The sequence below is a fragment of the Alosa pseudoharengus genome, unplaced genomic scaffold, assembly GCF_046254945.1.
Source record: "Alosa pseudoharengus isolate Yale_2024_CS ecotype anadromous, Long Island Sound unplaced genomic scaffold, YU_APseudo_1.1 YU_APseudo_1.1_scf_5, whole genome shotgun sequence".
NCBI lineage: Eukaryota > Metazoa > Chordata > Actinopteri > Clupeiformes > Clupeidae > Alosa > Alosa pseudoharengus.
In genome coordinates, this window is record NW_027468837.1 from 14,275,286 (window position 1) to 14,344,968 (window position 69,683).

At 41.2% G+C, this 69,683-nt stretch overlaps 7 protein-coding genes across 17 annotated transcripts in view; 5 read left to right on the plus strand and 2 right to left on the minus strand.

The window, feature by feature from the left end:
- The first annotated feature begins 397 nt into the window (after positions 1–397).
- On the plus strand, positions 398–14,462 carry pfkfb4a (6-phosphofructo-2-kinase/fructose-2,6-biphosphatase 4a). Of its 7 annotated transcripts, none has more exons than XM_076268862.1 (15): positions 398–551; positions 1,448–1,544; positions 6,743–6,859; positions 6,996–7,092; positions 7,258–7,324; positions 7,412–7,486; positions 7,586–7,642; positions 7,733–7,854; positions 8,373–8,580; positions 8,842–8,988; positions 9,082–9,186; positions 9,944–10,073; positions 10,258–10,320; positions 10,432–10,496; positions 12,916–14,462. In XM_076268862.1, exons 2-15 carry the CDS (start codon positions 1,493–1,495, stop codon positions 12,973–12,975), a joined length of 1,365 nt encoding a protein of 454 aa, XP_076124977.1. In that variant the 5' UTR covers positions 398–551; positions 1,448–1,492; the 3' UTR covers positions 12,976–14,462. The 7 variants fall into 7 exon arrangements, with proteins under 7 accessions (XP_076124977.1, XP_076124975.1, XP_076124978.1 ...); XM_076268860.1 differs by lacking the exon at positions 12,916–14,462 and adding an exon at positions 11,272–12,246 and having other exon boundaries at positions 404–551; XM_076268863.1 differs by lacking the exons at positions 1,448–1,544; positions 12,916–14,462 and adding an exon at positions 11,272–12,246 and having other exon boundaries at positions 407–551.
- A 37-nt stretch (positions 14,463–14,499) lies between these two features.
- LOC143104680 (actin-related protein 2/3 complex subunit 4) lies at positions 14,500–16,722 on the minus strand. The gene is made up of 6 exons (XM_076268865.1): positions 16,647–16,722; positions 15,914–16,032; positions 15,625–15,736; positions 15,443–15,538; positions 15,184–15,354; positions 14,500–15,055 (listed from the first exon to the last, which is right to left on the minus strand). Exons 1-6 carry the CDS (start codon positions 16,647–16,649, stop codon positions 15,050–15,052), a joined length of 507 nt encoding a protein of 168 aa, XP_076124980.1. The 5' UTR covers positions 16,650–16,722; the 3' UTR covers positions 14,500–15,049.
- Positions 16,723–17,741: 1,019 nt separating this feature from the next.
- Positions 17,742–24,061, plus strand: tada3l (transcriptional adaptor 3 (NGG1 homolog, yeast)-like). 2 transcript variants are annotated; one of them, XM_076268379.1, is made up of 9 exons: positions 17,742–17,805; positions 18,407–18,637; positions 18,733–18,980; positions 19,089–19,194; positions 19,365–19,497; positions 20,067–20,170; positions 20,914–21,014; positions 21,885–22,076; positions 23,344–24,061. In XM_076268379.1, exons 2-9 carry the CDS (start codon positions 18,428–18,430, stop codon positions 23,534–23,536), a joined length of 1,287 nt encoding a protein of 428 aa, XP_076124494.1. In that variant the 5' UTR covers positions 17,742–17,805; positions 18,407–18,427; the 3' UTR covers positions 23,537–24,061. The 2 variants fall into 2 exon arrangements, with proteins under 2 accessions (XP_076124494.1, XP_076124493.1); XM_076268378.1 differs by lacking the exon at positions 17,742–17,805 and adding an exon at positions 18,042–18,271.
- A 115-nt stretch (positions 24,062–24,176) lies between these two features.
- hmces (5-hydroxymethylcytosine binding, ES cell specific) lies at positions 24,177–28,757 on the plus strand. Of its 3 annotated transcripts, none has more exons than XM_076268971.1 (7): positions 24,177–24,285; positions 24,773–24,985; positions 25,061–25,204; positions 25,776–25,973; positions 26,259–26,413; positions 26,521–26,713; positions 28,206–28,757. In XM_076268971.1, the coding sequence occupies exons 2-7, from the start codon at positions 24,797–24,799 to the stop codon at positions 28,392–28,394; spliced, it is 1,068 nt and encodes a 355-aa protein (XP_076125086.1). In that variant the 5' UTR covers positions 24,177–24,285; positions 24,773–24,796; the 3' UTR covers positions 28,395–28,757. The 3 variants fall into 3 exon arrangements, with proteins under 3 accessions (XP_076125086.1, XP_076125085.1, XP_076125084.1); XM_076268970.1 differs by having other exon boundaries at positions 24,779–24,985; XM_076268969.1 differs by having other exon boundaries at positions 24,793–24,985.
- Positions 28,758–30,202: 1,445 nt separating this feature from the next.
- Positions 30,203–39,613, minus strand: rab7a (RAB7a, member RAS oncogene family). The gene is made up of 6 exons (XM_076268972.1): positions 39,303–39,613; positions 34,106–34,168; positions 32,076–32,202; positions 31,615–31,833; positions 30,663–30,791; positions 30,203–30,425 (listed from the first exon to the last, which is right to left on the minus strand). The coding sequence occupies exons 2-6, from the start codon at positions 34,156–34,158 to the stop codon at positions 30,330–30,332; spliced, it is 624 nt and encodes a 207-aa protein (XP_076125087.1). The 5' UTR covers positions 34,159–34,168; positions 39,303–39,613; the 3' UTR covers positions 30,203–30,329.
- A 3,242-nt stretch (positions 39,614–42,855) lies between these two features.
- On the plus strand, positions 42,856–50,789 carry rpn1 (ribophorin I). Its single transcript, XM_076268004.1, has 10 exons — positions 42,856–43,249; positions 44,323–44,387; positions 44,587–44,893; positions 45,274–45,483; positions 45,685–45,877; positions 45,974–46,073; positions 46,218–46,356; positions 46,501–46,620; positions 46,949–47,194; positions 49,890–50,789. The coding sequence occupies exons 1-10, from the start codon at positions 43,004–43,006 to the stop codon at positions 50,070–50,072; spliced, it is 1,809 nt and encodes a 602-aa protein (XP_076124119.1). The 5' UTR covers positions 42,856–43,003; the 3' UTR covers positions 50,073–50,789.
- An 11,744-nt stretch (positions 50,790–62,533) lies between these two features.
- Positions 62,534–69,683, plus strand: part of gata2a (GATA binding protein 2a) — a 16,698-nt gene continuing 9,548 nt past the window's right edge. The window contains exons 1-2 of one of the 2 annotated variants that reach the window (XM_076268007.1): positions 62,534–62,945; positions 69,127–69,604. In XM_076268007.1, coding sequence (XP_076124122.1) covers positions 69,379–69,604 — 226 coding nt within the window. In that variant the 5' untranslated portion in view covers positions 62,534–62,945; positions 69,127–69,378. Of the gene's footprint in view, positions 62,946–68,625; positions 68,859–69,126; positions 69,605–69,683 lie in introns of those variants that run through there. The other variant, XM_076268006.1, reaches the window with a different exon arrangement.

Genomic DNA, 69,683 nt, shown 5'->3' on the forward strand with positions numbered 1-69,683 from the left:
TGAACATGGCCAGCTAGTGACATTAGCAACTGAAATCAGGAACTGTGCTCTCAGTTTATCAAAAAGCTCAGTAGGCCCACTATAAATAGTAGCAGTGGAACAGGGATTTGGAAGGCTGCCATCTGACTTTGATAGTTATGCTGAGAAAGGTCACCATCTTATGTTTAGAATGTAGCACAACAATATCACCTTTCCCCCAGTTAATATGGTGCCTTCATCTTTGATTTTATAGATGATATTGCATAAGTTATCTGAATTGCATTTAGGGTTAAGGTTATACATTTTCACAAATATTTTATGACCAAATATTTTTTTTATCCATTGTCTGTCTTTTGGGAGGATCTGGTCTTGCCACAAGGTGTTGCAAGTGGTTTTCTGTCACTTCCTCCTTAGTCATGTAATCACACTGTCTCATTTCCTCATAGTGTAAGCCAGTAAATCTCCACTCCAACTCTTCCTTGTCAGAGACCCAGGACTCCAAAACCCTGGACTTCCAGAGGAAAATAGTGGCATCTGATAAATCAAGGCTTTCCTTGTTCAACATATCACTGGTATGTTTTTATTTATTGTCGAAGCCCTTGTAAAATTGAGCAGGTCAGTTTAGTTTATTTGCAAAACTTGGCTATGCCGTCAAAGAGAGCAAGATACATGCAGACAGATGAGCAGAGTCAAAGTGTCAGAGGTGGTGCATGTTTTGGGTGGGTGGGTGTTGGGCTATGGCTCCCAGCTGTAATATCATGGTATGTATCCAAAAGCGTGGGTGGGAGGGAGGGCCTTCCGCCAGTGTGGCCTTTTGGAGGAATTTGGTAGAGGGATCAGAGATGAGGGGGTAAGCTTGTTCTCATGACAATGCAGTGAGATGTTTGGTGGATATTCATTTTCATTTCCTACTAATTATTAGCTTTTTAAAGCTTTCATAGTTTTTAGGGTCATACTCTTTTTTTATATAAAGAGTCTGTTCCCAACAAACTGGTGCCATTGACACCTGATAAAATGGTTACTGTGACACTGAAAAGTTGTCGGCCATTGTTCATAACTTGTTTAATCTAACAAGTGAATTTTGAGAAAAGTGGATTGCCATGTGCCACCAGATATGTTTAAGGGCTATGCATGGCATAACCTATATTCCCCATCAAAGCTCCAAAAGGCTGATTTATATACGTTGACAGCACACTGCTTGAAACATGAAATATTTCTGAAAATAATCCAGATTACTTCAGAGCACGACCAGGAATTAAATGGTGTGAAAAGCTAATGTCCGCAAAGAGATTTCCAGGTCAAATATTCTATCACGCAGGCTACAAAAAAAACTTGCAACCAATCTCGCATGACGAAGGGGTGTGCGCATTTCATTCCCCATTGACACAATGTCGCTTACGAGACCTTGAGATACCCGCAGCGGCATGCTTGCCTTACGTTAACCAGTCTTATATTCATCTGACACAAGCCAGAGTCCACCAACCACTAGGCTACACACCGTCGTGAAACACGGATGATGAGGGGTGCAGCTCGTTCCAAAAGCACGCAAAATCCCAGCAAGGCAGGTAGGTGGTTTTTCATGTCAATATTCATTATTAGACGCTGTATAAAAATCTTTGACAGTCTGTGGAAATGGTTCTGGCAACAGTTTATGTCCGATGAGTGCATACAGAGAAGTAAACAAGACTTGTCACGTAGGCGGCGGCGGTGGTATATGTGTTTAGGACCATAAGCTACTGTCCAAGAATCCTTTCCTCGCATGCAGAATTGCGTGAATAAAATTACGCTTTGGTAGGCTATAATAGAAATGGTTATCTGTATGCGTAGGCCTACGTGAAATTAGTTCTGTTTCGTTAATTACTCAACGCAGTTATTAGTTTCAAACATGTAGGCTAGGCTATACAGCCTATTTTATGTAGGCGATGAGCTTTTGTTTTGAACTACTAATGAATGAAAAGCGATCCACAGTGTTGTTGAAACTACGGTCCAATTCTTCACCATGTTTTCGACAGATAGCCTAACGATAGCGCTCCATAATATGGACTTCTTGAATCACATTCATTTTAGTCGATTCACGTTGTCGTAAGTTATCCAGTCGACTGGCTTTACGCTACTGCTGTTGTAACACGTCTCACAGTGCAACTGCTAATTTTTTTTTAATAATATTATAAATGAGGGGATGCATTTCATATTGCTTCGGGTCCTCGCTCAAGTTTAATAGAATGACCATCTTGTCTGTTTTCGCTGGTAGCGTAGACATCTTTGGCAGAAATCACACTTGTAAACACTCGATGCATGGCGAACTTCAACTTGGCAATGACCAGATGACAACCCATGCCAAGATTCTCCACAGAGAGTAATCTCATCATGTAGTTATGTTCACAGTCTGACACTGTTGTGTTATGACCCAGCCCGTTTCCTGCTCGTGAAATGCTATTTTGTTCTTGCTGTGCAGGTCGATGGTAGCAGGATGTCTAAAAAACAATGCTAGTAGGCTACAGTTGTCACGTTCATGCTATAGGCCTATTGCAAAAATAAAGAAATTTGGAACACTGAAGAAGTTACACTGCAGTTCATCCAAAATAAACAAACGTTAACTATATTCAGAGTTTAAAATACACATAATACTGAATATCTTACTATGAGACATGGTTTTAGGACACACTCATCTTTTCCAGAGCAGATGCAATCAGTAGGCTCTTCAATATTCTGTTGTGTTGGCCTTGCTGTTCATCCCCTAACATATCAAGACATTGAAATAGTCTCTTATGAGATAACTCTTGTGAACTTATTGACTGAAATACAGCATTCTTGTTTCATTTAAAGTCACATGAAAGTCTTACCACAACATGCTTTCTCTCAATGTCTTTGGAAAATCTTCAGTATAAAGATGGCCACCTGTGTCAGGCAAACTGACTGGAAAAGTGTAAAGCAATGTAGCCTAACCTAGTCTATACGAATGAAAATTCAAAAGAACTTGAGTTTTTTTTTTCAAAGTGTGCATGTCTTTAAGTCTCTTATCATTCCCAATTCAGACTTTATTAATCAATTCAGCATCTGTTTCTGAAAATTGCACTATTGGTTGTGGCCCATGTTTAGGTACAGTTCCGTGGTCTAGTTAGCTGTAGTGGGTACACTGTGATGTAGTCTAGTTAGCTGTAGTGGGTATACTCAGAGCCGGACAGTAATGGAGTACATTTACTTGAGTACAGTACTGGAGTACAATTTTGAGGGATCTGTACTTTACTCAAGTATCATTTTTGGGGAGTACTCATGACTTTACTCAAGTACATTTGAGAGGCAAATATTGTAGGCCTACTCTTTACCCCACTTCATTTCTATCCATAACCGTGAGTACCCGTTACTTCTTCTAAAAAAAAGGAAAAAAGAAAAATCTCGGAAATCCTCAATTTGTTGTTTCCCTCTCAAACGTGATTGGATTGTGCAGGCGCCACTGATTGGGACAGCCTATCAGCAATCACCTCAGCTTTCCGCCAAAGTCAACTCCATGCTCAGATTTAGATAAGAGACAAATCCATGGACGAAACAATGGATGAAGACGCAGCAGGTCCATCCCGGGAATGTGCCAACCTGTGGCCCCACCTCACCAGACTATTTAAATTTTCTGAACAAGTTAATGATAGTTTTCGCTTCAAGTGTTTCAATAACAAAATAGTATTTTGTATTTGAAATACATATTTTAAATACATGTATTAGAAATACTGCCCATCCCTGGCAACATGGTAAAAAGATGAAAATTACTTGATTTTACTTTCAATTCCTTTTACATTCTCCAAGGTATTAACATTCAATTTTTTTATAACTCCATGTAGGACATTTCTGTACATAAATGTAAGCACTGTGGCAGTAGTAATGCAATAATTGAAAAAATATATATATACTCTTGTACTCTTGATACTCAAGTACTTTTAAAAACAACTACTTCAGTACTTTTACTTAAGTAGACATCTGACTGTTGTACTTTTACTTGTACTCGAGTTAAATTTAGCAAAGGGTATCTGTACTTTTACTCAAGTAAGGAAGCTGTGTACTCTGTCCTCCTCTGGATATACTGTAATCAACCCCAAATGTTAATATCCTTGCCTGTGTATCACGTAAACCACACCACTGGTACAGTTACATGTCTGCTTAAGTTTCAGGTTAAAATAATGTATATTTTAATATTTTCATCTCTTTCATGAACACTTGAGTTTTGAATTTTAGTTTGAGGTCACCAGGGCCCATTGACTACATTTAATTTACAGAATCAGTAGGCACTCTCTTACTGTCAAACACTTGGACCTGGTTTGTCATCATGTGTTCTTCCATTTGTTTTAAATGAATAAATGGGTATAGCTGTGAGCACGTCTCCTTTCTCACAATTTAGTTGTAAATTGTTTGCCTTTTGCTGCCATCTATTGGTCATACTGAGTATGTACGTGTTTTACGGTAATTGGAACAATGTATCCATTTTGACAAGTCAGTCGCAACTTTGTTGCTGCCGAATGTTGCGGTCGTACTCGTGACAGCACTCTTTCTAGTTGGAGGCAAATAGATAATTTAGACCAAATATTTTATTTTTGATGGAAAAAATATAGCATTGGGTAATCTATACGAGTCCAGTGTTAAACAAATTAGCCAGTCCATTCAAATTGGTGTAATAAATAAGTGAGTCGGTATTACGCATTGCCTACTTTCACAGTCCCGTGTTTTCGCGACATTATGGTAAAAGCATTCTTCAGCGTCCTCCTCAACCCATATGACATGCCGCCCTCACAGTTGGGAGCATTGATGCTGCAGACTGTGGCGATACATTCAAATATAGAACAACTACCGGCGTCGTAAACGATGGATTCGGGTGAAGGTTGCTCAGATGAATTAACTCTATCAACGGCTCCTAGAGAGCTCACTCAAAACCCGCTGAAGAAAATTTGGATGCCTTGCAAAAACGGCCTTCCAGAGAAACACATTTTTCAAAGAAAGGGTACGTAGCTTCTGTGTACGCCATGGCAACTCGTCGGCTCCGTTTTGAATAGCCTAATAATGTATATCACTGTCTTGATATCCATCTGACTCAAATGAATGAAATCATCTGCCGCCGCCAGTTAATTTCTACAGGTGTTTATTTCCGAGCACTTGAACGCGAATCAGATTAATTAACCAACTACGTTCTTTCGACTCAAGTGAAATGTAATTGAAGCCATTACATCTGATCAAAGATTGAAGAAATTAGCATAGGCTACTCCATGGCAATAGAAACAGTGAAGCGCTACCCAAGACTGCCCATTGCTTAAAGGAAAGTTGCCCGCTCTAAAAGCAAAAAAAAAGACACATTCCTTTAAGACTGAACTGATCCATGTTCTAGCTGTTGCTGGGAAGCAACGCGTTTTGTCGAGTTTTATGTATTTTCCTACTATGTCGCTTAAACAGAAACCATGTGACTGTGCTGTTGTCTTCACCGGTCTAACAATTATATAGCCAACCTTATTTTGTGTGAAAGCGCCTCGTTTCTTTCGGACCTTCGCTTACCAGGACCGCGGAGAATTGACTAGTAAAGTGGCCATGCTTTGTCATTGTTCTGCGCGTACCCGGCAGTTGTTATCCATCAAAAGTTGTTGATGAACACGACCAGGGTTTATGATGGTCATGCAAATGAATTGGAGGCTAAAACTCCAGTCCCTGTACTTGCTGATTGGGCTCGCTCGCATTCCTTTTAGCTTGTAAACAGATCCAACTGTGCGTTTAGAGGTGCAGTTAATGCATTTACTACCAAGCAGGGCTGTAGTCAAGACCACCTTTGTCGAGTCTGAGACCGAGTCAAAAGAGGTTCAAGTCCAAGACAAGACCGAGTCCAAAGTCGTTCGGGTCCAAAATGAGAAAGACAGTCGAGACTGAGAGAGAATCTGTTATACTGGCTATAGCATTTTCACTTAATGGCCAATGTCAATGCCCAGCCAATTACATTTAAATATTAAACACTTGAATATGGTCACATAATCAATGATTTTGTTTTAGATTTATAATTTAGAGAAAGGGGGGTGTGAGATCACACACGTGTGTGTGTGTATGTATGCATTTTTTGTATTTTTGTTTTACACACACATTTAAGCCCACTGGACTCTGTCAAGACCAACTAGAATATTTGGCGAGACCAAGACAAGCCAGAGTCCAAATGCCAGCAAGTCCAAGACCAGTCAGAGACCATAAACCGCCTCGAGTCCAAGCCCAGACTCGAGTATTACAGCCCTGCGGCTAACACGTGTATGGAATTGTCCAAAGTACTTTGGGTGGACAGCTGAAGTTGGCACAACATACTATATTTGTTTTCATACATCGTGTTTTCTTGTGATTTATTTTTGTACTCTGGTACAGTCGCAAAGTAGCCTACATACTCACATGCTGAAAAATGCTGACACTCAGGAGAGACGGGACTTCACCGTGTGTGAAGGATCACCTTTGTCTTACTTTGTGCAGTGGAATGCTTACCAATCAATATCTTGAAATCATGGTTCACCCTGAGGCTACATTGGGCAAATGGTGGTTCTGAGACCATAATAGAATAAACTCTGGCTCTGAACAGTAGTATAATTATAGTTGAAAAGTGTTGTTGTAGTTTTAAAACAATTTAGCTATGATGGGTTGTTAATTAGTGATATGTTTATTGTAGTCCTTCACCTATATTTTGTAAATGCTATTTACCCAGGACTGCTTTGGATATGCACAATAGTCATGTTTGGGGTGTGTTCCGCTCTCTCTTCTTTAGTATGCATGACCAACTGTCCCACCCTCATTGTCACCGTCGGCCTCCCTGCCAGAGGGAAGACGTACATCTCCAAGAAACTGACCCGCTACCTCAACTGGATCGGCGTTCCCACCAAAGGTATCTGCTCAGATTCTCTTCCCTCTATCAAGAGCCAGTGAAAGGACAAAGATTGTTTGAGAGTAATTTGGCACGGCAGTGTTATCTTAAAGAGGGCAAATAAAAGTGGTGCGTTTTTCTTCCCTGCTCTCCTCAGAGTTCAATGTTGGCCAGTACAGACGAGACTGTCTGAAGATCTACAAGTCCTTCGAGTTCTTCAGTCCAGACAATGAAGAGGGTCTGAAGATCAGACAGTAAGAGCACTGGGGAGATCTTAGATTTGTAGTGTTACAATTCAATTCTATTTTGGTATGAACCAGGTTATTCAACACATTTTGATACTGGCTCACATTCAGTCCTAATGTGTAATGCCATACACAACAATGAAATGAATGGGTATTTGTGTTTGTGAACTGCAGACAGTGTGCGTCAGCAGCATTAAACGATGTACGGCAATACCTGACGGACGAGGGAGGCCAAGTTGCTGTAAGTAGCAAGGGGGCAAATTTATGTTTTAGATATTCCTCCCATGATATGTGAACAGTAATGATCACCATCCTTTGCTAACTACAGGTGTTTGATGCTACAAACACCACCAGAGAGAGGAGGGAGACCATAACAAGGTTTGCAGAGCAGAATGGCTTTAAGGTATGGCCATGTTTTCATTTTTGTAGAACTTGCAGTGAGAAGTACTATCACCCTGACCTTACTCTATGTTCTTGACCAACTATTTTCCTCCTATGCTAGGTATTTTTTGTGGAGTCTGTTTGTGAAGACCCTGCAGTCATTGCCGAAAATATTGTGGTAAGATGGCTTCACAAGTGACTGCATGTTTCTCATACCAACTGGAGATAGGAGACCATACCTCCTCACTGTTGTGTTCTTCATTCACAGCAAGTGAAGCTGGGCAGTCCAGACTACACTCACTGCAACACAGATGAAGCAGTGGAGGACTTCATGAAAAGGATTAAATGTTATGAGAACTCCTATGAAACCTTGGATGAGGTTTTGGACAAGTAAGAGTTTAGTCTACAATGTCTACAATTGCATAATGCACTGCTGTAAATTTTATAGTTTCATTCCACTGCCAAGTTTGATTCAAGTTGCAAAACTGTTATAAAAGTTACATGTTACAAAACGTTTAACTGTTATAAAAATCACTGTGAATATTGACCTGGACCTGAGCACTCCTTGTGCAATGCTTGTTCATTTGCAACATCATACGATCTCATTTTTTTCAGTGTCACTGGCTTTATCGTGTTTTATTGCCATAACTCATTATTAAGTACTATGGTGCTGACATTGACGATGAAGGTCAAAGTTCTCACACACGTTAACATTATTAGGGCGATACTGAGCGAACAGGTTAATGGCCAAACCTAGAATGAACTCTGAACAGTTCTGGTCATGTTAGGTTTTCTAGTTCTGTATGGGACACACACCGTTTTGGGCTGATAAATGTGCATGCTTTATGTTGTGTCTGCGACTGACCTTTTGAACTCTAAACCATTCTGAAATAATCTCAATCACTCAGGGAGCTCTCCTATATCAAGATCATTGATGTTGGTCGCCGTTACCTGGTCAACAGAGTTCAGGACCACATCCAGAGCCGTATTGTGTACTACCTCATGAACATCCACATCACGCCACGCTCCATCTACCTGTGTCGACACGGGGAGAGTGACCTCAACATCAAGGGTCGCATTGGGGGAGACTCAGGGTTGTCGCTCAGGGGAAAAGATGTAAGTCCATAACGTCCTTTCAGGGTGGAGAAGGCTTGGTATGAAGTAAAAGTTAATGGATAATTGATGCTTGGGTGGGAGTTCACATTCACTCTTCCACATGCAGTTATCATGTGCTTGACATATTGAAAAGACATATTTTATGTAACATCTATAATCAAACCATTGACATGTTATTGCCATCTAGTGTAGGATACACTTTAAATGTTTGTATATTTAAATAAATGTATAGTCATCTCTATGGGTCCTCTTCTGGCACAGTTTGCCAAGCAGTTGGGCGAGTTCATCCTGGAACAAGACATCAGTGACCTGAAAGTGTGGACCAGTCAGATGAAGAGGACAATTCAGACTGCAGAAGCTCTAAATGTCCCGTATGAACAGTGGAAGGCTCTGAATGAGATTGATGCAGTGAGTTGTTGTTGTTGTTATTATTGTCTATAGGCAAGAGAGCTAGACAAAGTGTGTGAGTGAGTAACTGGAGCTGAAAATGTGTAATTTCAGGGGGTTTGTGAGGAGATGATGTATGAGGAGATTCAGGACCATTATCCCCTGGAGTTTGCCTTGCGGGACCAAGATAAATACAGATATCGCTATCCCAAAGGAGAGGTCAGTCTTGCATGGTGTCTGTTTAATCACCCTTTCTGGTGTTTTGTTCAACATCTGTGTGTCTTTATGTGTTGGTTGGAGCTTGAAATCAACCAAAGCCAAAAATCTTGTTTACAAACAATAATCACAAGTTATATTCTGTGTGCTAAGCGTTGACGGCTAAAATTAAATTGTAGGGTAAGTAGGTGGAAGCAATGTTTGTGTCATGGTGACGTGTCCGGTGTCCCAGTGCCCATCTGTAAAATTAATCTGTCAACTTGGTTGAAACATGGCTCCATTTTACCCCCGAATTCTGGAATCTGGAGTCTGGAATCTGAGGCTGCAGAAGCGGTCGATGGTTTTTATCATGCCGTGATGGCCTGCTGATGTCTCCATGCCTGGGGCTACTGTGCCTTTCACCCCATTACCTTCTGCCCAATGCCATTTATCCTACTTACTCGACTCGTCCTTAGTCATGGCTGGGAGCCTCTGTTCTCAGCCCAAGCATTAGCCATCCTGAATGTGTTTTTCCAGTCTTTAAGTTATCATTAACCTTTAAATCACCAACGCCACCCACTGTTTTGGAGAAAATCAGGTGTCTGTGTGTGATATACAATTGAGAAGCTGTAAATGTGAACTTAACTGTGCTCTCTTTTTCTTTCGCTTCCCCTCTCTCTTCCCCATTTGTTCATACTTTTCATATCCCCCCCCCCCCCCCACGCACACACACACACACACACACACACGCGCACACACATACACATACCTGGTGCTGTAGTCCTATGAGGACCTGGTGCAGCGCCTGGAGCCAGTCATCATGGAGCTGGAGAGGCAGGAGAACGTGCTGGTCATCTGCCACCAAGCGGTCATGCGCTGCCTCTTGGCCTACTTCCTGGACAAGTCCGCAGGTCTGGGACCCGTCTGAGCACTTGTGCTTGTGAATAAGCTGTCTCTGTCAAGTCATTTTCAACCACTATTTGTCAAGTATACGTATTTACCTGTAAATTCATGTATATAATGTTCTTGTGTAAACATTAATGTTGATTTGGATATGTGATCTGAAGCTGACAATTGCTGTCTGTGGTCCAATAGAGGAGCTGCCTTATTTGAAGTGTCCCTTGCACACAGTGCTGAAGCTCACGCCTGTGGCCTACGGTAGGATTTCTACTCTACTTGCTCGTCCTCACTTTGACTATCACAGCTTAATAAAATCAGACATGAGTATTTGATCATAAGTGATTTTCTGGTGCTGTCTTTCCTCCCCAGGCTGTAAAGTGGAGTCCATTTTCTTAAATGTGGATGCAGTGAACACCCACAGAGACAAACCAGAGGTAATGTGGTCTTCCTGCTTGTTTTCTTTCTTTCTTTCTTTCTTTCTTTCTTTCTTTTCATTCCTTGATTAATCAATTTATTCATCCAGTCATTCATCACTCACTCCCACACACACTGCTAGAATTACCCCCTGCTAGAATTACTCCTGTAGTAGTGACACACTGAACACTCTGACCCTGTTTTCTTTTTTTGTCACCAATGTTAATTTTGCCACATCCACCCAAGATGAACTACTAATCATACTAATCAGGGAGAGGGAGTGACAGTGAGTGTGACCACTCCCAATTGAGCAGCTCTGTGCAGTTGTGTTATTACCGTGATTGTAGGTGGTGCCACAGTGGCTCACCACACACACACACACACACACACACTTATATTGCGCAGCAGTACCACTCAGAGCCTGGACCACAAGTGCTTCCCAGTGCCTCCCCCTCAGAGCTGTGATTCGTGACTCTGAGAGCAGCAATCCAGAGCTGATGAGAGGCGCACCATGAATACTAACAAGGGCCCTCTTCAGCCTTGCAGCGAATCTTAGATTAATCATTTCGCTTGTGCTGAGGGCCAGAGTTGCCTGCTCTAGTTACATTTGTCCACACAACAGGCCTTTATTGATGTTACTTGTATCCTCCTGAAAAGGACTGCCACCTGTGTCCATCATAAAGTTTAAAATGTCTGAAATCAATATGAATAACTTCTCTGTTCTTTATTTCTACTGACAAGCCACTCATACGGCATGTGTTTTGATTTTGTCACCCTTTTGTGTTATCTGAACAGAATGTAGAGGTCTCTCGGATGGCAGGGGAGGCTTTGCGCACAGTTCCGGCCCATCAGTGACCTTATGCGTCCCCTTCTCCCAGTCCCCTCAACCTCACTTCCTCCCTGACCCGCCACCCCACACCTCCTCACTGTTCCATCCATGCTCACTCCTCCACACTCACACAGGAACAGTCCTGCAAGTCTCCAGGCTGTTCTGAAATCAGATGCAAGCTATGATCACCCTGAGATTAAAACTCAGGGACTATTTGTAGATATGTTTGTTTGTTTTGTTATTTTGTTTATTCCTGAGAACAGTGCTGAATGACTGGAATCCAGTTCAATGGTAATCTGTTTTTAACCCTTCTGTTTTGGGGTGTCATAATTTTTTATTTGTATTTTCAATTCATGCTGCTTTCTGTTGACATGCCCAGCATGTGAAGAGCAATGATCTGTCACTACACATTGAATTTAGCCCACCTTACATTTATGATCTATTCTTTTATGATTGTGGACATACCTGATTCAGCTATTGATTTGCACATTGTGAAGTCCATGTTTCTCTCGGTTTATAATCGAGTTTAGAGCGAACGTGCCATTTGTAGTCTAAAGAGAAAACAAATGTTTGTGCTACTTACCGGTAGCTATTACTATTCGTATCTTTAAGCAAATGTTTACAAGCAAATGTTTGTTGATACAGGTAAGCTGCTAAGCTTGAATTGCACATTTATATCAATGCTGAATCAGTTGTATTGTGTATATCTTAAGTATTCTAAGTATTCTATTCTATTAAATTAAGACTATTTAAGAATGTAGAATTATGTCCTAATTAAGAACACACTGCAAACTATGTGGGTTTTGAAATGCCTTAACATTCCGTTGCTATGATCCACCTAGGCAAAAAGATGCTCAGGGGTCTTGAAACTTGTGAATTTGAAAATTAAAACCATTTTAAATGTGTTACTGGAAAAGCTAATAAAATCACTCTTGAAAGAACTCTTTTGATGAGCTCTGCATTGTTTTCAATATCAACCCTCTCCACACTAAATGTCTTACACATGTGCTTGTGAAATTAATTATCTATCTGCTCCTTTTTACACAATGCACAACCCCAGAGTGCAAGAAAATATCTATAAATAAACTGCACAACTTGTGAGTATATACCACAAGACCTGAACAAAAATTTTCGGTTTGGCCCCTTTACCTGAGACCCCGTTAGAGCATACTGGTAAGGAGTTGCCTTTCTGTAATGTTTAAGATGGCTATTGCCATGTGCTGTCCATGAATAAAATTAAAAAATAAAATTCACTTTTTTTGTTGCCAAAAGATGCTGTAAAGTTATAACTGTCATAGTTTAGTTGTCTCTCCCCATTCCATGTTAATTGTGGACGTTCGGCAGCTCATACAGTGAGGGAAACATCAAGGCGTAGACAGCAGTGAGTGTCGGTGTGTGTAATTGGGTAATCTGTGGGGGTGGTTGTAGCTTTATAGCCTATTAGGTCTTTTAAGGATTTGTCTACATAGACATTAATTGGTTGGCCTTTGTCAATGCACAAGTCAACACAAATGTTTCTCTGCTATCAGTTGTTCTGTTCTTTGAAACCGCAGAACAGATATTATTGCTACGTACTCAAGAGTTTTTGTGTTCTTTTTTCCTCTCCATAGAATGTAAATGTACACCGCACCACAGAAGACGCCTTGCAGACTGTCCCTACTCATCTATGACTTGGTGATGGCTGTCTCAAGGGTGGCAAAATATGTTCCTTTTCTTCCAAATCATAGTGATCCTAGTGATGTGTCGACAGATTCCTCAGACATTTTTCATTGTCTTTCTTATGAATCAATACTCTTTGTATAATTTACAGTGTATTTTATGGCATTGATAACTTTGCAGTGTCCTGTTCCTGTGAGTAACGGGGGTTTATTTAAACACCAGTCTATTTATCAGTCTGTGAGAAATCTCAAGTGCTGACCACATCTCTGTACCATTCTGCTCACACTAACACAAAACTACTGCAGATCAGAGGGGAAGAATTCTCTTTGTGTTTTTCTGTGCACTTTCTGATGGATAGCCTTATATACTGCCCTAGCACTATACACAACACTGTTCAATCGTACCATTGTGGTTGATCTCTTCTCTCTGTTTTTTGAGGGAAAGGGATACATGTTTCTGGTTTTAAGGGATTTAGTTTGTGGCTTTCATGACTACATATCCTTATGTTGTGATGGATAAACTCAACCAGTTCTTCAATGCAGTAACATGTTGGTGAATATTTGTAAATGTTGCCTTTTTCTCTTTGGGAAAAATATTTTTAAATATTTATGTATCAGAATTGATCAGATGGTTTGGCATTAGTGAAGTGCCAAGCCATCATATAAATGCAGATTTATTTATACATGTTAAGTTTAAAATAATTCAACTCAGTTGTAGAGTTGTTCTAAAGGGAGCATGAAACTTTAATGTGTTTAATGTATGTGAAATGCAAGTGTGCAGTGTCAGTCGTCTACAGTTTTTACTATCCCCTAGTGTGACATCACACAAATCACCTGTTATATATATGTAAAGAAATTAAGGCCCCTATAAAACTTCATTGCTCTGAGATGTCGGCCTATACTTGCTAAGAAGAAAACCTATTCATGTCTCAGATCAGCTGTATACTTTCCATACATTTCCAGTAAATCAATGCAATGCAAACCCAGTTTGTAATGTGGTATCTTTGATCGGTCATCATGATTTGAACTTATTTGACAAGTTGCTAAACACATATCTGAACATAGGGAATGAAAGCTTTTTTATTATATTTTCTGAACACTGAATTTTGTTTTCTGAAATGTGATTTTATTCTTTAATAAAATATTTTGTGGTTTAACCTAAAATAACATTTGTGTATATTCTCGGTGTTACCCGAGATAGAGACAGTTAACTTATCTCTTTTACATTTTAAGATGGTCCCGTTATGATGCTTCTTCAGTGTTCCCCTATTGAACACATGCTAACCTCTGATTACTCACTTCCTTTATAACAATCATGTCTTGCTATTAATAAACTTGTGTCGTTCAACTGCTCTTTTCCCTTAAATAAAATCAGTAAACCTCAAGCTACCCACTAACAGGCACATTAATACTAGCCACCTAAGATATAGATGGTTTGTGCCCATATAAAATGTCTGCAAAAATTCACATCTTGAAACCATGTAAGGGTGAATGTTCACTGTCTGTAGACATTTTAACAGAAAACAGAGGCATACAAAGAGGAATGATGGGTTTAATCGATGCCATTGTTGCTCAACATTACACTTTACTGATGTTTTTTCATAAGTCTCATTAATTTTTTGTCAAAATATAAACAATTATTTCACTATCTGTTTGTGTCTGCTGTTTTACGAGGTTCTTGAAACAAAAAAAGAAAGGAAAACAAAAACACTGACGTATAAAAAAGTAAGCCATAGTACAATTTCACTGTTTATTCAAGTGAATCCCTGTGCCTATTAACATTAATTGCGGTGACTAAGGACCTGCCTTGGGGTTTAAGCTTTGTTCTGTGAGACAGACATGATTGTTTGTTTATTATATACAGCTATTACTGTCTATAAGCACAGGGATCACACAATACAGAAGGCAGAAGAGGCACTGTGCTAGGCCTTGTTTGGTCGTTTACATCTCTCTTGTGGTTTTGCTTGCGGATTGGTTCCTCTTTCTGTGTCTTCCTGCTAAGCCATGAAAAAATTTACACTGCCTCTCTGAAGAAACCGTTGTGATGACCATGTCGTGATTTTGTGTGAGGAGAGACATGGCTTCTTTAGAACTGGAAGACAACAATTTACACATTTTATATACACATACATAAGCAAATCCTGGCCAACATCTTACGAATGAAATCTCATGCACTGAAATGTTATAGATATGACGGCAAAAGAATGTCATTGATCATACATTTTTGAGGAACTCCTCTGCAACAATACGGGCCCGGGCGTTGACTGACAATTTCATCTCGCTGATCTCTTTGTCTATCTCCTCCATGAAGTGAATGACAAAGTCCACCAACTTGTGTTTGTACATCTGTTCTGTATGGAAGTTGGTGATGAGGAAGCTGATGTCATAGCCCTGTTGAGAACATAAAGGGGTAGGAGTCAGGCTTCTGCTTAGACAGCTACATAACCAAGAAAACTGGCACTTCAGGATCCCTACTCACCTCCACAGGTTTCCTCCTAAGGATAAAGAAGTTCTCTGCTCTCATCATCATGAACCTCATAAATTTATGACACAGGATCTTCTCAATCTCATCTGCCTGTAGAAATGAAAAGCATCTGTGAGGCCTTGCCTGTATACTCATTATAAATAGAAACTTTCCTCTAATCCAGGACAGCCATTTACCTGCTTCACGGCAATGCTGACTCGCACAGAGTTAATGGAGCCTTCAATTAGGACCTTCTCCTTCTCATTGCGACTGATCACCACTGGCTGCAGCAGCAGCTCTTTGCTACTCCTATAAAGAGAAATGCATGTCCATTTCACCCCTCATGTTCATGGGTGCTTATTTAGTACATTAAACCACAGAGAAAGCCAAAAAAAAGAAACTTGTGCAGGACATCAATGATGTGGTTTCTTGGGCCAAAAGCAGGTTACACACCCTTCCACAGCTCAAATTCTGCTGACACCTTACCTGACCTCAACCTCTGGCTTGTTGTGGCGTTCGACCACCTGAGAGGAAAAGTTCTCCAGACACAGCGCTGCCTGGAGAGTTGCTCGCACCGCGTTCAGGTATGGGCGCAAAGTGGCTGTCTAAAAGACAAGACATAACGTGTTGGCGGATGAGGGATCACATCTAGTCCTTAAGAGCAATTACCTTATATGGTCAATACACCAGATGCAGCACAATGGTAAAAGTATCATATTTTAACAACCACCTGACTTCTAACTATACAATGTCAGTGGTTTCTATTGGTGTCCTTCAACATTCGACATGTGAAAACTCGTAGTAGCAATAAATCTCACATTTGTTTATCAATCTAGCATAGCTAACTAGCATATATTTGCTGTCAAAATAGGGCGGAACAGTTGGGCTAATATCACGCATTCCTTTTCGCAATATACCATGCATCAAGTGTAAAACTACCCTTTGTGTTAACCACAACAATACAAAAATAATATGTGAGGGGTAGTAGGAATGCATCCAGGAACTAGACTTTACGTATCCTACATGTAGCTAGCTTGCTAGCCACCTTAAGGTAGCAAAGCTGGCTGAGTAACGTTGCATTTACATTTGTATGTAATACGAAACGCCCAAACTTCAATCTATTGCTAAATTACCGTGTAGAAAACATTGCAATGTATCATAAAATTGTCGTGTGTCGGTCATAATTGTGAAAATGTTCGGAAAGACGAGAAACTCTTACCATTTTCAGTGTTCTTTCAAGAAGACGGAAGTACTGACGCCACACCCGCACATCTGAGGACACGCCTGTATGAACAAAATCGACCAATCGTTTTATAACAAGAGGTTGCAGTAGTTTACCTACTGTCAAAATGGTAAGATCGGATATTATTTTGCCACTGAAGCGTGCATGCATAGTGAAAATGCAAAACAACGGTACATTTTGGTATGACACTATTAGGATCAACATTATCTTATGTAGGCTACCAATGTTCATTAAAGTTGTAGCAAACAGCCACAAATATAAATAAGATTAGATTAGATTAGATTCAACTTTTTTGTCATTGTGCAGAGTACAAGTACAGAGACAACGAAATGCAGTTTCGCAGAAAAGCAGAAAAGTGCAATGTGATATAAAACGTAGTGCATAGACAGGACAAAAGACATCGTGCAGTGTAGTTGTTTTCAGAAGGTGTTTTAGAGTAGTATTTATTTAAATATAAGTATGTGCAGCGTATTAGCAGTAACTTTATAAGAGCAGAATACATATGGCTATGTCATATGAACAATGTATGAACAACATGTACTGATATGTGCAATGTAGTGGCAGTACCATTATAGTAGTAGTAAGAACAATATAGATATATGCAGTGTTTTAACAGAATATATTACAGAAACTGAATAAATATGGATATGTAGTATGAACCATGTGAACAGGTAGGCTACAGTATGTACAATCAAAGCATGCACCAACTGAGATCCAGATCTAATAGATCACTGTCCATCCATCCTAATGGTGAGAATGATATTTGAAGATAAATGGAAATGTTTTTGCAAAGGTATATGGTGTGCTTGTGTAACATGTAAACGCATAATGAAAACAGCACTACAGCAAAGGCGCATTGACAGAACATCATCAACAACAGTAGCATCTCACGACCAGATTGTAGCCTCGGCCAAACCATTACAGTATACAAGAGCTCTCCTCTAATAACGCGTTCCCACCCCCTTAGACACAACAGCAAATGCTGTAGATGTAATTAGACAACAACATATATTTAAAGAACCCTAAAGTTTCTCTTACGTTCTGTATTATATGGACCAAGCCCGTGACCTATATTATCAATTCCCCCCTTTCATATAGATATGGTATACTCGGTAATGGCTGCCCCTTTCCAGAGGTAAATACTACCGTTTAATTAGCTAACTGAATTTATTATTATTCGTAGAAAATCACAATGTAGATACAGCGTGTTTCAATAAAACAATGTTGGAGGAATTCAAGGCAATACATGCACAATGTTCAATGAGATGTATTACTTCGGTTTGGCGAAACCGGTTATTCGGCTAGCTGGGGATTTAGCTTGGTATTAGCTAACGTTAGCTAGCTTGCGTTACTTCCTAATGTTAGCGCAAGCTACATCAACACATAGCGTGAACAGGGCAGGTTCTTTGTTTTACTTTACTGAATGGAAGAACCAAGTAAGCTGAGTAAAGTTAATGTAGGCATTTGCCGCTTCCGTATCTACACAGTCAAAGTTGACGTTAGACTATAAGGTGTCTGCAAGTGTTTATCCCTATAATCAGCACGTGACATTAAACTGTATGGGACCATTCACAGATCAATATAGCAAGTCTGTAGGCCAGGTAATGAACGTCCAACATCTATGTTTTCTACTGTGACGACCCAAGTATATGCATGTTTACAAATATAAGGTGCCATCCTGTCCACTGTAAAGGTGTGCGCTCATCATAAAAATGTCTTGGGACGTTCTCTTGCAGATAGATATTTTGACAGACAAGATGAGCGAGCTGAAGGACTGCCCACCACTTAAATACTATGATTTCAAGCCTGTGGAGCATACCAAGGTATGTCCGCGATACACAGCGGTTCTTGGACGTTCAGAAGATGATGGAATTGGCATAGAAGAACTAGACACACTCCAATTGGAGTTGGAGACCCTTCTCTCCTCGGCGAGTCGACGTCTTCGAGCATTGGAAGAACAGAGACAGGTCAGACTGAAATACACATTTGTATATTATTGTCCTGCTTATTACTGTATTTTAACAACTAACTATAAAGTTATGTCGATTGATTTTCATTACAGATTCTGACAGACTGGCAGGATAAAAAAGGAGATAAGAGGTTTCTGAAGCTGAAAGATGCAGACCTCTCTGTTACCTCTAGACATTCAAAGCCTAAGAAGCAGAAACTTGATGGAAAGGGAAGCCATGGCCCAGGACCTGGTCCTGGTCGACCAAAATCTAAGAACTTGCAGCCCAAAGTGCCAGAGTATGAGTTCAGTGAAGATCCCCAAGAGATTCCACGCAATCCCAAAAATGATGCTCCTAACCGGTAAGTCAAGTTAGCCTAACCTGAAAGGGCAGCCTCTTCTATTGTTGTTGACCTGATAATATTATGTTTCTGGTAGTTTCACTCTAGTGTTTCTGTAATGTGTTGAAGCTTTTGGGCCTCAGTGGAGCCATACTGTGCTGATATAACCAATGAAGAAATACGGGTTTTGGAAGAACTACTGAAGCCTCCAGATGATGAGGCTGAATATTACAAGGTGGGTTTACTCATATTACCACACACAAACATAAACCAAACGTGGAATCAAAATGCCATTTTTACACATCACCATCGGCTAAATATGTCTTAATGCATGAAGAATGTGTGTTAAACTGAGTAAGAAATGTGTGCATTGGTCAGAAGTCTTACTGGTCGTACTCTTTCAAGGTCCCTGCCTTGGGTAAGCACTATTCACAGCGCTGGGCACAAGAGGATCTCCTGGAGGAGCAAAGGGAAGGAGCCAGAGCCAATGACAAAAAGAAGAGCATGCAAGGGCCGCTCTCTGAGCTTGATGCCAAAGGTCAGTGCACTGCATAAGAGAAACTAGACGGTGCAACTGGCAGGGGCACCTGCACCGTACGCTGGCGACCCAGGTTCGATTCCCGCCCGTGGTCCTTTCCGGATCCCACCCTGACTCTCTCTCCCACTCACTTCCTCTCATTCTACACTATCCTGTCGCATTAAAGGCATAAAAGCCCCAAAATATATACTTAAAAAAAAAGAGAAACAAGACCACACCCAACAATGACAACAACCATGACATCCAGTGGTTCTTCAGGTAATTTTCTAGAATTGAGAGCATGCTACTGTCTATGAAGGGCTGTTCTGATTGGGGATATTACTGTAGTTGAACAGTTACCTTTCATACTTGACAGTCAGGCACTTCATAAATGGGATCAGTTAATACTAGCTGATGAAATATTCTTTATACCTCAAATGTTAAATATCTAATCTAAACCATTGTGGTCAACATACTGTACATGGCCAACATATTTATGTAATATTTAAAATACGTTTTGAAAATGGTCATAATTTGTTTTTAGAAAATGTACCTTTGATTTTTCATATATATATGTGTGTGTTTTTCAGATGTAGATGCCCTGATAAAAAAGTCAGAGTCCCAGCATGACCCTCCTGAGGATGGTTGTCCCTTTGGTCCTCTCACTCAACGTCTACTCCAGGCACTGGTTGAGGTCAGAATCAGATGTTTCAAGTTCAAATTTATACATGGATTTCTATGCAACGTCACAAAAACATGCGTGCGCAACTAAGAGGCAGAAAGCACCATATAACAGCATAGAGCAGTGCTCTCCATGAAAAGAATAAAATGAGTTTTTGTGCTGAAAACTGCACCAATTCGAAATCACAATGGTTAGAGAATGTTCAAAATGTTCAGTATCCCTAACGGAATGCATGTCTTCGCCAAAAATGTCAAAATACGATGTTGAAGAAGATGTTATAATAATGCAAAATGCAAACTCTGAAATATAGCCTGATAATATGCAAATATATGCAAAATGCAAACTCTGAAATATAGCCTGAAATGAGATGTTATTATCATTGAGAAAACTGGGGTATACAAAAAATTCCGATTGTAGCTTACTGCAGCTACAGCTTACTATTAAGTTTATAACGTTGTGGACGGCCACCAAGCGTCTTCTGGCCCACGGCTGCGCGCGCATCTAGTTTTGTTGGTAAACAGGAAAAGCGTGTATATATATATATATATATATATAGCACATTATCATACACAATGGTCATTCAATGTGCTTTACATTTTATGCTTATGACACTAGATCAATTAATATAATAGTTTGATATAAAAAGCTGAGTTGAAGTGTGACACAGCCTGATATAATTAAGCTTTGGCCATTTTTAAATGAAATTACAACTTGAAAATCTGGAGTGTGATCAACAGTTGTATTTGTTTTTGTAGGAAAACATCATATCCCCGATGGAGGACTCCCCAATTCCAGACATTCCAGGGAAGGACGATGGGGCAGGGACCTCACCACGCAGTCAGGGGAAAGCCTTTAGGTGAGAAGACACGGTTCAGGGCTGCCCAACTTACATGCACTCCTTTCATTGTGGTCTGGAAGTTGTCAGTTGGGTTGCATGTGGGCAAAGTATTTATCAGAATCAGATTTAGAATGAGTGAATCAGTTAGCAGCTCACATCACAGAAGTGCAGACCAATTCAGTGAAAAAATATGGATTGTAAGTGAAACTTATTGAGCACAGTGGAGAGTCATATCAATTGTTGCCTTAGAAATGATGTGTTCTGCATGGTCTTTCAAGACTTCTTCCAAATATCCTACGTATATTTTGCACCATTTTTTACTACTATAATACTAGTGCAAGTTTCATTTTAGAGACAGTAGGTTAATTCAACGAAACGTGTGATAGCCCCAGTGAAATGCTCTCAAAGGCTGATCTGTTAGTGATGTTTTTTTTGCTTACAAAGGTTGCTTTGTTGGTGATTTTCTTTGGTGGGGAATAGGCTTGCTTGTTGATTGGCCAGTGTAGGAAATCCCCTATTGCACTAGGAATTTAACACCTCTCCCGTGTATATCTGAAATAAATGGCAGGTCCCAAAAACCTCATCATGTGCCCAGCACACAGCAATCAATTTGAGAAGTTCCCGGAATACTATTCCCTGCAAATGTAAATCTTGTATAAAAAACACCTCTTTAAAATAGTTTGTGCTAAAGTGAAAGTAGTTAGCAGCCACCTATTTAAAGACCGTTCATGCTTTAGTTTTTTTTATCAGTTTCTTTGTGAAGCCTGTCACAATATTCCATTTTCCTCATTTTCTTGTTTTGTTCAAGTGTGTCTGAATTTTTTTTCTAGAATATTTTTGCTCTTTGCCTCTATTTGTTATTTACACATTCACTATGCTTACCCACAGTGTCCCCCACACCCGCTCCCTTGAAGCCCGAATCAAGGATGAGCTGATCTCCCAGGGGCTTCTAGACTCAGAGGAACGTCAGGGAGTCGGTGGGGACGCAGAGGATGAGGTGCTCGCTGAGCTGCACAAGAGACAAGCAGAACTCAAGGCCCTGAGTGCCCATAACCGCTCCCGCAAGCAGGAGCTCCTGAGGTAAACACCAGTTAACGTTGAAGTAGAACTCCAAAATAATGTGTTTTTGTACTGTTTCACTACACTTTTGTTATATTATATTTACAGTTTTACTGCATGGTTTAGTTCTATATTATATTTGGTCAGTGTTCTGGTATATTACAGTTTTTCTCAGTCGCTTTGGTACATTTCTCGAATCATCCTCAACATTTGCAAAACAGTAAGTGCATTTCTCAAAACAATTCGTACAAATACCAAAACACCATGGATTACCTGCAAAAGCCACTTTCTTGCTCAAAATCCTTAGTTCATCCCTCAAAAGTAAATATCTGTGTCAATAAACATGTCAGTGCCATCAGAATGTCAAGTCCTTGTGTCATTGTGCACGGATAAGACAGTCAAATTGCTTAGTCATGTTGTCAACAGTGTACTCTGGAAGGATGTTCTGATGTAAACTATAGCTAAAGTTTTGATGACAATTATTGTAAATTGTAGGTTACACAGTAGTGGATATGGGAGTTTGAGTGCAAGAGACTGGACAAGATTCACATTTACGTTTTTACTGTTTGTACTGTCATTTGTCGACAGACCATGTCATTGCGATACAGATAGAAATGTGAACATAGGACAATCTCCTTAGGGAAAACTGTACCTCCTGGCGTTCCTGTCTGTTGGGCCACAAATTCTCATCCACATCACAACGAATATCATCTTGCTTGACATATTATGAAAACTTGTTCAACCATATTGCATGTAAAGACTTGCGCTATGAACTAATGCCTAAATGTTGTGGGGGGTGAGACTTCAACAGAGACCAATTATGATACATTTTGATCAACATGACATAAGCAATTGATAATGTAGGAAACAGCAGAGAATTGTACATAATCATTTGCATGGATGTACCAAAGCATTTGCAACTTGTTGACACAATCATGTGAAGATTGAACAGGTAGTTTTGAGAATTTCAGTTCTGATCTGAAAAATGCGACTGAGCAAAACTGTAAGATAAGATAAGATAAGACTTTATTTTATCCCACACTGGGGAAATGAACTTGTTACAACAGCCAGGAAAGATGGATCCAGCAATATATAAGGATTTAAAAATAAATTGTTGAAAAAAATACAAAATACAATAGTGTACACATTATGTCAAGGATAAATGAGTAGATCCACAGTCATGTATGGATAATAGTGGATAATAGTGTATGCTCAAGAGCATTAATAATAACAGTGCAGTCATTCATTCATTCATTACTACTGAAACTAAATATCAATGACCTCTTAGGTTGGCTCGGGAGGAGATGCGCAAACAGGAGCTAAGACAGCGGGTCAGAGTTGCTGATAATGAAGTCATGGAGGGATTCCGTCGGATCATGGCTGCCAGGCAGAAGAAACGCACACCTACGAAGAAAGAAAAGGACCAGGCCTGGAAGGCCCTGAAGGAGAGAGAGAGCATACTCAAACTGCTTGACGGCTAGAGTTGCATCTCAGTGGCTTGACATTAGTGTTGTACTAATGAATCAGCCCATTAGCTCCTGAAACTACACTACTGTGACTGATCATATCATGCCTCTGCCACCTTTTGGTGCCAATCATTGTTACCACATTTTGCCTTTTTATACAGCCCGCAGTACCAAGTTAATACCAGCAACATGATGTTTGAATGCTTTTCTGGTGGTTGATAAGTGAAATTTGAAAGTGCATGCGTACCAAGTCACATTTGACGTGTCTGAATGCATTTGACTTGACAGCAGAACATAAGTATTAAGCAGGTAGTTCTGGCAGGGAATTATACATTTGTTTAATTTGTGGTACTCCATTGTGTTAATTGTTGCTTCCTTATGAGACTGAAGAAGTGATGTAGTTTTATGTCATAGATATTATTTGGCTAACTGACTTGCCTAGTTTTTTATGTAATGGTTTGTGTATTGTATGGAAAACATATGGGAATTTGAATACATAAATACGTAAAAGAATAAAAAACATTCCAACACGTGTGTCAATGCCTCTCTGTATTTTTTTATTTTAATTTTACAATATAGCCTTTTTTATAAGGTCATTCTGCGTGTGTACAGTGACTCGTAGGGAGGCTGGAACGTGACGTAAGCCATTGCGCCCAGACCACACATTCAACCCAAAGATACTATAGTTAGCTTTATCAACCGTCTCTGTTCAAACCGAGCAAGCATCTCCGATCGGCCTATGTGACATCGTTTTTCTCTGGAAGGTAGGTACTTGAGTGTTCTTGACTTTTTTGGAGACTAATATGTTAGACGAGTCCTAAAGAGAGAGATAGGTTTTGGCTTCATAAACTGCAAACCAACAGGCAACATTTTGTGGTTTGCAGGACATGTCTATTGTTAGCTTTTTGACTTGAGAGATCAGGTAACTGGATCATATTAGATTTAATAGAAGAAACGTTCACTACACTAGTTGCACTATAACATAGAGCTAGCTCTCCAAATGTGCGCTGGAGATTAGTTAAATTCCGAAACGTTCATGTTAAGTATTGACTATGCAGTTAGCTCGAGCTAACGTTAGCTCCCTCAGAAAACCCCTGCAAAGAGATGATTAAATAACTTATGGTGATATCTGACTATACCGGCAAACTAATGGCATACTAACGTTTACGCTCGGCTACTTTCCCTTGCATGAAGTCCAATATAACATTTGTCTTTATAAACTATGCATTATGTTGTTGTCACGTGACGTAGTAGTAGCCTACTTTGCCTAGGCATATGTGCGGAAGGACTGCGTGCACCCTGGCGCCAGATGAGGTCAGCCGAGCTTCTGGGTACCGAGACCGGTCAGGAAGGCGAAGACGACCTCAGTGGCGAGATGGAGATATGGACAAGTATCGACCTTCTTACAATAAGAGCCCCCAATCCAACAGCCCAGTGTTATTATCTCATAGACATTTTAAGAAGGTACAGTATTGCCAGTTTGATTTGCAGTTCGAGCATTAGTGTAGAAGAAATAGCATCTTTAGGTTTTATCCACAGGATGCTCCTGTAGACGAGTTTGTCCTGGCTGCTATGCGTTGGGGCCTGGTTCCTGCCTGGTTCAAGGAGAATGACCCAAGCAAAATGCAATACAGCACCAACAACTGTCGGAGGGAGAGCCTGCTGGAAAAAAAGTCCTACAAGGTGATTGTCCATCCTTATTTGTAAGGGCAATCATGATAAAAATCAAACAATGAGTGGTCCGTTTTTGGGACACAAGTTATCAATGTAATCCTAATTGTCATTCTAAACACCATGCTGTAGTGGAAGTGAAAACAATTTATATTGCCACACTAGTAATTCATTAGGCAGTTGAATGCACATTTAAAAAACAAACAAAAATGTTTACACATTATGAGTTTCCTGTACATTAAGCCTAATCCTAGACTAACATATTGTTTCCCAATGGAAACAATTTATATTGCCACACTAGTAATTCATTAGGCAGTTGAATGCACATTTAAAAAACAAACAATTTTTTTTACACATTATTAGTTTCCTGTACATTAAGCATAATCCTAGACTAACATATTTTTTCCCAATGTAAATCTTAATTTGAGTTCTTTTTTAATCAATTCATGTGCTGGAATGCAGCCTTAAAAGAACATTCTGTGTGTCATTGGATATTATTGTTAAAATGTTGACATTCTCCTTTTTGTGTCATGGAGGTGATAGACACCAATAATTTGATGATGATGACATTCTGGTCTGTTAGGATCCCCTTTTGAAAGGTCAACGTTGTGTCATCCTGGCTGATGGCTTTTATGAGTGGAGGAGGCAGGACAAGGACAAGCAGCCATTTTTCATCTACTTTCCCCAAAGCAAGCAAACACTGCCTGGGCCTGCTGGTGCACAGTGTGATAATGTCAAACAAGAATGTCCATTCAAGGCTCAAACGCCAAAACAAGAAGAGGTATCCTCTCCTTTGAAAACATTCATTTTGGTAGATGCATTACCACCTGTACTCAAAGCAACTTACATTTGGACAGTGTTTGCTGGATGTCCAAAGTTAATTTCCGAATCAGTCTTTTTTTTTTAAGTATATGATTTTTAGACCTTTTTCTTTACGTGTATGGGACAGTGAAAGGACATTAGTGGGAGAGAGATGTGGGACTCTCTGGTGTTTGGGAGACTAGTGCTTGTGACAGAGCTCCCCCTTATGTTAAAATGTTGTGTGTGTTTGGATTTCTATTCACAGAACCAGGAAGAGGAGTGCAGATGGACCGGCTGGCGGCTGCTCACCATTGCAGGCCTGTTTGACTGCTGGACACCTCCCTCTGGTGGGGAAACTCTGTACACCTACACGGTCATCACAGTAGATGCCTCTCTCGATCTTCAGAGCATCCACGACCGGCAAGTCCCTTCTTAAATTACTGTTTTCATTTAATGCTGTCTGTTAATGTAATGTAATTAGGTCTGAGCTGTTAACGTTTATGTGTTGTCAAACTTATGCTCTGTAGAATGCCGGCGGTGCTTGATGGTGAGGAGGAGGTGAGGCGATGGCTGGACTTTGGGGAGGTGCGATCACTTGAGGCCCTGGAACTGCTGCGCCCCAGAGATGTCTTGACCTTTCACCCAGTTTCATCCTTTGTCAACAATTCGCGCAACAATTCACCAGAGTGCCTACAGCCAGTGGATCCTAACATTAAAAAGGTATGGATCATACAAGTTGTTTTGTGATTGAAATATTTTGGTTAGATTCAGCTTAGTGGTACAAGATTCTGAGCATATATTACTAACACACAGAATCATATTTTTTTTTGTGTGTGTTTAAACATATTATTAAAATTAGTGCTGTCAAAATGAACATGCTAATAATTTTGATTCATTTGAAAAATATTTGAGGCTTTACTAATCTCAGTTCTAAAGCTAGGATAAAGTCCAGGGTATCAAAATAAGCAGACAACCTAATGCACGCATACGTATCACTACTAAAGGACTAAATACCGCTCCAAATCTAGCCAATATTTTGTTGAGGGAAAAACTGGCATGGTCATCTTTCAAAAAAAGGTCTTTGAATTCTCTCCCTCACTGTTTTCTATTATGGACTATTGTTAACATTTAACTAACAATTAATATATTGGTCTGGGGTTTGTTGAAGTGCATAAGCAGAAAAAAAAGCCTGGCCTTAATGGTTTTATTGGGGATCTGTTGGCTTGTTCTGTGTAGAATCTGCTCTAAGTTAAAAAATATACAAAATAAACATTAGATTTTGAATTCCTTGTTGAGTTTACATTAATTACATGACTTCAATATCCATTATTAAAAGCTTCATTAGAAAGGAAATTAATGGTGATTAATCGCCAGCGAAATTGTGAAATTACTTACTCATTACTTTTTTTTTATTGATTGACAGCCCTAATTCAAATCACCTTTGCTAATTAATAGCCACCATTTTTTTCCACAAGTACAGGTTCTTACTAGTGAAAGGCTCTTATGAAGTGTAGGTTTCATTAAGCATAGCATATTTATTACATTTTTGTTAGTCATGTGTCTGAATTGATAGTACATTTCTGCTCTGCTGACAATATTTACAACAGTTTCAAAATGTTTGATACTTGTGAATATCAAGGATTATTAATAAACACGTGTTAGAAAACACTATTTCAGATACACACACAGGAGAGGTGTTAATAGTGCTGTAAGGTAGGAGATTTCCCACATCGGCTAACCAAGCCTATTTACCATTAAAAACAAAATCAACAACTGAACAGCCTGAAAGAGCATTTTACTGGGATTGTCAAACAGGCATCCTCTGTATTTACATCTGTGTCTTACTCCACTCTAGTTGACAATTTTTCTTTGCGGCCTTGAATGTTAGTGGTATAGTGTTAATTTAACCAGATGCACACTATGAAATTGGTTAGGTAAAATATCAAAAGCAGAAAGTATTGTTTTATCGTTAATATTTTGTCTTAACCTGTGGAATTTAAAATAGAGAATAAAAAAAAAAAACTTAATTAATATTGTAGAACATATCAAGTTTCACAGTAAGGTCTTTCAGCAGAATGTCAGCTTAAACTGTACTCTGAGGCTACCATTTTTATTGAATGAGTACAGAAAGCAGTGTCCAGTGTGGCCATGTTCTTGTATGGCGCTTCCTAAGCCCTTTGGCTCTCCCTCCTACTTTGTTTACTCTGCTCAGAAGCCTGTGGAGACTGCTAGCAGTAAGATGATGATGAGCTGGTTAAAGACCTCCACACCCGCCAAGAGGAAGGAACCTGAAGATTTCACAAATACAGAGGCCAGGGAAAAATCCACAGAGTCAAAGCGACTCAAGAAAACAGGGCCGCTGCAGCAATGGCTTCAGGGCAGTGGAACAAGCAAGAAGTGAAGTGACTTGAATGGGTGGTGTAGCAACCTAACCGTTGCTAGGATTTAGACTTAAAATGCAAGACCAATAATCCAGGAGGTGTTTTCTATAATCGCTAGCAGTGAGTTGGAAAATCCAACACGCATCCTTTTGCTAATTCATTGGAGAATCACATTTTGGAGTGTTAAAGTCTTCAGGTTTAGTTGTGTTTACTGATCACAAACCAGCAAAAAGTCTCTTGTAAGTCATGCAATATCTGTTTCCTGTATGTGCAAGTCTACACACAGAATGGTCTGTTCCATTCTGCAAAACAACAACATTTATTTAACAACATTTTTTATTTTCATTATTACTTTGAAATACATATATTTCCCAAACAATGTGTATGATGTGCATGTATGGTTTAATTAATTTCAATGATGAGTGCTTGAACATTTTCCCTATCTTTTATCAAGTTCTGTGTTTGTCTATGTAATGCAAGTCAAATTTTTCAATAATAATAACAATAATAATAATAATGTATGAACAGACAGTAAAAGATCCGAGTGATATCAAGCACTTAAATTCTTTGCCAACCTGAGCTACCGGCAGACACAAAGTGAGATATGGTAAGACAGAGGCCGTTGGCCTTTGCCACAGATCGACAAACAAACAGATTTGCAGTTATACAAACTCTTACGACATGAAAGTAGACAATAAAAAAGTAGACAATATAGAAGTACTAATTGTCATAGTAGTACTAGTACTAGTAGTAGTAGTGAGTCGTATTCATACACAAAGAAAAAAACATTTTGCTTTCCTCCCTGACATGTGATTGGCTATTTGATTGGGGTGTTTGATTAGTTCCTTCTTGCTCAGGGTTCATCTACGGGTACAGCTTTGTATGGCATTGGATGACAGACCAGGGCACCTTTTAAAAATCCTTTTCACCAGCCATGTTCAACTGACCGAACACGTGTCTTTAAAGGTTTGAAATCACATGACAAAAAACACTACCCAAGTCAGGGAATTTGCGATTGGTCAGCTACGTTTTGTAGACCTGTTCAATCACTGACGATCAGTCATGAGAATGAAGCCAATGAAAAAAGCTTTAAAAAGGTAGGGCGCTTTTACATAGGGATAAGCAGGTCAGTACTTGTCAGTAATCGGGGCAGTGTTTTAAATTCATACCTCTAACCCTAAGTTTGAATTGAAATGGTAGTTTCTATTTCTGTATAAGCTGCAAATGAGGTGCTTTGAAAAAGTCAACAAAGTGCAGAAATTAAAAGCTTTCAGGCTTCTTTCCCCCTATCTTGCCACCCAGTTTACCACTGAGACTACTCATGCTAGCATCCATGTATGTCTTAAGAGCTGTAGATGTGGCTGTAGATGCATTTTTAACATCCTAAGCTCAAGTACGGAGATTAATTACACATCCTTCACATCTCAATTCTCCATGTATACAGTTTGGGAGCAAATCAGTAAGGAAGTCCCTAACCCCCTTTCAAGTGTTGCAGGGACGTGAGCTTTGCACAAAGAGAAGGGCAGGAAAAAAAACTAAACAAAAAAAGGTGTCCAGAGTTGTGATAGAGCAGGGTTAAAAGGGCTATTATTATTATTTTTTAAGATAATCACACACATATTTTACCAAAAAGGTTTTGACTTATTTTGGTGGTCTTCGAGCTTACATGTTAGCCTCTTGAGCTTAAGTGTCTTTGAGTATATGAATGTGAGTGCATTAACATGTACGGTGTACTCTACAAGAGGAAGCCTGCTTGCTCTACAAAGGCCAGTTATAATATTGGGGAAACGTGGGGGAGGCGGTGGGTGGGTGGGTGAATTGGGGGGGGGGGGGGGGTCAGGGTAAGGAGAGAGAGATTGTGTGGGGGTGGGTGGCAGAGGGGAGAGACAAGGCCAGAGAGGGTGTGGGGGGTCTACAACAGAGACCCCCCCCCACCACCAAGGGTTCCAGGATTTTCAGCAGCTGCATGTCTCCGCTGATGGCTTGGCCCGCTCGTTTCTGTCCAGTTTGATAGGCTCAGGGAACTCATTGTACAGCTCCACCTCTGTTTCCTGTGCATAGCCATGGTGATACAGAACAGATATTAAACTTAAAGAGCAAAGCCAGTTTGCGTCATGACAATACGACTTATTGTGAGTGAGACACAATGTACTCCGCTATGAACAATTACAACTGCTCATATTTAACTGTATACTAGAACGCATTGACGGACAGAATGAATGAATGAGCAAAACTAGAATATCACTTCAACTCCGTAAGGCCTACACACATCAGCTCTTGTGTCATACCTGCTTAAGGGCATTGCGTGCTATGGTCTGGAAGGCTTGTTCCACATTAATGGCTTCCTTAGCGCTCGTCTCAAAGTATGGGATGTTGTTCTTGCTCTGGCACCATGCCTGTGCTCGCTTAGTAGTCACCTGGAGAGCAGACAACAAGGTGTGATTTACAGGGGCGGTGGTAGTGTGGTGGTTAAGGAATTGAAGAAATCTGACCAAAAATAAGCAAGCACTTGTGTAAACAGGAAGAGAGCTGGGAAAACTTAGTGATGTGAACTTGATGTATAAATTATTCTATACCCTGCCTGCTAACATTACATTCCAAATTAAAAAGCAAAAAATTTGGTCTCTGCATTTATCCCAATCCTTGAATTAGTGAAACACACTCAGCACACAGTGAAGTGAAGCACACACTAATCCCGACGCAGTGAGCTACCTGCTACAGGGGCACTCGGGGAGCAGTGAGGGGTTAGGTGCCTTGCTCAAGGGCACTTCAGCCGTTCCTACTGGTCGGGGATCGAACCGGCAACCCTCTGGTTACAAGCCCTAAGCCCTAACCAGTAGGCCACGACTGCCCCCTTATAAATATTATTAAACTGCCCCATTATACATATAATTAAACGTTATCACAAAGACCAAAGGTTGCCAGATCAAAGGTTGCCTGGGTTTTCCCAAGCTGCCTTACACGCGCAATTTCATTCACGCTTCTAGGCAGCCTGGATTCCATGGACTTCGTTTTCACCTCAACGAAGGAACCAGTCACAGAACGGTGGGGGGACAGCAAGACGATGGCGACACACCGAAGCGGTTATGAACTACGTACAAACACATTTGATAGACATCGTAGCGCCCAATAAACGGCTCTGGGCATTCGTAAACCACGTTACAAATACGAGAAAATGAATATGTAGTTCCCAGACCTACCCAGACCAGTTCTATCCCTTTAGTGATGCCACATGCTTACCTGTCTGTTCTCTAGGTCTATCTTGTTGCCAAGCACCACAAAGGGGAAGTTCTCTGGGTCACGTGGGCTGGCCTGAATCAGGAACTCGTCTCTCCAGCTGTCTAGGGTCTTAAAAGTGTTTGGAGCAGTCACATCGAACACCAAAACGCAGCAGTCTGCACCGCGGTAGAATGCTACTCCTAGGGACTGGAATCGTTCCTGGCCTGCAGTATCCCATATCTTCAGAGGAACCAAAAGAATACCAGTTAAAAAGCTCCTACTGTAGGCTACTGCATGGTGACAGTTCTATGGGTAGGCAATTGTTAGAATCATGCTGTAATCTGATCAACATAATAGGAAAGCATTATGGAAAACATCTGGAAAGCAATGGCACTTAATAATAATTTAAATGCAATGAGTGATTGTTATTAAAACAATCAGATTTTGGCATATTAAAAAACATAATTCAGGCATGACTGTACCTGCATTGTGACGAGTCGGTCATCCACCATCACCTCTTTTGTCAAGAAATCAGCTCCTATTGTTGCTTTATACTGATTGCTAAACTTCTTATTCACATACTGATTCATAAGAGAGGTCTTCCCAACTCTTCAAAAGCAGAAAGAAAAAAAGAGATTCATGCTACAGAGATATGCCAACCTTACTTCAACTATGTTTCAGGGATGTTTCTTATGATTTAACCAGCCATGAAATGAAAACCACTTTTGAAGGGAAAAATAGAAATGACAAGATCATTCCATAGCTAACTAGTATAAAAGAATGGTAAGGAAAATGCCCAACAACCACCTACTTCTGACAAATAAAATGACTGCATGAAGAACTCTACACCCAAAGAGGGCTTCTATTATGTATACAAGGCAGGACTACCATATCTTAGCATTACCATTCAACATTTGCTGTGTTGATTATGGTTTATACATTTTTAGCCTGTGATGTGGCTTTTGGGTACAAACCAACAGTATACTGAAACAGATCATTACATCTACATCAGGGGTCTCCAACCTTTTTGGGAATGAGGGCTACCTGAAGACCCGAAATCATATGGAGGGCTACTCATTTAAAACAAACATACCCTCACCCCTTTTTTGCGAGGGTAGTCCTCCTAAATAATAGGCCTACTGTATGTGATTTTTACTTTTAAATTATCAATATTGTGCAGGCCTATACATCTTTATATATTAAGCAACTGTATTTTCAAATTTAATATCAATAACCTATGCAACACTACCAAAATTTTTGTTCAGTTTGTTCATTTCATACTTTGCATGGGGAATCTAATCTATTCTTTTTTTTTTACAAAAAAAACTATCTTTTTGTGCAATTAATAATTTGGGTTAGAATTTGTACCCAATTTATACCCACCCACCATTATGAATTCAGGGGTTGTTTAAGTTCTGATTTCAGTGGACAATTCGGTTTTAACATTTCAATAGTAATCGCCCACACGACCCTAACATATGAAAACTCATTTTAAAGTTATTGCACACCTGAAATGATCGATCTGACAAAAAGGGTAATGCACAGTCCTGCTCAGTCATACATGCTATAACATTTTCAGCGCTATTATTCGGCAGTTGCCTAGGAGGAGAAAAGGCCTGTGAGCTAAAGCCATTGTTTTTCAGTCCTTGAACAATCATGCAAGAACCGTATTTGACGAACATGGAATGGCCACAGAACTTTTGAAGATATGCTTCCATTGGCTACACCAGACAAGCAAGTTTTTTCCCCCTTTACTGTCTATGCGTGCGAGCATCGTGTATGCGCTCCGCTTCCGTTGTTGTTTAAAGATTGAATGGGAAACGGATTTGGAGCCAAAGGCTAAAATTTAACGCAGCTACAAAGGTATCACCAATATCAATTTAATGTTACAGATGTATGGCTACATACATTCTTAAAATGGTTCTGGTCTAGACTTAAATATCTATTGAAAACTTCACAATGGAGCGTGTTTTTAGAGCGTGATCTGCAGGCGACCTGTTGGCTATTTTTAGAAAGTGCGCTGGGGGCGCCTCATAGCCGTCCCGCGGGCTACCTGGTGCCCGCGGGCACCGTGTTGGAGACCACTGATCTACATGCTACACATCAGTGGTGGCTTCACTGTAAAGCACTTTGGATGGCTTGAAAAGCGCAATATGCAGTGTTGTATTTGCTTGTAGCTTCCCCAAGTGGGACACTATCCTTACATTGTAATACAGAAACATATTATGGGTGTAAAATATACATTGACAGGGTTTGGATTAGCTCAAAGTACTGTGACTTATATGGACCTAGCTGGTAAATCACTTCCACTGAATCTACCAGAAATGAACATTCTTAGATAACACAAAATTAATTCATATATAGCTTATGATAAAACAGACCCAACTGTGACAGCACAACTGTCAAACTATTTAAAAAATGTTTTCTGTTTAAAACAAGTCTTCCTTTTGGTAGGTAATCACCCAAAACTGACTTGGTAGCAAACCTATTTTCAAAACGCCGTGGTACTCACCCAGAGTCTCCCAGGATGATCACTTTGAGTAGAACTTTCTTCCTAGACGTCATTCTGTCTGAGCTGTAGAGAACACAAATGAAGGCTATTTGAGAAATACAAACTACACCCATGCTCTGTGACTGACACACTGCAGATTACAATTTGACTGTGACAATGACAAATGAAACATTTTCCAAAAATAGGTTTTTATGTATATCCCTTGAATCACTTTTTTTGAATTGCACAAGAGATTATCTACACTACCCAAATGACAGAGAGAACCTGAACTTGGTGGATTTTAAAAATAGTGACCTCATCTCAATCTCACATTCTCATATCTATCTCACACAAAGAATCATTCCACAAAATACTTAACCTTTGACCAAAGGATGACCTTTAACCTGAATTAATCACATTATGTTTGATAGCAATAACCTCACAACTAGGGCAGAACTGATCTAATCCCAAAGGCTTCTCTGTGCCTGCAGCTCTGTGACATACCAACTGCTTCTGTTCTCCACTGGCTAATAAGGAACCTCCAGTAGCATGCTATGCATGTTGGCAATAAGCATTCCTCAGCTTTCTCCCCCTCCGGGCTGTTCATTGTATTTGTTCAAATATGACAATGAGTGCCTTGAATCAATTTAGCGCTACTATAGTCTTCAGGAGTTTTAAAAAACGAAAAGCAACCTTTTGTGTGGTACTGGGACAGAGGTCTTACTGCATGTGCAGTGCACTCATGCTCTTACTAGTCATGTGCTCTCTTTTGAAACCATTACTGGTCACAAGACACACGCGCACAGACACATAGCCATGCCTACTGTTGTACAGTGACGGACAGACCCCTTCCCCTTTTCCCTGTGGACTGATCAACAGAAAGGCAGGACTACTAGCCAGTTGGACTTGAGCAGTCTCACACGTTGACAACATTCTCGTCTGTCAGACGCGTGACCACCCCCCTTTAAAAAGGTTATTGGCTGGCCACCTGAGCAGGGAGAGAACGAGCTGTGTGCATTGAAACACCCAGTCCAGACAGTAAATCAGGTTGTGGACATTAGCTATGGGGCACAGCATGTCCCATGGTGCATAGAGGTCAACAAACAAAAACAAACCAAAATCTCTGGCTGCCAGTGACTGTAACCATCTGTGTGACGGAGGCTGCCGGCCAGAACGGGGTTTCTTTCTAGATAGGCAGAACATCAACCAGAGTAAACAATCTCTGGGATTCCTGCTTTTAAGATTTAAATCATTTCTATGGTAGTATTAGCTTCTTGGGTTGAAGAGTTGGAATCATAAAACTATACAAATTACAGCTCAACCCTTGGCAACATTAGCCTACATTGTAGGATGTAAGGTGACGAGGTAAATATCTATGAGGGATTGCGAGGAGGGTGACACTCGCCCTCCTTTCCCCAGTAATAAACAAAGTTTCAAATACTTGAAAGATGTACATTTATGCCCTGATATAAAGATATATGCCCTGATCCTCTTTCTCCCCTCTAAAATTGACATTTATTTCAAAGTACTACAAAGCAATCCTCCCTCAGTGCCTCAAATACACCACTTGAAAGCCATGTGTTGCTGTCTCAGTGATAGCCCTCTGGCAGTTCTGCAGCTTTTTCTAAAAAAAAAAAAAAAGACAAGAATTTATCTGCAGAGCCCTGGATACTGAGCTTTAGGAGAAGCTTGACAAAATGAAAAGCTTCATCCTCATTTCTTATGAGAAATAAGCGAAACCATGCAAACTTTCCCGGACACAGCAGCGGGTAGTACTGACACTGAAGATGTTATAGGATAAATTCCCTCCATACTGAAGTCTAAATCTCTGATGAAGCTTAGCAGCACAAAGCAACATAACTTTACATAAACTAAACATAGAAGACAGATGCAAATTCTTACCCTATGAGCTTACTTTTGGTTGGTTGTTATTGAACCATATCATACTCATAAAAAACATCCTCTCTCCAATGACTTTGCTCAACCAGAACACTAAACAAAATGTCCGGCAAATATGCTTCAGAAAAAGTGAAGACATCCTAACCAATGTTGCTAAAACCCACTGTGTTGTAATGCTTCCCTTTTTCGCGCATGCCAGGCCCATAGGGCATATTACCCTGGCCCTGACCCTACACACGCTGCCCTTGCTCTGGAGGGTAACCTCAGGGATCACTGTGCCATGTCCACACAGGCTAGTGGGGGTCAGGATGTCAGCAGCACCACTGAAAACAACATTTGTTCTATTGCCCCCTTAGTGGAGATGATCACATTCAGACCAGTCAGGGCCAAAATGCCCCTTTCTCTCTTCCACATCTAGAGACATTGGCTCTGATCCACAGAGGAAAGACTGCTGTCTTATAAGATACCTAACACGGGAGCGTGGCAACAAGTATCTTTCCAAACTATCAGACTTTCTTTTCCAGTCCAACATACATTTAAACTACCCTTGTAATGGTTGTTTTTGAAGGTAGCTTCAATGTATCCTTCATACTGCCTATTACCTACAAATCTGTATGCCAACTCTCTCAAACAGCCATGAAGTCATTGTTCATAGTTTCGGGACAGCACATGTTAGGGTGTACATGTAAACTATCATACAGGTGTTCATGTAAACTGTCCAATTCTTTTGGAAAAGCAAAAGGAGAGTTACCCCCCCCCCCCCCTCCCCCCCTTAGAGGACTCCTTGGATCCAGTGGTGATCCAGTGGTGATCGAGTGTGTCCTAAAGCCTTGAGTATACTTCTGCGGCTACGGTCTATGCACAGTGCGGATGGATTCAGTGGCTACTGAATGGGGCTCTCTACACATAAGGAATGTACAGAGGCACTGAGAAGTCTATAAGTAGATTATTTTGAGTGACCAGCATTTAGCATCCAAACTGTTCTCTTGCCACCTAGTCACACCTCAATAAAACACAGGCACTAGTTTTGAGACATCAATGGCACTTCAACAAATTCGTGCACAATTAAAAGTGACTCAGAGTCATAGGGCATATAATCCTGTTTCACTGTACAGTGAGTGGAACTACGTTACACAACAAAGGACACCATTCTTACAGTCTTGTAGCTAATGTTGTTCTTGTCCACCTCAAATTCTTGCAATTTACAACGATAAAACAAATTACCCATGAGGAATTTGTGATGGTGTGGAACGCCACATTTGAAGCACTACATTGAAATGGGAGGTGCTATGCAGGCTGAGGGTAGGCTTATTCATTTATTCACCTTCCAAAAAATACAGGTTCAACAACCAGAATAATTGAAAACCAATGCAAATAGCTGTTACGGTCATGTGCAAAGACTAGCCTACTAATCATATTGAATTAATGATAAGACAGAAGCTTGTGGTCAATGTCCATGGACTACCCTTTCTCACAAACCAACAAAAAGGGATCAGTTACAAGGAACACAGCCTTTCTGACTGGTAACTTTGAGGGGGTTGGTGGAGACACCCCTGGGGTATACTTATGCATCCTACACTCCTAGCTGTGGATGGTTAGCCTCACTCCCAACACATTAAATCTGTGAGGGGGCAATTGATTTCGTCTCAGGGTTATTCAACTGTTTAATGCTTCTGGATAAAACGGAATAAAACTGAATGGGACTATGGTGCCCTAGCTAACCTACCTATCAAACTAAGCCTGTCTGACACCACCATAAACACACATGGAAAAAAATAAGTGGTATTCACTATTCACCTTCATAAACTTACAAAATTATTACAAATAAATGTACAAGGACTGCACTGAACAACAATGATGCAGATTAAGTTACTTTCCAACATACTTCTAAAGGCTAAATGTAATCACAGACAGTACGTTATAGATACACGAATGCCGCACAAGTATCATCCGAGAGAACTAAGGGAGAGTAATTCCCTGCATTTGTCAACTCCATATTTAATCTGTAACCCATGACACTCGGAAAAGTCGGATCACATGGTGCAAAGGGTCCTCGCCACCCCTTCACTTGAAACCCGTGGCCAACGTTACCTTCGTTAGCTAACCTTAAGCCCATCCTTTAACAAATAACTCATCTTGTCATTTAACATTACTGTGTAGTGTCGAAATTCAAAATGGTCAAATTGCCAGCCGAATGAACTGTTGACAAGCTAGCTAAATAAAGTTGTTTGCGGTAGGCCGTGGCACATTTCGCAATCACAGACCCAACAACAGCCTCTTGCTAGTATCGCAGAGGCAACTCTTCGCATTTATTCACTGTACATATAATTTCGCAAATCGCTCACTAGTTGCAACGTTTTGGTATAACGTGTAAAGACCACCAATTAAGGCAACAGAAACAAACCATTCAGCTGGCTAAACGCACTGATACACACAACAGCAAACCACTGCAGCAATAACGTTATCTGATATTCCCAGCTGGTTAGCTAGAGTAGGCGTCATAACCTAGCCAACCTTAGCATTAGAGCGATCTAACACTAACGACCACAAGGTAAGTTAGAACTATAACGTTAACTGGCTGTCATGTCAGCCTGAAAGTCACCATTTTGCATTACTGGCTATAGCTGCATACCTTCCAAACACAATATCTACTAATGTCTTAACTAAGCTATACACTCTGCTGGAGAAAACATAATCAACGCTAGCTAGCTACACAGCTGGGTGGCTAGCATTAGGCGTATCCAACCTCGAGAGCTAAAGTTAGCTAAAATTGGCTAACAGCGTTCTCGCAACTGGGTAAAGGTTGCAAGAGCTAACAATAATTACAACAAAACCAATACTAAAAGACCATCAGTGTACTTTAGAGACCAGGTTACCACGTCAACTAGCAATTCAATTTGATATCAAGGCCCATGGCTGCAAAAACGACCCTCCTTGAACAGAACACATTTTTAGCTATAGCATTTGCAATAACGTTAGGACCTACCAGTCAATTAACGTTAACGTTGTGGCAGGCAGCTAGCTATTCTGCCTTGCTAGTAGAACTAGCTATTCTAAATATTTGCAACGTTGCAAGAATATGAGCAAGCCGCTGCTTAGAAAACACCCAGCTCGGGTTAGGGAGTAAATTAGCAACCTAACGTTAATATGCGTTACAATAAAGCTTCGCCAAATTGACGCAGCTTGGCGAACTTAGCTAACATTAGCTATTCGGCAAACTGTCTAGAATGGCTAGCTAGAAAACCAACGTTCGTTGTCTATGAGAAACTGTCAAAGCAATGTATTAGTCCTTAACATAAAAAATGGATTAAAACTTTACCTGAAAGACACACGATCCGATGTAACTAAATATCGTTCTAAACACGTTAGGCAGCTATTATCTTCAGCTGACTAACGGTAAACAGGACAGCCAGTCCCTTAGAAGCAGGTTTTTCGTCTTTTGTTGCAGGGCTTGAAAACCTGATACAGTCAATGACTGGTTTGCTGGGTAAAGATGATGTCCTTCTTTTGATACTACAGCTAAAAACAGTATCTATTTGGAAAAGAAATAATAACCGTGTACTGCACCGTCACCGTAGGACTCGAGCTCACAATCTTTCCCTTTCTGTTTCTACCTCAGCCCCTAGCTAGCTAGCTTACTTCCTCCAAAACAACCCCCAGTTCATTACGTCATTACGCACGCTCTGGATGACACACCTTTGCACCTTCCATCGTCTTGTAAACATGTTACATTTTCACCACAAATGGATAGGCTAGGTAGGCAGTGGTCCCCAAACTTTTTCTTCCGAGGGCCAGCTCACTATGCCTGGCTCTAAGAGAGGGCCAGAGATTCGGAGTATATTAGTAACCATAAATAGCTTAGTGCTGTGAACAACAGCAGTCTACCTTAGTTGAATATTCCATTACATTTAATCATAGGCCACTGCAATTTAATACCATTGTTAGCTGTGTTTATATTGCCATCATACCATATCAGTGTAAAATGTAGCTCAAATGAAATAATACTAATAAAAATACTTTAACATTCCCAAAAGTATTAGCAGGGAGTCCCAAAAGTGTATTTTATTCAAAATGTGTGAACTCTGAACTCTGTGTCTTTGCATACACAGCTCAAGTTGTGAACAAGCAATATCCTACAAATAATTTGAAGTTCTCAAACTATGAGAGTTTTATGAAGTGCTGGCAAAAACATCTGAAATGACCACTTTCACTCACCTGATGAGAACTTGTGAATTTGTATGAACATTTGAACGAGTGAATAAAAAATAAAAATAATTATCCCAGAAAGTCCCAGAAATATGATTTGAATAGAAGTTAGTTAGTTATTAACAATTTATTGATAAACTTCTATAATACTTTGAGCACTGGTGCAGTCAGCATAGGCCTCTTGCATTGTTTGCAGGTAGGCCTACATTTCATTCCGTTTTCGATGGCAAACGCAAGACAGCCCCAAAACAACCATCAGTGGACAAAAAGAGTATTACATGTGTACTGTTAAGACTCGCCATAGAGAATGAATGGGGGAAATTACGGAGGTTATAGTTTTTTTTTTTTTTTTTTTGGGGGGGGGGGGGGGGGGGGTATTTCTGTATTACTGTATCTGCAAAAAAAAAAAAAAAAAACGTTTTCCTGTCATGTTGGCCTACTGTACAAGTACATCCTCTGCTCACCTGAATGCAGCTGTTTCAACTCCATGTCTCATAACTTGGCTCTCACTGAGGTGAGAAGGCTAATTTTAACTGACCTGAGAACTCTGGCTACCCTGAGAAATTTGATTGTGGTGTCTTGTAGTTGGAATGGTTGTTGGCTTTTGTCCAGAGAAACAATAGTCAGCTTGTCCGTCTCATCTCCTAACCAATTTTCAACCACCATAAAATAGCCATAGGCCTATACGGTGATATAGACACTCAGACAGTACACAACACCTGACCTAGCAGCATCTCATACCTGTTTATAGACCCAAACAACTTGATGAAATTATATGTTACTAACACTCAACATTGTTAATATGAGTTGCATTCACCTTTATTTTGGGTTGGTGCCATAATATGTTGATTGATTAGAAAATGATTTATTTTATTTAAACAATTACTCAAAATCAAGATGAATGTACAAAACCACAGCAGGCAACATGAGACCTACAACACATTTGGAATCCTGTAATATGAATCAGACAAGACAACACACACATGTTGGACCAGAAGGTTATTCGGACAATTCAAGGTTATCCGGAACAGCAACATATTAGAAAATCAGTGAGACAGGGTAACATATTTTTTTTTTATATAGATCCTCAGAAACACCCTATACTTTTATTACATTAATACACAGGATTAGATTATATATTCCCTTGTGCCAAAATCCAAGGTAAAAACATATTCAGAAGCCCCTACCCAAATTAACTTAAAAAAGCACGCTAACCACCAATCTGCCAACCAATGGTCACAAACACAAGACAAATGGCCTGTCTAACAGCAGTACAGTATGCAGCATGTCATTGGGGTTATCAAGTGGGCACCCTCATTCACCGATCTTTCGTTAAGTTAGGCCCACACGACACCTCATGAAGTATATACCTCTGTGATCTGCATTGGTCCACACGACACCTCATGAAGTATATACCTCTGTGATCTGCATTGGTATCTTCTTTAAGCAACAGTCTCCATGCATGCAGGGCTGGTAGATGCACATTAAACATGTTTAAGTTGGAAATCTTTAGCCTACCTCCTCTACTCGAGAGCACATTACAGTTTTTCTCAGTCGCTTTGGTGCTTTTTTCAGATCAGAATGAAAATTCTCATAACTATTAGTTCAACCTCCACAACATTTAGTCATTTGTGCACATCATAGTAGCAATTTCTCCTTCCTCTGAACAAATTGCAAATGCTTTTGGACATGTATCAGTTGCTTTCATACAATTCTCTGCTGTTTTTTAACCATATCATTTGCTCATGTCATGTCAGTCAAAATTAACTATACTTATGGATGCTGAATAGTCGTTCCCAATAAAACTAATAGTCTTCATTTCATTGCTTGAGTCATTACATACAAAATTGTTGAACTAGTTATCAAATTCTGTCACAATGCTGTGGAATTGCAAAGAGCATACAGTAAAAATGTACGTATTCAGTGTCTTGTACTCACTTACTCCCCTAACTACAGCAATGTGTAACTTTACTGTAGTTTTCAAATGGCTGTACAAGTACTGTATAGTGCTGTCTTGAGCATGTTCAGGTAGTGTCACCGAGTTCTGACCTTTTTTTTGCATTGGAAAACACTGAGAGAACTGTCATAATGAAAACATGACAAAGCCATTTGACTATCTTGTTCATAAACGATGGTGTCAAGACTTCTCATTTTGATGACACTGACAGTTTCATTGACATGAATACCTGCTTTTGAGGAATGGACTATCCATTTTGAGCAAGTGACGTGCTTTTGCAGGTCATCCACTAGGTTTTACAATTTGCACTAATTGTTTTGAGAAATGCACTAACTGCTGTGCAAATGTTAATAGTGATGTGAGAATAGCACCAAAGCGACTGAGAAAAACTGTAATCTTCATTTCTGAAAACAAGCTAAACTTGTTTAAAACAAGACCTATCAGAAAATCTATCTTAGTGTTAGAAAACTGTATGAGTGGACATGATTTATTAGTGAGTGAGCTTGGTTGTAGATGCAGTAAAGTTTAAGATTTACATTTAAGATAACATTTACCCCCCTCTTGTGGCAGTAAAGCTAGCTAGAGAGAGAACAAAAAGAGATCCTTCATCTGTGTCCCAGGCAGCACTGGCAAAACACTGCTATCTGTTGGTCCTTTCTGGTATTACTATGAACGTCCCCAGTATATTACGTCACTGTCGTGTGAATGAATGAAGCGTCATCCTTTTGCTGCTGCCGTGGACCAGGCTTCCTTTAGCGTTGCGCGGCCTATTTCTCGCTAAAGTAATCTGGTTCTAAACGCGAAACGAGTACATAGGAACCGTCCGCATATTCGGTTGCGTGCATAAAGCTGTACCAATGTTCCGTAAAACATTCAGTTTATTCGTGCCCACGTATTTTCTGCTCATTTGTGGACTATATCGTGCAGAGGCAGCCACCGGTTTGGTCAATGATGAGGTGAAACGCACAGTGGACTTGAGTACGCATCTTGCTAAGATATCTACCGAGATTATTTTGTCAAATGAAGGAGACACTGCGGTCAGCAGCTTTGTTGTGGCCCTTGAGCCCGAACTAGCTCCACATCTGGCATATATTGGCGCATCGGTAAGTAGTCTCAGTTTGAACGATCCAACTACGTGAAGCTAGCAAACACCAGGCGGCTGAGTTAGCTTTACAAAGCATTCATCTTATTAGCCAACGCTGTTAGCTGACATTAGCCAGCAGGTAACCACAACAGTAATGAGTAAAGCAATCCAATCTAAGATGCTCAATTACTTGAAAGGCATCTAGTTGTCCATTTCGATAAACCATTTAGCACATTGAGGACAATGCTGCAAACAAGCAAGTGTAAGTCAAACAGACATGTCTTCACACTAGCTTGAAAGTTAGCTTGTTAACTAGCTATCGACAAGGCACGAAGCCCATGCAGATCTATTTGCACTCAAATTGAATGGTCAACTATGAACTTGAATGTGATGTCTGTTGTTTTACTTGTAGACGATAAAGACGATTAATTAACCAACACATGCGGGTTCAAAGTAATAACATTGAATTGTGTTTAGAAATGATATCGTGGTGCTACCGGTAAATGAGTTGACTACCAGTGAGCTAATCACTTAGCACTATTTCGAACAGTATTTTACTAAGTTGCTTATTAGCCATCAGGTTATTGAATGAATTGAGATGCAAGGTGACGTATAACGTGCTACTTCAGCTTAATTTATGGTATAGTAGTGCAGGTAGATAGGTACAATTAGCTTGCTATGGAACAAAATGCACTGTAGTGAAGCCCTATCCTGCGCAGGGCATTTCCGCGCAGTTCTCTGTCAGTGAATGTGTGACACGTAAGCGTACAGCACACTCACTTCCGCGTTTGACGCTTTTGTTTGTCCTATCACATTACCCAGAGCTTAAGGTGTTGACACTTCTTGGCTCGTTTGTTTAGATACAAATTGTTTGTTAAAATTGCAAATACCCAAATGAGAAAAAATGATTAAGCATGCATCTGTCTAAGCTAAATCAGACCATATCTCTTCACGTTTCTCTTTGGTTTAGGCAGTTTACCTGTCTTTCAGAACAGTCAGTTACTCCTGCAGCTCTCTGTACTCCTCTGGGGCATTCATTTGGTTGGTGTTCATCAGTAAGTGATTAATACATATTTACTTGTTTCTGTTCAGGTCAAAGGAGATGAGGAGGATGATGGAAGTCTTGAGTTTTCAGAGACTGCCCTGCCTGGTCAGAGGTGAGTACTACCAGCTCTATAGTAACACATTAGCTAATGTAGTTGAGATGGTTTTGTTTGAGTTGCAAAGATGAAATAACTTTAGGCAACATGCACATGCATTTGTAAATATGTGCTGCCTACAAAATTCTAAATCTATCATTGATTTTGCGGCATCTGTTGATTTAAGTCTAACCTATTTTCTTGTATATCATTGCAGTGGCAAGTTCTTTAAGGTGGACTTGCCCTCCTCGCTGGCATCAGGTGCTAAACTGCGTGTGAAGGTGGAGACGATGCTCAGCCACGTGCTGCGCCCCTTCCCCACCCAGATCACCCAGGCGGAGCGTCAGCTGGTGGTGTTCCAGGGCAACCACTACCTGTACTCGCCCTACCCCACCCGTTCCCAGAGCAGCCGCGTCAGGCTGGCCTCGAAGACTGTGGAGAGCTACACCAAACTGGGTAACCCCAGCAAGACGGATGAGGTCATTGAGTATGGGCCATTCCGTGATGTTGCTCCTTTCAGCCAGGTGAGCCTCTCGTGACATGATCAGGTAATCTGTACTGAAGCCACTGCATGTTAAACATATTGAATTAAAGCAAAGATTCATATGGAAACGGGGCATAAAAATGAATTCCAGCAGCATATTTTCTGTAAAACCTGACCGTATTCTTATGAAGTGTTTCATATTGAAATATTGTGCTATGCAGAAACTTTTGTCTCTGCTCAGCCGGTTCCATTTTTGATGTGGTTTGTGTAGCGTAGTTGTCATGAAACTTGGTGTAGCATGGGGCAAGGAAGACATTAAACTTTGGAGCGGGTCCATTCATTGTTTTTCAGTTTTGCTAAACTTGCAAGAGTAGTCTGCTGCGAGTGTGCCCTTTTAAATCGTATTTGTTTTTATTTCAGGACACCATGAAGATCCACTATGAGAACAACACCCCTTTCCTGACCATCAGCAGCATTACCCGCACCATCGAGGTTTCCCACTGGGGAAACATCGCTGTGGAGGAGACCATTGACCTGAGGCACACTGGCGCTTATCTGAAGGGACCCTTCTCCCGCTATGACTACCAGAGGCAGTCTGACAGTGGAATCTCCTCTGTCAAGTCTTTCAAGGTGAGTCACATTGACCCATCCAGATTTTTTTAGATGTTTTGGCAGATGGGCCAAAACATTGGTTGGTGTATTTTGCATTATATCCTATCTAATGTTTCGTTCTACTCTACTCTTTCGATCTTATATCCAAGTTGAACTAAGGTTTTTGAGATGTTCTGTTAAGTGCTTCCATATTTAGTGGATCTCTCTGTTGTTCCACAGACCATCCTCCCGGCTTCAGCTCAGGACGTGTACTACCGCGATGAGATCGGCAACATCTCCACCTCACACCTCCAGATTCTGGAAGATTCTGTGGAGGTTGAGGTGAGGCCCCGCTTTCCTCTCTTCGGAGGCTGGAAGACTCACTACATGATCGGCTACAACCTGCCCAGCTACGAGTACCTCTACACTTTGGGTTGGCAACTCTGTTCAGTTTCCTTGTTATTGACACATTTTGATGTCCTTGCTTGTTGAGATATCTAAATGTAATTGTGTCACTTTTGACTAACAGGTGACCAGTATGCTCTGAAGATGCGTCTTGTGGATCATGTCTATGATGACCAGGTGATCGATCTTCTGACTGTGAAGCTCATTCTTCCAGAGGGGGCAAGGTGAGCGCATGTCATATGACAAAATGAGAAACGCAAAGCATATCATAATTTCTAAAAATGTTTTATGTGCAGTTATTTAAAATTACTTTTTGGAGGTCATTCTTGTTTTATGGATGTTAAAATTCCTGTTATTTTTCGCTATAGAAATGTCCACATGGACACACCTTACCCTGTGAACCGGGACTCTGACCAGCTGCACTACACCTACCTGGACACCTTTGGCCGGCCCGTGCTGGTGGCCACCAAGAGCAACCTGGTGGAGCAGCACATCCAGGACATGGTGGTAAGCTGTGGATACTGGATCTCCTATACTCTCCATTTTAATCACAAAGAAAGACCTCACCAGCCAACAAACTGGATTTGTGGTCCTATATTGTGTGTCAGTCACTGCGTGAATGCTCAGCCTGTGGTGCTCTCTCCTCCTCAGGTGCATTACAACTTCAACAAGATCCTCATGCTGCAGGAGCCTCTGCTGGTGGTCGGAGCCTTCTACATCCTCTTCTTCACCGTCATTATCTATGTGCGCTTGGACTTCTCCATCACCAAGGTACCTGATTGAAACAGTTTCCTTAACCATTATGAAACACAAGCCATACCAACCAATTCCACATGGCTATCATTTAAAAACGTAACAATTGTCAGTCATTAAATAGGTACTTTATATCATTGTACGTCATGCATTGTTTTAGTATAGGCTCCCACTTAGAATGTAGTTTTCTTTGGTGTAAATTGTGTTTAGGGTATGTGGTGAATAATATTTGATTTCAATGAAATACGTATTTTGGGTACTGTGTCTGTGAGAGGGTTTTTTTTTTGTGTGTGTGAGAATGTGACGATGTAATTTTCTCTCTCCCCTTCCCCATGGTGCACTCCAGGACCCTGCTGCAGAGGTGCGCATGAAGGTGGCCTCCATCACCGAGCAGGTGCTGACCCTGGTGAACAAGCGCCTGGGCCTGTACCGCCACATGGACGAGGTGGTGAACCGCTACAAGCAGACCCGGGACACCGGCGCGCTCAACAGCGGCCGAAAGACCCTGGAGGCTGACCACCGCACCCTCACCAATGACATTAACTCCCTGCAGGCCAGGCTCAAGGCAGAGGGCTCCGACCTGGCTGAGAAGGTATGGTCATATTTTATCTCACTGTTTGTGTGTGTGTGTGTGTGTGTGTATCTGTATCTGTTTGTTTGTGTACTGTATAGTAGGACAACAGTGGACAAAGATAAAGCTGGACAACTAGATTTATTGTCTTGCACTGCATAATGACCTGTTGAAAAGTTGTGTGCAGTATTATGTGACATCACCGTATCTTACCAGAATGGCTTTGGGCTCCGTGGAGAGAATTGCAAAACCCTCTAAATCCGTCTGACCACTTTTCTTTTAAATGCACATTTTTTTTATCAGGCTCCTAAAAAATTTTGTCTACAAATCGATATTTCAGACCAGGAAGAAAGTGGTATTTAGCGGGTTGTGTGGAGAGCATTCACTCACCATCTCCTTTTTGACAGAGATATAGCATTAAGAGCAGGGGTCTCAAACTCAAATGAGCTGGGGGCCACTTCTGCCAACGTCATCTGATTGGAGGGCCGCGTCAGTGTTAAAGAATAATACAAAAAAGAATGGCCATTTCCTAAAATGCAATGTTTTTTTTTTTTTTTTCAAATACTGTATTTTCAAGACAAAAAGTGCAAGTCTTTTTATCTATTTTTAGATACCTGTGCTATAAAATAATGGTACAATAAATATAAATACAAATTATGAAAAGAAACAAAGCATAAAAACAGGTATGCGTGTGTTTCACACCAAATAAAATATTTTCCTCTCATAACTTATTTAAACCTGGCATATCAAAATTTCAAAAGGCCATGGCTTGAAAGTGGTCAGAGAAAGTCCTACTGTAAATGTAAAAATCTTTGAGTATAAACAAAAGTTTATGAGGGGGTACATTTACCCATCTAATTTGCCACTGGATGGTAAGCACCTTAAATTATGCACCTTTCAGTAAATACTGGATGTTGAACATATTTGAGCAGGTTTACTTTCTTTTTGTCATATTACCCAAATAACAAATTAACAGGAAAACAGTAGGCCTAAGATAACAATAGTAAATTATTACTAGCCTGTTCCACAAACCGTTATTATAGGTCTACAATAAAGTAGCCTGGTCAAATCAGTTCCTATCGCGGGTGACTCTGTAGTTCTTCAGAGCTGTCTGTACCACATCCATTACGGACACCATCATCACGATTACCACTGCCACCTCAAGCTATTTTGGGCAAAGGGTCACAATAAGCATGGTATGCTTAGTGGACACCGTCGTACGCAAAGACGCACCTCCATTCACAGACGCACCGTGACTATCACTGTCAATAGACGATCGATCATAATATAATCTCCAAAAGGCAGATATTCTCCTTCAGAATCAGAATAGGTGAATAGCATAGCCTACCCAAGACTTAATCACATGTGAACGTTTTTTCAACATTTGGTGTAGGCCTATTTCTGCTTCAATTTGTGCAAAACTATGGCCTGCATCGCTTCCGCGTCATTACAAACAAATGCACGTCTTCATGTTTCTTGCGTGTAGGCTAATACACTGTATTTCCTGAAAACTGTGTGCAGCGATTTTGGCCTTGAATCAAGCTCAGGGTGTCTAGCAACTAGTGGAGAAGAGTACAAATGAGATGTCACAGTACTTGGATCTATCGTCTATTTTAATCAGTGTCGTTGTTTGTAGCAATTAAAAATACCCTCAAGGGCCGAATTACATTATTATTTTGAAATAGGCCGCGGGCCGGAATTGGGCCGGCCGGGAGTTTGAGACCGGTTTTGCATCTGAACTTTATTTATGTAGGTAAATTCCTGGTGATGGCCACTGGAGGTCAGTGAAATTACATGAATCATCAGGGATGTTACTTTTTTGTTTCATTTGTTGCATTGCGTTGCTCTTGCAGTTTAAAATTCTGAACCAGATGTTGACTTTTGTTCAGTCGCTCCCATTCACTGGCCATTAGAGAATATATGGTTTACTTCATGTCCACATCACATTATTAATATGTTCCAAAGTATTTTTTAGTTTTAGAACTTCTCAAATCTTCCTTTAATCGCTTTTGTGAGTTATCAGAATTGACTTGTATAAGGTCATCCTTGGTCATCTGATAAAAACTGTCTTTATTACTTGTTGATAACTTAGAGAGGGTGCTGGCTGGCATATGCTCCTGTATTGCTAGGGTGCAAAATTAATGTCACACAAGGCATTGTGATAAGCAATGTTTTTTATTCGGTCACAAAAAAAGGCTGTGCTGTTGAAGAGGCCATTGAAGCCCATTTCCGATGTACCTAAAAAACGGGCACACAAATACAATTGCTAATCCAGCATGAACATGAATTTCTTTAAAATTGAGTAAACAACTGCATTTAAAACCTTCGTTTACAAGATTGCTTCACTTCTGAAACGATTTGGTTAGAGTTTAACGCACCAATTTAAGTTTAATTTCACTGCTAGTTACGCCCCTGCTGGTCTAAAGTCGTAAGCTGTTGAGTGGCTGCCCCGCCCACGAGCGCCCCTAAACCTAAATTTAGGGGAGCAGACACAAAACATAACAGAAAAGGCCTGACGGCCGTCACACAATTAGCCTTTTCCAGACCCACTCTCAATTGAGAAGGGTCTGGTGTCAATGAGGCTATATGCCTTTTGGACTATGACCTGGTTAAAAAATGTTTAATAGCTTCAGGCTCAGAAATGTTCTTTGCTTTAAGCCCAGAACCCTGCCTATAAGCTCCTCCCTTTACCCATTGCCACTCCTTGTATGTGCAGGTGGGTGAGGTGCAGAAGCTGGACGGCCAGGTGAAGGATCTGGTGTGCCGCTCGTGCCAGGAGGCGGAGCGCCTGGTGGCGGGCAAGGTGAAGAAGGAGGCCTACATCGAGAACGAGAAGGGCCTAGCCAGTAAGCGGCAAGACCTGGTGTCCCGCATCGACAGCCTCCTGGATGCTCTGTAAATCATGCCCAACACACACACACACACGTGGCCAGAAACATGCTAGCCCACAGCTGCTTCGTTACAGTGACCATCACACCCCTGCCCTCCTCTCTTCCACATGCTCTCTGGCACATCTGAATGCGTCTCCGTTGGACTTTATAGGCTTTTTCCTGTTCAGTCGACCAAAAGCACAGCTTTCATTGGTTCTGTGGGGGCAGACGTTACACGCTGTGTTGGGATGTGAATGTGCTTGTGTGAAGGTATATGTCAGTGTGCTATGATATGGTTACTATGTCTTTTGTTCAAATTGAGGAACCAGTCAGGTTTCCGGGTTGCTGGTTGTTTCTCTGTTCACTGAATGTTGGTAAGACTTTATGCTGTGAGAATCTGCGGGTGTTGAAAACCCACTGCACACTACTGGTGCCCCTGTAACCTGACTTTGTGTCAAAGGTTAGAGTAACTTCAAAGCACTGATCAATATGGCAATTATTCTAACCAACAGTTTCAGTTTTAACGTCCCCATTTTTTTTCTTTGCTTCTACAGATGGATTTCATGTGTATTTTTTTATGATTTCACTCTTTTTGTAAATTACGTGCTTTTCATTCATACCAAGAGATTAGTGAATGCGTGAGATTTGGACTTGCATGTGGAGAGGCAATGGGATTCTGGAACAGTTGTCTGTAAAATTCCAGTGGCTGAAGATACAATTTTGCAATAAAAACAAATCTGTTTGAACTTATTTCTTCAAGTGGTTTGTGTGCGACCTGTTTCATATTGTGTTGATTAAAAGAATTGCTGGTTTACACGCACAAATACTGGCAACTGTTTATATCTCCAAGTATGGGGGAAATCACCTCAAGAGGGAGCTCATGATCCACTGCCAATATTCAAACCAGCCATAAAACAATCAATGCTTTGAGACACCACTGAAGTGCTGCGCTTTGATATTATAGAGGGCTAATGGTGGTTTTCAAGAATACAAAATTAAACTTAAAACCAATACAAACATCAAAGGATGTTTTAGGACATTTTAAAAATTGAGCTTTAATTGCTTAAACATTAAATGATATGCAGAAGCTCTCAGTTGTAACCATCTCAAGGTGGCAAGTAGCAGGGGCAGTAGTAATCATACATTTAATAAAACCGTTGCAATAGATGGGCTCATTTCAAAGGAGAAGGTTGATACCGATCAAAGGCGAATATAGTTTGCTTTACTTACAGTGGTGCTGAACCCTTGCTTTATTTGACCCTGTCCTTTAAGGAGCCCCTGGCCTGCCTCAGCCTCAGCCACACCCGGCAGCAACGGCTCCTCAGCCTCATGTTAAGTTAACACCCTGCCTCTGTGACTTCCATTATTACCCAAAGACAAACAGGAGACGCGGAGAGGGAGGCCAGACAGAGGTCATGGCTTTCCCTAGCAGGGTCACACAAGGTCAGAATAAGTCATATCCTGTGCCACAATAACAAATCCCATTCTATTCGGCCATGATAACGCTCCCATATTGTATGGGCCATACAATAATCATTCTGGGACGGCATGGCAGAGGAAAAACGAAGACAATGTCTCTTAGCACCGATGCAGGGACGATGAGAACGCACACAATGGCAACTGGTTGGAGTGTTTGTGCTACAGTGGCCATTTTGCACCCAGTGTGGGGTGGGATTGGGAAAGCCTTTCACGTACAGGACCGCTTCTCACAGTCATTAGAGCACTGTAAACTCAGCAGAACCATGGTAGCAACCAGTGTGAACGTGCAGGAGAAACCTCTGGACGTCACGTCTGTCCGTGGTGTCAAAGAAACACAACGTAGTTCTTTTATCTGAAAATAATGGCTTTAAACTCATTTTGATGGTACACTGCCTCAATACAGAGAATTGAGTCTCTGCCATAGGTAGCCAGTTCAGTAAAAGTAGATGAAAAGGGCAATTCTTAATGTTACATGAATGGAGAAATGAAGTGATAGATAGCACCTACAACAGAGTTGTGAAGGAGTTTCTGTTCAGAGGAACAACAGCCACCTGAAATATTGTAACTCTAACCAAACCATGTGTGAAGAAACAAAAAAAGGGAAAAAAAGAAACTGCAAATCATGCTATTCTCATATACACCGTGTCCATGTCTGTTTTGATTTCTTTCTTTTTTCATTTGAATGAGTTCCAAATTGCTGTGAAATGCTATTAATCAAGAAAGCTTGTCTATTATTGTACCTGTTAAACGAGCAGCCCAGTCTGCTGATTGGTAGATGTGAGAGGCTAAAGTTCGTTAGGCTGAATTTTTCTCTGTTCTTTCCCCTGCTGTGATCTGTGGGATACGCATACTGGTTGTGCCAGGGCTGCGGTTGAGCTGTTGACCAAAGCGGAGCTGAAATTCTGTTTAAACCGGAATACATGAACAGCACTGTATCCTGATGTGGCGAACAGTGAAAGCTGAGACATGCTGGAGGGGGGGGGTTCAGGTTGAGGGGAACCATGTGGTTGAGCTTGCACAGTCCCTCCAAGCCTGAGGGGGGTTGCGTGGTAGGCTTCTCTATGTAAGTGATGCAGTCAAATATTTCACCATTCAAATGCCATTCGAAAGTTAAATAACAATTGTTTTATTATAGCTATTTTAAAAAAAAAACATTTATGTCAATCATAACTATGTGAGCAACAGTGGCAGACAGGATTGGAATGGACATGGCCTTCTGGACAGTGGCGACCCAGTTGGTGATTGATTACCCCAGACTCACCTGCAGCTTGCACCTCACTCCCCCACCCAAATCCTCCACCCACCTCCACTCCCCCACCCAACCCACCTTGCCCACCTCCTTCTCAGGCACCCACTTCCCCTGACAACCTGCTGAGAGACCAGTCAGTGTCAGGAAACAATATCCTGCACTGTGGACCTCGCTCACAGAGCGCGCTCATAAATCACCACGGTGACAGAGACACCGCCCTCACTGTCCGCACTTCGTCACACACACACACACACACACGCCACGCAGACACACACACACACACACACATATATATACATGCATACACTCACACACATCTGCATTCTTATGGGCTGTCATATAGCTTAACACAGACGAAGGAAGAAAGCTACCAACAGAAGCCAAGGAAGGAGGACAAGATGATGGAAAAACAGGTGAAAAAAAAAACAGAACAGAGGATCAGGTTCAACAAATGGTTGCCTGTTTATCACAAAGGCAGAGCGCAGTTTATTTGCATACCAAAACTGTGGCATGCTAAAAAAAACGGTGTTGCCTTGCCACCCTGAGTCATAGCAGCGGACTGCATCAGAGGAGTCAGGGACAGAGTAGGATTCCCCTGCTGGTCCTGCAGCAGTGACCTGTAGACGGTGTCTCTCCAAGGCCCAGCCCTGGCATTTTGCAATTCCACCTCTCTGGTCTGGGTGGCTGCCTGTGTGTGCAGCCTGCAGTGTGCAGTGCTCGTATCAAACATCTGAGAGGACCCCGAATTCAAATGAAACTGGATCTCCGGCGGATGGTTCGAGCAAGCGCCAGATCAATTCCATCTTGAAATAACATCTCCAAAGTCTGGCTTCAGCTTTGTTATAATATGCTAACATCCCTCCTGTACATCTCCAGAGAATACAAAATTAACATCCCCTTTCGTACTGCACTATGCCCCTTGTTTTTTTTAAGTTTTTTTTCAGCTGAATATTTTTACCTCATAAAATGAAAAAGTCTGTCGCATACCCAAACAGAGCTGCGCTGGAAAGTAAACATTACATTGAAGGTAGTCCGGCATTTTTCAAATGTATTAATGAGATGTGTAACCTGGCCCCTAGTTATGACAACAGATCGAAGCGGGGCTTGTAGACCAGTGTCCGGTGGTGTGGGATGTGGGGTATGTGTAACTGTGTGTTTAAGGGACTGTGTGTGTACTGCATGTGTGAGAGTCTGTGTGTGCGTATCAGAGTCTGTGTGCATGTTTGTGTATGTGTTTAAGGGACAGTGTGTGTGCGAGTCTGTGTGTGTGTGTGTGTGTGTGTGTGTGTGATTGAGAAAAAAAGAGGTGTATGTGGCGAGTGGGTGAGGTGGAGTGGGGTGTAGGGACATCACAATGGCTGCCGTTGAGCCGATGCGCTCCTGCCCTCTGCGGCCGGTCATTCCACACTGACAGGACCCCGGGGACTTGGAGAGCGGATGAAAGCGAGGGGCGCTGGGCTCGGCCCCGTGTCCTGTGCAGGTGGCAGGTGTGATCAGGGCGCTAAGAGACGAGGGGGCGGCGGTGGCAGTGGCGGCCGGCTGCCGGCACAATGAGACCGTCTGTGTGTGCCGCGTGCAGCTGCAGGAGGGCGGCGCGACGCTGAGGAGGAGAGAGGAGCGGCGCGGCGCGCCACAGCAGCCCAGCTGACAGCTCCACCGACAGACAGACGCGCACGAGAGCGAGCTACCGGGCGGGGGGCGGGGGGGGGGGGGTTGTGGGGTGTGGAGTGGACAACAGGTTGAAAAGGGGACGGAAAGATGGAAAGGGAGAGACCCCTGGCCTGAGAGACTTCAAACGGGTGGATTGGATGCCGGGGTGTCGAGAGATAGATTCTAACTGAGGGGCTTGGGGTGAGGTGAAGGGGCGATGGGTGTGTGCATGGGAGGGGGGGGGGGTGGAGGGCAGAGGAGAATGAGACAGAGAGAGAGAGAGAGAGAGAGAGAGAGAGAGAAAGGAGTGCCATCACTAATATTTCAGGTTGTGAGTGTATATATATGCATACCCACTGTGTGTATGGGTGTGAATCTGACTGGTGTGTTTTTAAGACTCCGTTTTACACATGCTGTTTATATGAACAGACCAGACTAATGCTAATACACACACATCCAGTGAGAACAAAAACACTTTAATGTGGGAAGACAAGCAGCCAGCATTTGAGTGCATTTTCTGCAAGTGTGCGTATGTGTGTGTGTGTACTGGCAGGCTTCTCTCTCTCCCTATAGATCTATGGTGATCTGTGCTGGACATTAATCCTCTTGCTCTCCTCCCCGTGTGTGTAGCTGTCCGCGGATGCAGCTTAGGCCGACTGATCTCTGCCACATGGCACTCCATCAAAGGGCCGCTAGTCATGCTTGTCACTGGGAGTTTCACCAAAAGCGCCACACTGGCTGATCCATCTCTGGAGGAAGTGGAAAAAAGTAGCTGATCTCTGTCTGTCTGGCGTGTGTGCGTGTGTTTTTTCATTGTGTGTGTTAGGCTTGGCATCAGGCACGCAAACCAAAGTGAAGTAAACCTTGCCCTGTCAAGCAGACTTCTACTTCCTTTGTGCCTCCTCCTACTTACTCCTTATATATATATATATATATATATATATATATATATATATATATATATATATATATATATATATATATATATGTGTGTGTGTGTGTGTGTGTGTGTGTGTGTGTGTGTGTGTATATACACACAGTATATTCCTATATCTCACTCTCATACTCTCTCCTGTAAACACCCCCCCACCCCCCCCCCCCCCCCCCCACACACACACATACATGCACTGAGATGCAGACACAAACTTAGTGAGGCATGCATACACAAACACAGACACAGAAGCTTGTGATTGTGAATGTATAAACACATTCCATATATACACACATATGACCATAAAATGTCATACGGAGACTTGTATTTGCACATATACACACATTCTGTATACAGGTCCACTCAATTTGCATACACCCTGCAATTTGCAAATCCCCACAAACACCCACACACACTCACCCACACACACACATACACACATCCTGAGAGCTTGCACATAAACTGTGCAAGGTCACACACACAGACTTACAACAAGGACAGCCTTAGACAAATACATCCACACTCGGACAAACATATCTTCTCTAGTTATTCAATCCCACATACACACACACACACACACACACACACACACACACACACACACACACACACACACACAGCACTTCCCTCTCTCTATCGGTGCTGATTGGAGTGACAGGGGCACTTCCCATTGGACACAAGTGAAGCCCTCTGTTTTCCAGGGCAGCCAATTTCCCCTACTCCAATGCTGATAGGAAACTTTGATAGTCCACCGAGCTTAGAACAGACAAAGAGAGTTTTCCTTCATACATCCTCCAGCGTTTCAAACACATCTTTATGCCTCATCCTCCCGTACTTTCACTCTTTTTTCCTCTGCTCCTTCCTTCCAACCCCAACCACCCCACCCTCTTCCACCCACCCTCCCGCACCAGGCCTACCCGCCACCATTAACCCTTCGCCCTCCCTCTGGCACGAGCATAGCCGCAAGCAGCTCCAGGTGTGTGTGCGTGCAGCCTGGTGGTCAGGGAAGCGGAGACGTCGAGAAGCTTCTGGAATGGCTTGCTGGGCAGGAAGTGCCCCCTGTCACACCTGCTTCCTGTGTCACATTTTATTTACACCTCTGACAAGCCGCCAGTGTGGCAGCTTGACCCCCATCCTCTACGAAAGGCTGCCGCGACTGAAGTTTCCCTTACTCATACACTGAGTTTGACAGCACGTTGTGATGCCATAAAAAGATATACAGAGAGAGAGGGAGAGAGAGAGAGAGGGAGGGACTGGTTCTTTCCACAGCATGTATGTGTATGTAATATAATATTCATAGTTTCTCTTTGATGCTTATATAAAGGCAAATAGTTGACATGAAAGTTTGATCTTATATTAACACGCATCAAGGGGCAGCTAACGTGACACCGTCATATTACAGTGCCTGGAAAAAAAGAATGCAATGCTGAGCAAACTTCAACAGGGACAGAGCTTATCAATTTGCGTTAAGGAAAGAATGAAAACAATGTGGGAAACCTAATGGAGGAGACTGTTTATCAGCTAATACAAGTGATCAAATGGTTCAGTGATAGTCAGGCTGTTGGGTGAAAAAAGTGTATGGTAGAAACATATAAATGCAGGAAAAAATGTTTGAAAAAAGGCCAAGGAACAGTGCCTATCAAGCAGCAGGAAACTCCACACACTCTCCCCACCCAGCGCCTGGTCCTCCCAGCGCACACTTCCTCTCAGGACTCCACATACTTCCTCTCGAGCCATTAGGAATCCCAGCTGGAACATTCCATCAGAGTAATGTAGTCAGACAAACACACACACACACACACACACACACACAGGGAGAGATAGAGAGAGAGAGAGAGAGAGAGAGAGAGAGAGAGAGAGAGAGAGAGAGAAAGAGAGTTGGAGAGAGAGTTGGAGAGAGAGAAAGAGAGGGAGAGCGAAAATAAAGGTTGGGCTATTGTGAGTCACAGAGAGAATAAGAGAAAGTTCTCATATTCTCTCCTGTAGACAGACAAAAAGGTTGTTGCAACACTGCGCACCACATTACCATCAACTGCATTTGCAACATCATGATGCACTGATATCCCCAGCTGCAGAGGATGTTGTCGATTTCATTACTCCGTCCCCACTAGGGGTCACTGCATTACAAAACATAAGAGCTTTATGACAATAATCGTGTAAAGGGGGTTATCCTTGTGATTACGCACACTGTGGCGCAATGCCCCCCCCCCCCCCCCCCCCCCCCATCACATTCAACACATAGACTTGGTGACGCTCGCTTGTCTGTGCAAGCAAATGGCTATTACCTTGATTAAATTAAGCCTCACTCAACAAATGACACAGGGAAGTAAAGCTATGAATGTGCATGAACTCACGAGAAGGGGAGAAAATACCAGGTTTCATGACTTTGTGTTTGACCTTTTCGGAAAACGAGCTAATCCCAGCATATAATAGACTCTGGTGCCGATATGGAAAACTGCTGCTCCGTTATCTGGGTTGCCTTGGAGACCATCAGAGAGCAGGCCTGGTGAAGATGCCTCGTTATTAACAGGGGAGTTTGTATATATTGGAAAACGCGTTTTTGTCATAAGTGTCACTCAGAAGCCCCGTGTTCCCTTTTCGATTATAAATGGAAACCTGTTTTCTCTCCAACATAACACAAAATATGCATTTCAACGCGGTTAAGCACAAAATCCATTTTCTGAAGATAGATGGCGAGTGGCACAGCCTGCCTGACCACAAAAAAGGCCTCAAAAGATCTGCATAAACTAAGAGTATTTTTCCGAAAGATATCTGTGGCCTATCAATCAACTCAAAACAATAATTAATGGAATACATATTGCATAAAGTGCCACCGTCCATGCATGGGCCTTTTTTAAACAAACGACAGCTATCTGATTATTTGTTTCATCGTAGCCTATCCTACGTCAATTCCCCCCACCAAAATGTTGTTTTGCTCAGGAGAAAATTTAGGTTTTCGATTAAGAACACCTTCAAAGCAAAACAATACCAAGACTGACAAGCCTAGGCCTATGATAACTTGGCACAACTATTCTCCAAGATATCCTCAAACAATACCATCGTCACCGTAATGCAGGCTACAGATTATTCGATTGTTGTATTGGATAAGCACACTTAAACAAAAATCTTTCAGTCACTGCCCCATAGACGCGCTGCTCTTCAACGACTGGTTGGCTAATTCTGTTGACTTGTAGGTGACAGCGCGCACGTGTCAACACTTTTCTGTAGTATTTATCAGTTTCCCGAGCACCCAAATTATGCGAATCACTGCCCTAGACTGTTAACACAGTCATCCACCCGAGTCCCAGTCAGTTCAACATATTTCGTATTACATTACGCAACTCAGAGGAAGTGCATAGCCTATATGGATGAATTATAATGTTTTAGTCTATATAAATAGCCTAGCAAATTCCAGTTACAACGGAGATTGTTCTAAATCGTCCTCTTTTGGGTCTTATGCAGCCTATTGTCAGCAGTGGTGAGAGAAAGAACTGCACTAATATTGTAGGCTACATAAAGAATTTATAAAAAAAATCTCACGACATGGGTAAAGGAATCTTATCAGATTAGTTTGACAAAGTCCCATCATTAGTGTTGGAGAAAAGTCGATGTCAGGCTACTTCTAAATGAAACTTTCAAAAAAGATAAAATGCTGACATCAACAAAGTTGTTTGAATTAAATAATTTATTTTCTTACACATAATCTGACACATTAAGGATCTAATTACAACAACAACAAAAAGGAGCTCGAATAATTATTCAGATATGAATCATTGGTACAATATTCTGTTATAGCGTGTATTTATATGTTAAGTGTGTGTACCCTTACTTATCCAATAAACTCGGTGACAGAAAAAAATACAAGCTAATATTGGCCCCATACACTGATGCGCGTAAAACGTGTAAATATTTCTATGTCGCGTTGCCTATCTGTCTCTATCAACCTGCGGGATCTTCTCCCTCAAATGATGCATTAGATGCATTGAATGTATTTGTTGTGCGAGTTTGAAAAGGCGGCGATAATCTGGGAGACAGAGATAAGGAACACCAATTTATTCAGCGGCACTTTGGACCCTGCTTCCAGCCTCGGTCGGTCCTGACACCTCCAGTAGTAAGCTGATAACGATTAGGCCATTTATTATCTTCACAAAGAACAAAGATTGCCTAGCGCGGATGAAATATTACCCCTGGTAATAATCAGAAGAAGAAGGGCCTTGGCATCTAATGCATGCATATATAAATAATAACGGTGCTGTGGCTACGGATACAAAACGCAGAGGGATAAGAATGATACAATGGAGTATGGACAGAATACACATTATTGTCCTGCTAGGAGTGACATTATTATTATTACTATTATTATTATTATGCTATTATTAGCCCCTGCATTGGTCTTATCAAAAGAAAATACAAAAAATTCTAAATTGTGGCATGTTAAAATATATTATGTTCCATCGTGCACTATATCTGAACAATACAATGGCATTCCAAAACCAGCGTCTAACTGATCCTATGCCAGGTTGCTCTTACCGAGGGATTTACCGGCATGGATTCAACCGTGATCATAATCGACATGGAGACACAGGCTTCTTTAGGCAGACGTTCATCTCATTTGATCGAATTAAATGAACATAATTACCCCGTTTTCTCATTTTGCGCAAAAATTCTGCTACAAAAATAAGTTTTTCTACACAATTTCTGAAGCTTGTTTGGCTGATGGCAATCAAATTTTAGCACCATTGTCTGATGGACAGTGTGGAATGGAAATGTCACGGTGTCTGCTTGGAAAAAAGAGCACTGGAGGTGAGCAGCCAGCTTTATTTAGCCGAGAGTGATTTTTTTTAATGCGGACTGAGATGGAAATGTTAGGTGCTGATAAGCCCTTATCTGGCACTCATCAGGAGTGAGCTCTTTTCGCTGGTCAAACCGCAGTGCCTTCCTTAAAACCCCAGTCATTTCTACATATTGATTTAAACTTGTTATCATGACTATGGCACTGCTCACGGGACATGAAAAAAAATCTCTATTCACATTTACATAAGCAGAAAGATCCTATTACGAGAGGGATCTGCATTGCCCATGCCCATGTGACAGTAGCCTATTAATAAAAAAAAGAAAAGGACAAATAAAAGAATCAAATGCACAGTAAGAAAGATAATAAAATAAAATAAAAAAATATTATTATTATTATTATTATTTTATTTTATTATCTTTCTTACATTGCATTTGAATAGTATTATTTTATTATCCTTCTCATCGTGCATTTGATCCAGTAATAATTATGTGTTGTCTTTTCTTACTGTAAACTAACTTAACATAAAGATGTCGCAGTAAGCCATAGTATATTTGGCATAAATGGGAGTGCTTTAACTGTTAAACTGGGCTGTTATGATCATTGTTCATATTTGTGATTGAATGTGGCCTGTGTCATGATTATCGCAGAAAACCTTCTAATCTACAGTGAGCAGATTTCCAGAGCAGATTTATGAAGGCGCTCAAATAGAAAAGTCAAGCAGTGATCTGGCACTGAGGCACTGCACAATGGGAGCAAGAGGCACATAATGACACGCTTCTGCACAGATGTTGTAATGGAGAAAATGAAGACGACCGGGCAGAATTATTGTATTCATTCATTGGAGGACTCCGCCACCAAGTAACAGGCTGTATCAGGCTGCCTGCCTTTGAGGGCCGCATACAGAGAGATTCCAACTTATGGGCTGTTACAAATTCTTTCAGACATTTTAGATACTTGAGAAAAGCTGACATTAAGAGCTGCAAACGTTACAAATGTAAATAGTATCTCACCATGTATATCACGAAAATAAATCAAACTTCTTTTGAATCCTATAGCAGCAAGACGTCAACTAGACTGCGTAAGGATTACATTTGTTTCACCAATTGTATCTGAGCTCAATTTTCCTTATTTTTATTTTTCAAAAATAAAGTTAGTGACAAACAGTGACCGGTTTGCGCTGTGTAATTTGTTTGTCATTTTCAGTGTGAAAACTAACTTTGGGTTTAACTACGTTCTCCATTAGTTTAGCATGTCTTTTTTATATCCTTGTATTGTTTCTTTGCTTTTTTATTTCTGATTTGCTTGCTTGCACAGCAACCTTTCAATTTTTCACTTTGTAGCCAACACTCATTTCCCTACTTGTCTCTATTGCCTTATTGACAAAGTTAGAAATTTAGGAAGAAGCAAAGATTGGGGATTTCCAAGGATTTGATGGTTATCGTTGGCCTACTTGGCTTCAATTATTGTATCATTATAATAAGTATGTAGGTATGACTGATGCGGATAATAATGCTATTGACTGACGGACTTGGATTCGCTCTCAGTTGCCCAATGGTGGCTACAGGCAGCAAGTGAAGACGGATTTGTTATTCTAAGCAAAGAAAGTAATGCAATTAATTCTGTCAGAGTTCACTTTTCTCTTTCGCACTCTCAGTTTTTCTTTTCTTTTGTTTGTGCGTACTCTTGGGGGACACAGGCGCGAGACGCAGCAGCCCTAGAGCCCCTGCACCTGCCTAGCCTCAGCGGCCGCGCACGAGCCCAGGTCTCGTGCCGGAGATTTGCCGAGGCTTTGCATGTTTTAAAAGTTTGAGTTATATGTGAGAGTGAGAAATGGGAGGAGGTAGCGAAGACTTCTCGCATTATCATGTCAAGCGGACGAGGATGGAATATATTACATTTTCTTTCTTTTTGGAGGGGGTTGGACAAGCCAATGGGGCATTATTTATTTATATTTGCTGAAAAAATACTGTGATCATACTTCTACAAACATGATATTTATGCATCCTATCAGTTTCTATAGTTGAAATAGTAACTTCAGTATTAGGGGTAAAAATAATCTATAGGCTACCGTTTCAAAATACCATAGCGACTTCATGTGATGCTGTTAAGTGCCGTGTTCGATCAGGTGTCCACCTCTATAAAGTACAAACACTGCCTACCTATCCTCTTTACCTCTCCATTTAAGGAGAATATTGCGCTCTCGGTGTGTAGCTGTACACTGTGGCGCAGTGAGTTTTTGACATGGCAGCAGCAGTCGTCTCGATCGAATTTTATAAGATGATTAATTGAGTAAGCACGGTAAACACAACCTCCTCGTTTCAGTCCAGCTCCAAAATATAAAAGCTTCGACCCGGAAGACGAGAGATTGGCTGACGCGCGGTTACGTTGCTGAAGCCTACTTCGTTCCATCAAGTTTTCTTCTAGCCTACTCACAACGAGAAGGGCACAAGAACGTATGAGCTCATCGCAGAGAAACGGCTAGTGGAGACAGCCCAGGTAGGCTAACATACTACGATTTGACACAGCTCACTGGACACGGATTAAAACAGCGGTGGTACCATTTCTGAAGACCTTGTTAGAAAGTTAGAAGAAGGGGCCGCGGACAGTTTGCTTTTCTGTCTCAGTCTGCGACCGAGGCGAATGCAGCCTCTCTGCGCGAGAAGCCGCTCAGCAGTGCGCCCCATACCAAACTGAAGCACCTAACCTCTGCGCTGCCCCTTGGACTCAAGCATATCGACACATCGGCAATACATTGAAGAATAAACCAAGCAAGCAGCAGCGACAACACAAAACACTTGGTAAGAGGCATTTTACATCTCCACAGAGCACTGTTTTTGGCAGATGTGGATTGGTAAACCTTACGCTTGGACATCTTGAACGCGGTAGATGTGATAGCTCGTGCGAGTGTGGCGCGTTGTTAAATTCTAAAAATCAGTGAGTGTATTGCCGTGTATGGCGTTGTTATCCACATTATCTGGAAGATGCTTATTTAATCTACGTTAAAGGGAAAAATGCCATGGAAATGGAATAATAATATCAACAGTAATACAAAGAATATTAATAGAAACAATATAGATAATAATAAAATAATAATATTTATAAGGACCATTTTATGTCTATTTGTAACCTACATTATTTATTTGTGTTTGAGTAGGATACACCTTTGACTGGTCATGCACTTAGTAGGCTAGTTTACATTTTTTGCATGGTCCTACATTCCTTCATTTCTGTATATTAATTGTACACAATACAACTGAATCCTGTAGACAGCACTTGATGTTTGCTCTTGCAAAATGTGGACATTTGACTGACGGATACCAAATCAAAACAAGCCCTAATCTGCAGTGGCAAAGGAGAGGTCAAAGGGAAATAAAAAGCAAGCATTTCTCTTATCTTTTTTAGAATTGATCATTACAGAGTCGGCAAATGGAACAATTATTTGTTACTTGATTAAATATACAACTGGATCGTCAGTCTGGTCATATAGGCCTATCGGCTTATATTTTAGCCTAAACTTTATACACTAAGACAATATAATAGGATACCACCAGGCCAATTTAAAAACCAAGAGGGACACTGTCTTTTATTTGCAGACATTGGTTATAAAATAGTGAGGAGGTACTGAAAAAATGAAATTGATGTCAACAATGGAAATAAATTACATCACTGAATTATTAAATGTGATATTTCTGATGAGCTTGTGACAAGTAAAGCATTCATCAATTGAAGTGAGCAAAATATATATAGGATTTCAGTTTTCAACCTTTAGTGGAAATGTATGGGGATGCTGTAGATAATAAATGTATTTTTTGTCTAGATAAAATGGTTTATGTGGCACATGGAGCTATCAACCACTGTGAGATGAGTGTATATGTGTGAGTGTTGGTGCGGTGTCTCTGTCTAGCAGATGGATGGCTCCTAATGAGCGAGATCACTGTAGGGAAATTCTCAGGTGTCAGTTCTGTCAAACTCTTCAAGTATGTCTCTCGGACACTTTCAAGTCAGCTTCACAGGTTCACTGTGTTACTCAGGTATGCACTGAGACACACTCGTGCTCCCTGATTCAGCATGATCAGGCCCCCTTTTTGCCCTGCCAGAAATGGAAGTCAGCGAGAGGGCCTTGGTTCAACATCAAACACTGTAACACGGGTGTCCATTCAGTTGTTTAAAAAGGAGGAGGGGAAGATGTGGGGAGGGGTGGGGTTGGTGGTGGCGGTGGGGGGGGGGGGGCGTTGATGAGGGTGGGGTTCAGCCTTGCATTGCTTCTTGGTCCCCATGCGTGTGATCTATCTTGGTGCAGGAGAGAGGCTGGTGACTTTGCCTCTGCCCGTGTTTGCCCCACTGTGCCCTGTCCCAATCTAATTACCCGTGAGTAAAGGACAATAATGCTTCAGCTGGTTTCTGTCATTCCCCCATCCCCTAGTCTGCTTATCTTCACAAACCCTTCTGTGGTCCCACCGCCACCCCCACTGCCACCCCCCTTACACACAGACACACACACAGACACACAGACACACACATCCCTCTACCCCTTTCGCCCCATGGATAATGATAAATGTGTGATGGGGACCAGCGGTGCGCGAAAGGCAAGCCCATTTCACGGCACCTGTTAATTATGGGAATGATTGCTGATGTTTGTGGGTCTAGTTCATGGCTGGAGTAAGCTCACACACCACTTTTTTCCATAATTAATTTAAACGGTCATGCAAAAATGATGTCATCATCCAACAAAAAAAATGGTGTCCAATTCACCAAGCAACGCTCATTTGTAAATAAAGATACACATGCATACAAATATGCACATGAGAATATGCAAGCACTGATATGCAGGCACACACACAATACTTGCAGTCAATGCACCATCATACACACAGTCAAGTGTGCATACATACACACATACAGTACTCTTGTCCACACAAATACAGACACATAATGCACAGATATGCATAGATGTATATACACTCCTATGCACCCACCCACACCCAATGTATTTTATATTTTACGCCTTCCTACCCAATGCAGACAGGGGGGATTTGGCAGTGCTGTTGTGGTTCATGTTCGGGGCAGCAGGAAGGAGTTAGAGTGCTACACTCAGTACCCAGTACTCCTGGGACAGGAGCCCTGTGGGACAATACGGCTATGTCCTTGAAAGAGGACCTTCCTTTGTTCTGGCTCAAATACAAGCTGGATTAACAAAGGTATGGAATAAAGAGTTGTGGAGCCTGCTGAGTGATCCACTGAACAAACATGTAAACACCGGCAGTTAGTGTGCACTGCTACTCACTACAGTATATATACCCAGGCTTTTATCTCCTACTAAAAGGATCTAGGTAACAACATCTAATCAAGAGCCTAGGTCCATTATCACAAAAGTACTCTTTTTTTGTTACAATAAAGCATAAAAGTGAAAGTGACTTCAGTGGAGTGAAGTCAAGTGATTTTGTGTTTGCTCTGTTTTACTCCATGTAAGTGCACCTTAGATGGAAGAAGTACAAGGATAAACTCGTACTGTACTGAACAAGTCAGTCAGATCAAATGAAGAGTAGCTATTATCATCTCATCCTAGACATAAAGTTTTAACAAGTCAGAGCCACCACTGGAAAAATACAGCAAGCACCATGTCAAAATATCTGCTTCTGACTTGACAACTGTGAGCAGAATAGATTTTTTTTATGAAATAGTGACAGTGAACTGTATAAGGACAACTGGATCCCTTTAGATCAAAGAATGATTTTCTTATCTCTTGTGATTTTAAAGGTAGAGGTTGTATTTCAGGCTATGCTTCATGCCAGGCCTATTTGTGAGTTAACTTGCCAATAAAATGTAATTTTAAAATCATAATAGGCTACCCACACAATACTGTATTTTTCCATAGTAGGCTACTTTACTTTAAATGGACGGTCAGGCATGATCTCCTGTCATTCTTCAGCTCCATACACAGGCTGACAATGCAGCATGCCCTAGCTCTCTAAACTTGGCATGTGTAAACACGCAGCTACACTTATTTAATATTCTGCTCGGATAAAGTGTCCGATTTGATCTCTGATCTACAGTACGAGTGTGAAGAGCAAAGAATTCCTCAGGGTCAACGCGGAAGACATAGGTCCGCAACCTGTAAATCGCTACTGCCCTTCCCGTTAGACTAATGACTTGATTAAACAAACCACTCGAGCCGAACAAGGCAACATGCAAATTGCCTGTTTATATAAACAACTATTCGTTGGGAGTCAAGAAAAATGCCTGCCGTTCCTGTTGTGCTCACGAGGTGCATAAAATCCAGCATAGTTCACGAGCTAGATATTCTGTGCAGTAGCAGTGACGTCAAGACGCGGCGTCAGAGTGGCGGCTAGTCTGGGCTCCGAGCTCCCTCCAATTATTGCCTGTCAATCATTCTCTCTCTCCTCCCCCCCCCCCTCTCTCTCTCTCTCACACACACACACACACACAGACGGCGGCAGAAACACACACACACACACACACACACACACACACACACACACACACACACACTACCACCACCACCATGAAAAGTAAAAAAGTAATATTGATAAAACAAACCCGAGTTCTAAGCTTGTATGACACGTAGTAAAACTCGTAAAATGTCTTTAGCATAAATAATGTTATAGCCTAGATAATACTGGGCCACAAATGCTTTAATATAGATGTCGTGCTTAACCCCGTTGGTTACGCAGAGTGACATTCCTCTGAATATAACTTCATAGTTAATACTTATTTCAGTCTACACTATAAAGACTAGTTCTAAACATAAATGAAAAATCACACGCAATCTAATGAGGCATATCGTGTGCCAGTTGCCAGGTTAGCTGGAGATCTCAAATCAGGTTTATGGCTCTTTTTGGGTCTGTATAGGTTATGCGCCACACTGATCGTAGCAGACTAGATAAGAACGTTAACTGAATATAAGATCTGATTGAGGGGTTTGTTTTTGGTGTAGACCCGATGATCATCAATGAACTGATTAATTAATGATCATTAATCGCACCAGTTGATTGACCAAATAGATATAGATATCCCAGGATTGGTATCGTATGCATGGCACAAATTAATTCATACCTGAAACAAAGAAATCATACATGAAAACAACCAACCAACCAATGCAAAACAATATCGGACAGATTAGAATATGGGCAGGTATCGCACAAGGACTAAATCCAGAAAATGGAATCGACTCAATTTATGCGTAAAAAAATATTTTTTAAAACATATGGCCGCTTCAGACCAAACTATTCTGAAAGCTGGGCTACTGACCCTGGCCAATGTGAACATATCTTACATCTAATGTCTGTTGAACCAGTCAAGGGCCAACAAATATAACGTTATAGACTATATTGTTTAAATTACTTATCTATAGCGCATTTAAATCAAGGGAAGACTGGTCAGTTCTTGGGTTTACGTGGCTTCTCGCTTTATCTGAAGGCCGATCGGCGACGCTCTGTCTTTCTGCCTGGGGTGGGCAGGTCTGCTTGTTTTGATGTGGGATAATTGTGAACAAGAATTAACAAAAACTCGCTAATGGCCCCCACTTGGCAATCACGGGCGTACTTGCTACATGTCTGCACCACCAAGTGAGTGAGGCGACTATTAATATGTAAAGCGATGTTTGATCGTTCGCACTACGCATAGCCTACAAAAGCAATGTTTGCACAAGAAGAATTTTGTGGCTTCTAATTTACAACAATTACACTCGCAAAACAATGGGTCCCACTATAGGAGACATAAAATTCTCCGCCCCAGCCAATGCCCGAGGTGTCGAGAGCTGTGTTTGTTTGTGTAACAGCTTGATGTGAAAATTGACACTTGCCGTTTTTGTTGTTTTAAACTGTTCTGTGATTACTAGACCTGTTAAGCAACTAATACTGATTCTGTTGTCAATGGATCTCTAACTAATAATCTGAATTTATCCTATGCCTAAACAACTTTCCTAGAGATAGTCTAAGTAGCCTATGCATGTCAGTAAATATATAGGAAAAATGGTTTCTCGTATTCTGAAAATTCTTGGAATGTATTTGTGAGTTAGTACTGAAGTACTGAAATAAATTACTAACTATACTAATACTAACTAAACACATATTACATTATATACACTTTCATTCAGTCTGTCTCCAGCATGAAGCCATTGTATGCTGATTGTTGACTGTCACAGTCATGCAATTCACACACCTGTTCATTTAAAAGCTTCAAATCTCCTTGCCCCTAGGTCTTTTTATATTTGTAAAAAAATAAGACATTATCATTTGGGTGAAGCCCTGCGTAATTTAGAAGATCTCAATAAATTGGCTTGTTGATTGATGTGTCTGTCAGTGCGTTCGGCGGTGACCATCATAGGCCGATGGCTCCAGTGGGCATCAGTGCGCACCGATACGAACCAATGGTAGCGTGGGCGTGCTCCGATTGGCCCGCTGGAGGTCACTGCGAACCAGAGACTCCGCCCCTGCTCGTATGATATGGAATTTACTGGCGCCAGTTCCGACAGTGTACAAGCACAATTCATTAATGAGCCAACATACGCAGCGGCTGAGACTACTTGTCTTGAGAGCGTAGACTTCTACAATTAAGTTACATAAAGTTCTGCGTGAGAAAACAATTTCGCGTGTTGACAAGAAGGGGGATTAGCAGTTTTCCACACGGACTAATATTGGATGAAATTAGGCTACAATGAGGAAACCAATGCTGAAATGTTTCTATGCGCTGTAAGTATGGAACACTAATATTCAATTTTATTAGAAGAAATGTCTGTTTAAAATGAGGGTGTAGTAGACAGAGGGACGGTACACATTGTAATGTGTTACTTAACGTTTTAGCAATCGTTGAGGTTTCAACTACTCGGCACGACCACGACTGTTAAAATCAGCGAATAAACGCATAACGCGCATTTTCAGCAAAGAACAGTGCATCTTGATTGCCAGACCGTTTTAAATTTAGGAATCATAACAACATGTGTTTTTATGTATTTTGCAGGTCTCGATAAAGACAAATGAGAAGACAAACCAAGGAGGATTCCAACTTGTAGAAAACGACTGAAAGCAAAACGGACACAAAAAAAGTCATATTATTATCACAGCTTAAAATATATTTGCTTCAGATCTACGGGACACAACGCATAGGCTTGTTTTACAGACGGAACAAGCTAAGCCCCAAAGGTTTCGTTGTTTTTAGGACGAACGTCACCAAAGTTTTGATCCTACTTTAAAGTACACGGACGATTAGGAGATGGAGGTCGCAGCCGATCAATCTCGGTGGATGGCGCATCATCATGCGGTACTTAATGGTCAGCACCCAGATAGCCACCATCACGGTCTGACACATAACTACATGGAACCCATGGCACCGCTTCTACCCCCGGACGAAGTGGACGTGTTCTTGAACCATTTGGATTCGCAGGGCAACCCTTACTACCCAAACTCAAGGGCCCGGGTATCATATGGCCAGGCACACGGTGAGTACCAGTTTTACATTATGAAAGTCCCCTCAACGGTTTTTGAATGGTGTTTATAACGTAATATTTATTGTAGTGG

What these genes read in the sequence shown, in the direction of transcription:
- LOC143104680 (XM_076268865.1), bottom strand. An exon ending in TCAGCATTGCCGTGAAGCAG is followed by an intron (nt 15,539 to 15,624) that starts GTAAATGGCTGT and finishes TCATTTCTACAG; the next exon opens with GCAGATGAGATTGAGAAGAT. An exon ending in TTAGGAGGAAACCTGTGGAG is followed by an intron (nt 15,355 to 15,442) that starts GTGAGTAGGGAT and finishes TGTTCTCAACAG; the next exon opens with GGCTATGACATCAGCTTCCT.
- rab7a (XM_076268972.1), bottom strand. Translation starts at nt 34,158, where the DNA reads ATGACGTCTAGGAAGAAAGTTCTACTCAAAGTGATCATCCTGGGAGAC. An exon ending in ATCATCCTGGGAGACTCTGG is followed by an intron (nt 32,203 to 34,105) that starts GTGAGTACCACG and finishes CTGCTTTTGAAG; the next exon opens with AGTTGGGAAGACCTCTCTTA. An exon ending in CACGCAATGCCCTTAAGCAG is followed by an intron (nt 30,426 to 30,662) that starts GTATGACACAAG and finishes GGCTATGCACAG; the next exon opens with GAAACAGAGGTGGAGCTGTA.
- pfkfb4a (XM_076268859.1), top strand. Translation starts at nt 4,828, where the DNA reads ATGGATTCGGGTGAAGGTTGCTCAGATGAATTAACTCTATCAACGGCT. An exon ending in TCATTGCCGAAAATATTGTG is followed by an intron (nt 7,643 to 7,732) that starts GTAAGATGGCTT and finishes CTTCATTCACAG; the next exon opens with CAAGTGAAGCTGGGCAGTCC. An exon ending in ATCGCTATCCCAAAGGAGAG is followed by an intron (nt 9,187 to 9,943) that starts GTCAGTCTTGCA and finishes CTGGTGCTGTAG; the next exon opens with TCCTATGAGGACCTGGTGCA.
- tada3l (XM_076268378.1), top strand. Translation starts at nt 18,230, where the DNA reads ATGGGACCATTCACAGATCAATATAGCAAGTCTGTAGGCCAG. An exon ending in CATTGGAAGAACAGAGACAG is followed by an intron (nt 18,638 to 18,732) that starts GTCAGACTGAAA and finishes TTTTCATTACAG; the next exon opens with ATTCTGACAGACTGGCAGGA. An exon ending in CTCTGAGCTTGATGCCAAAG is followed by an intron (nt 19,498 to 20,066) that starts GTCAGTGCACTG and finishes TGTGTTTTTCAG; the next exon opens with ATGTAGATGCCCTGATAAAA.
- hmces (XM_076268971.1), top strand. Translation starts at nt 24,797, where the DNA reads ATGTGCGGAAGGACTGCGTGCACCCTGGCGCCAGATGAGGTCAGCCGA. An exon ending in CTCATAGACATTTTAAGAAG is followed by an intron (nt 24,986 to 25,060) that starts GTACAGTATTGC and finishes TTTTATCCACAG; the next exon opens with GATGCTCCTGTAGACGAGTT. An exon ending in AAACGCCAAAACAAGAAGAG is followed by an intron (nt 25,974 to 26,258) that starts GTATCCTCTCCT and finishes TTCTATTCACAG; the next exon opens with AACCAGGAAGAGGAGTGCAG.
- rpn1 (XM_076268004.1), top strand. Translation starts at nt 43,004, where the DNA reads ATGTTCCGTAAAACATTCAGTTTATTCGTGCCCACGTATTTTCTGCTC. An exon ending in ACTGCCCTGCCTGGTCAGAG is followed by an intron (nt 44,388 to 44,586) that starts GTGAGTACTACC and finishes ATATCATTGCAG; the next exon opens with TGGCAAGTTCTTTAAGGTGG. An exon ending in TGGACTTCTCCATCACCAAG is followed by an intron (nt 46,621 to 46,948) that starts GTACCTGATTGA and finishes GGTGCACTCCAG; the next exon opens with GACCCTGCTGCAGAGGTGCG.